The sequence below is a fragment of the Coregonus lavaretus genome, assembly GCF_964263955.1.
Source record: "Coregonus lavaretus genome assembly, chromosome: 24".
Classification (NCBI taxonomy): Eukaryota; Metazoa; Chordata; class Actinopteri; order Salmoniformes; family Salmonidae; genus Coregonus; species Coregonus lavaretus.
In genome coordinates, this window is record NC_140011.1 from 43608848 (window position 1) to 43669836 (window position 60989).

General features: G+C 43.5%; 2 protein-coding genes across 2 annotated transcripts in view; one reads left to right on the plus strand and one right to left on the minus strand.

Moving 5' to 3' along the window:
• Positions 1–19603, plus strand: part of LOC311099652 (cilia- and flagella-associated protein 298) — a 21433-nt gene extending 1830 nt beyond the window's left edge. Inside the window, exons 3-8 of the mRNA XM_084140373.1 lie at positions 277–444; positions 3134–3201; positions 3479–3637; positions 9376–9507; positions 16417–16512; positions 19458–19603. Of these exons, the coding sequence (XP_083996499.1) occupies positions 277–444; positions 3134–3201; positions 3479–3637; positions 9376–9507; positions 16417–16512; positions 19458–19568 (734 nt within the window). The 3' untranslated portion in view covers positions 19569–19603. The remainder of the gene's footprint in view (positions 1–276; positions 445–3133; positions 3202–3478; positions 3638–9375; positions 9508–16416; positions 16513–19457) is intronic.
• Positions 19604–28872: 9269 nt separating this feature from the next.
• On the minus strand, positions 28873–60536 carry eva1c (eva-1 homolog C (C. elegans); the record flags this gene model as incomplete). The annotated part of the gene is given in 9 exon segments (XM_084140615.1): positions 28873–29055; positions 29059–29393; positions 30025–30261; positions 30981–31046; positions 40751–40894; positions 41866–42012; positions 44112–44235; positions 59579–59784; positions 60049–60536. Coding segments are annotated over 9 exon segments (1575 nt in total). The 5' UTR covers positions 60182–60536.
• Positions 60537–60989: the final 453 nt, after the last annotated feature.

A 60989-nucleotide genomic window follows, 5' to 3' on the forward strand; every position in this document is an offset into this window, starting at 1 on the left:
AATACAGCTAACTAGCTAGCTCTACACTGTATGTTAAATACGATACAGCGAATTAGCTAGCTCTACACTATGTTATACACAGTACAGCTAACTAGCTAGCTCTACACTGTATGTTAAATACGATACAGCTAATTAGCTAGCTCTACACTATGTTATACACAGTACAGCTAACTAGCTAGCTCTACACTTTCATAAGACGCACATAGCTTCCTCTGGCCAAAAGATTGTGTGCGTGTTAGCGTGTCTGTGTTCCATTCTCCTGTCTCCTCCCCCCAGAGTTCCCAGAGCTGGTGGACCACGGGGTGACGCTGCCCCCCAACATGCAGGGTCTGACGGATGAACAGATTGTTGACCTGAGGCTAAAGGACGAGTGGGAGGAGAGGTGTGTCCCAAGCGGAGGACCTGAATTCAACAAGGATGAGATTGGAAGGAGGAACGGACACGGTGAGTCCAGAGGTGTATTCTTAGTCGGACACGGTTACTCCAAAACGTAAAAATGTATAATAAAAAATAAAAAAACACAAATGTCTATTGGACAATTTATGTACATTCCTCCCCGTTTTGTTCCGTTTGCTTCTGTTTGCTTCCGTATGGTTCTCTTAAGTTCTGTTTTGTTTAGGGATGCACATTCCGGTCAATTTTGCTTCCGACTAACTAACCCTCATTAACTGGTCAACAAACGGTAAAAAAAAAAAATCATAATAGGGAATTGACGTGAACAACACAGAATACTATGTAGATTCTGAAAACGCTTACCTGTACCCATGTTTGTCCTGTACAACTGCCGTCCTTCCACAGGATGCTGAAATGTATACTTTTAAAAAAAACATATCGAATACAACCACCGACTTTTAACTAATTTGTGTAGCTCAACTGGAGACATAGACGCCTTGACATACTACGTAAGCGGAGATTAAATTGAGACAAGCGCATCCGCGCTAAATTGAGCAACACAAATTAGGAAAATGTCTATGGTTGTATTCAATAAACGTTTTTATTAAAAGTATGAATTTCAGCACCCCCGCGGAAGGACCGCAGTTGTACAGGACACAAACATAGGTACAGGTAATCATTTTCAGTATTTACATTTTTACATGTGTTTACAGATGGTGACTCCATGTTGTTTTATCGCAAATAGCGTGACCAGTTATCAATATTCAACTCCGCCTCGATATAAGAGAACGGAGTTGAGCGTTCCTCAGCTAACAAGGAACTGACATTTTTCATTAAGAACTTAATGTAAACATGCCACAATAGCAGGCATATCGTCTTACAGTCAAAAGGCTATAGCCGGTTATTGAACATGCAACTCCTGTAATGAAGAAGCTAATAAAACATCATTTTCAAACATTTGATAAAAATGCAATTCGCGGGAAAACACAGTTCTAAACAGCGCACCTAATGTGAGCGGTTCCATATGTGACAGATTAAAATGTCCATTCAAAAAACTTTTAAAGAGGGGGAATCTAATAGCAACAAATAGGATGTGTTGCTAATATGACTAGGATTGTGCCTTTGTCTTCTGGACAAAGAAAGAAAGTTGATATGGAAACCAATAGAACAGAAGAGAAATGCTGGTTAATGGCATGAAGTGTTTATAAAATAATTGCTTCCGCGTTTCTATGGTCAGATTTTTGGCAAGGCTGCTTTGAAGCAAGGTAAGACATTTTTAATAGTGGTCATCAAAACAGTTTTTAAACACGCGATTGCGTTTAGAATTGTTAATTGTTGCGCAATGACTGAGCTTACAAAAGCACATTTAATTCTCGTACCAGCTTTTTGAGGAGCTGCTATTGCGCTGTCTGACAGGTGGTAGGATATTCCTCTCCTCTAACTAGGCTGTGGATGCTGTGGCATGAGATAAATCAGATACATGCTGACTAACGAAAATACACACGCGCCAATTTAATTCCACTAAATTATGCAAATTAACCTATAGACTGTGGGATGCGAACCCACAACCCTGGCGTTGCAAACGCCATGCTCTACCAACTGAGCTACATCCCTGCCGGCCATTCCCTCCCCTACCCTGGACGACGCTGGGCCAATTGCGCGCCGCCCCGTGGGTCTCCCGGTCGCGGCCGGCTACGACAGAGCCTGGATTCGAACCAGGATCTCTAGTGACACAGCTAGCACTGCGATGCAGTGCCTTAGACCACTGCGCCACTCGGGAGACCTGAGTACAACCTCTTCTAGTACTAGACATACTACCTCTTCTATTACTAGACATACTACCTCTTCTATTACTAGACATACTACCTCTTCTATTACCAGACATACTACCTCTTCTATTACTAGACATACTACCTCTTCTATTTCTAGACATACTACCTCTTCTATTACTAGACATACTACCTCTTCTATTACTAGACATACTACCTCTTCTATTACTAGACATACTACCTCTTCTATTTCTAGACATACTACCTCTTCTATTACTAGACATACTACCTCTTCTATTACTAGACATACTACCTCTTCTATTACTAAACATACTACCTCTTCTATTACTAGACATACTACCTCTTCTATTTCTAGACATACTACCTCATGTATTACCGGACTTGTTATTTTGTAATGTCTGTAATGTAGAGGGAGTTAGTGCACAAGCATTGTTTCTCTAAACCGTGTACTTGACAAATAACATTTTGATTTGAAGACCACTATAATTTGGTCTGGGCTTGGAGCCTGCTCTCTGTGTCCAGGGTGTTGGTCAATGTATTGGCTTTAGTAGAGAGGACAATTTAATAATAATAATAATAATATGCCATTTAGCAGACGCTTTTATCCAAAGCGATGTACAGTCATGCGTGCATACATTTTTATGTATGTTCTAACCGACATAGTTCTGTGTGCTCCTACCTCCAACAGTCTGGAGCCTGCTCTCTGTGTGCAGCGTCTTAGCTCTCCTATAGAGACTGGCAAGAGTCCTCCTGGCTAAATTGTTGTGGACCTGAGAGGGTTGGAGTCAATTCCATTTAAATTCCAGTCAATTCAGAAAGTATATTGAAATTCCAATTCTCTTCCATGCTTTTCAATTAGGAAAATGTGGAATTGGAATTTGGTTTACTTTCTGAAATGGAATTGACCCCAACCCTGAACCTGAGTGTGCTCCCTCCTCCTCCTCCTCCAGCTCCTAACCAGAAGATGAAGGAGGTGCTGAGGAACACCATGGAGGAGGCCAAGGCACTCATCTCTAAGGTAGCTACAGTATTTCAATATCACACACACACACACACACACAGACTCTCACACCGTCTCACACTCAAGGCCTACACCAAATATGAAAAACTAAGTCTTAATGTATTTACACTTGGAGGACCACACCGCACACGTTTTACATGAGTCCCAAATGGCACCCTATTCCTTATATATGGTGCACTACTTTTGACCTGGGCCAATAGGCCTCTGGTAAGGGAATAGGGTGTCATTTGAGAGAAAGGCCTTTTCTTATTTCCCCTCCTTTGGTGCCCTTCAGAAACAGGTGGTGGCTGGTGTGTGTGTTACCATGGAGACGGTGAAGGAGGCGCTGGACCAGCTGAGGGGCGCGGTGATGATCGTCTACCCAATGGGTCTGCCGCCACACGACCCAATCAGGATGGAGCTGGAGGACCAGGAGGACCTGTCAGGAACACAGGTAGATAAACAGCTGTCCTCTTCCATTAGATAAACAGCTGTCCTCTTCCATTAGATAAACAGCTGTCCTCTTCCATTAGATAAACAGCTGTCCTCTTCCATTAGATAAACAGCTGTCCTCTTCCATTAGATAAACAGCTGTCCTCTTCCATTAGATAAACAGCTGTCCTCTTCCATTAGATAAACAGCTGTCCTCTTCCATTAGATAAACAGCTGTCCTCTTCCATTAGATAAACAGCAGTCCTCTTCCATTAGATAAACAGCTGTCCTCTTCCATTAGATAAACAGCTGTCCTCTTCCATTGGATAAACAGCTGTCCTCTTCCATTAGATAAACAGCTGTCCTCTTCCATTAGATAAACAGCTGTCCTCTTCCATTAGATAAACAGCTGTCCTCTTCCATTAGATAAACAGCTGTCCTCTTCCATTAGATAAACAGCTGTCCTCTTCCATTAGATAAACAGCTGTCCTCTTCCATTAGATAAACAGCTGTCCTCTTCCATTAGATAAACAGCTGTCCTCTTCCATTAGATAAACAGCTGTCCTCTTCCATTAGATAAACAGCTGTCCTCTTCCATTAGATAAACAGCTGTCCTCTTCCATTACCAACGGAGGGCTTCCCCATCCTTCCATTTATTCTGTTATTTGTTTATTTATTCATTCATTCAATATTTTCCTCAGTTGTGGTTAATTCTGTGGACCGGGTCTGTACATGGGTTTCACCTCCCTAATGTTACAGTCTATGGCAGGGATCACCTCCCTAATGTTACAGTCTATGACAGGGATCACCTCCCTAATGTTACAGTCTATGACAGGGATCACCTCCCTAATGTTACAGTCTATGGCAGGGATCACCTCCCTAATGTTACAGTCTATGGCAGGGATCACCTCCCTAATGTTACAGTCTATGACAGGGATCACCTCCCTAATGATACAGTCTATGGCAGGGATCACCTCCCTAATGTTACAGTCTATGGTAGGGATCACCTCCCTAATGTTACAGTCTATGACAGGGATCACCTCCCTAATGATACAGTCTATGGCAGGGATCACCTCCCTAATGTTACAGTCTATGGTAGGGATCACCTCCCTAATGTTACAGTCTATGGCAGGGATCACCTCCCTAATGTTACAGTCTATGACAGGGATCACCTCCCTAATGTTACAGTCTATGACAGGGATCACCTCCCTAATGTTACAGTCTACGGCAGGGATCACCTCCCTAATGTTACAGTCTACGACAGGGATCACCTCCCTAATGTTACAGTCTACGACAGGGATCACCTCCCTAATGTTACAGTCTATGACAGGGATCACCTCCCTAATGTTACAGTCTATGACAGGGATCACCTCCCTAATGTTACAGTCTACGACAGGGATCACCTCCCTAATGTTACAGTCTATGGCAGGGATCACCTCCCTAATGTTACAGTCTATGACAGGGATCACCTCCCTAATGTTACAGTCTATGGCAGGGATCACCTCCCTAATGTTACAGTCTATGGCAGGGATCACCTCCCTAATGTTACAGTCTATGGCAGGGATCACCTCCCTAATGTTACAGTCTATGGCAGGGATCACCTCCCTAATGTTACAGTCTATGGCAGGGATCACCTCCCTAATGTTACAGTGAATGGCAGGGATCACCTCCCTAATGTTACAGTCTATGGCAGGGATCACCTCCCTAATGTTACAGTCTATGGCAGGGATCACCTCCCTAATGTTACAGTCTATGGCAGGGATCACCTCCCTAATGTTACAGTCTATGACAGGGATCACCTCCCTAATGTTACAGTCTATGGCAGGGATCACCTCCCTAATGTTACAGTCTATGGCAGGGATCACCTCCCTAATGTTACAGTCTATGACAGGGATCACCTCCCTAATGTTACAGTCTATGCAGGGATCACCTCCCTAATGTTACAGTCTATGGCAGGGATCACCTCCCTAATGTTACAGTCTATGGCAGGGATCACCTCCCTAATGTTACAGTCTATGCAGGGATCACCTCCCTAATGTTACAGTCTATGTCAGGGATCATCAACTACATTCAACCGCGGGAAGATGGTCGGGAGGCCAGAACATAATTACAAATAATTTGTAGACTGCAAATTGACAGCAAGAAGCCCAAACATACAGTGGGGAAAAAAAGTATTTAGTCAGCCACCAATTGTGCAAGTTCTCCCACTTAAAAAGATGAGAGAGGCCTGTAATTTTCATCATAGGTACACGTCAACAATGACAGACAAATTGAGAATTTTTTTTCCAGAAAATCACATTTTAGGATTTTTAATGAATTTATTTGCAAATTATGGTGGAAAATAAGTATTTGGTCACCTACAAACAAGCAAGATTTCTGGCTCTCACAGACCTGTAACTTCTTCTTTAAGAGGCTCCTCTGTCCTCCACTCGTTACCTGTATTAATGGCACCTGTTTGAACTTGTTATCAGTATAAAAGACACCTGTCCACAACCTCAAACAGTCACACTCCAAACTCCACTATGGCCAAGACCAAAGAGCTGTCAAAGGACACCAGAAACAAAATTGTAGACCTGCACCAGGCTGGGAAGACTGAATCTGCAATAGGTAAGCAGCTTGGTTTGAAGAAATCAACTGTGGGAGCAATTATTAGGAAATGGAAGACATACAAGACCACTGATAATCTCCCTCGATCTGGGGCTCCACGCAAGATCTCACCCCGTGGGGTCAAAATGATCACAAGAACGGTGAGCAAAAATCCCAGAACCACACGGGGGGACCTCGTGAATGACCTGCAGAGAGCTGGGACCAAAGTAACAAAGCCTACCATCAGTAACACACTACGCCGCCAGGGACTCAAATCCTGCAGTGCCAGACGTGTCCCCCTGCTTAAGCCAGTACATGTCCAGGCCCGTCTGAAGTTTGCTAGAGTGCATTTGGATGATCCAGAAGAGGATTGGGAGAATGTCATATGGTCAGATGAAACCAAAATATAACTTTTTGGTCAAAACTCAACTCGTCGTGTTTGGAGGACAAAGAATGCTGAGTTGCATCCAAAGAACACCATACCTACTGTGAAGCATGGGGGTGGAAACATCATGCTTTGGGGCTGTTTTTCTGCAAAGGGACCAGGACGACTGATCCGTGTAAAGGAAAGAATGAATGGGGCCATGTATCGTGAGATTTTGAGTGAAAACCTCGTTCCATCAGCAAGGGCATTGAAGATGAAACATGGCTGGGTCTTTCAGCATGACAATGATCCCAAACACACCGCCCGGGCAACGAAGGAGTGGCTTTGTAAGAAGCATTTCAAGGTCCTGGAGTGGCCTAGCCAGTCTCCAGATCTCAACCCCATAGAAAATCTTTGGAGGGAGTTGAAAGTCCGTGTTGCCCAGCGACAGCCCCAAAACATCACTGCTCTAGAGGAGATCTGCATGGAGGAATGGGCCAAAATACCAGCAACAGTGTGTGAAAACCTTGTGAAGACTTACAGAAAACGTTTGACCTGTGTCATTGCCAACAAAGGGTATATAACAAAGTATTGAGAAACTTTTGTTATTGACCAAATACTTATTTTCCACCATAATTTGCAAATAAATTCATTAAAAATCCTACAATGTGATTTTCAGGATTTTTTTTTCTCATTTTGTCTGTCATAGTTGACGTGTACCTATGATGAAAATTACAGGCCTCTCTCATCTTTCTAAGTGGGAGAACTTGCACAATTGGTGGCTGACTAAATAATTTTTTCCCCCACTGTATATAATGTTAGACTAAAACATCATTTTAAACCTGTCACGATCGTCGTACGGAATAGACCAAGGTGCAGCGTGATGAACGAACATGTTTATTTACCTTTAGTGATAAATACGGACAATAACAAAATGACTCGTGAAGACCACGGTACAAACACAACCAACTGGAACAAGAACCCACAAACACCTCTGTAGCTCAGCTGGTAGAGCACGGCGCTAGTAACGCCAAGGTAGTGGGTTCGAGCCCCGGGACCACCCATACACAAAAAAAAAAAATTATGCACGCATGACTGTAAGTCGCTTTGGATAAAAGCGTCTGCTAAATGGCATATTATTATTATTATAACACAAAGGGAAAAACAGACAGTTTAAATATGGCTCCCAATCAGAGACAACCAGCCACAGCTGACACTCGTTGCCTCTGATTGGGAGTCACTCAGGCCAACATAGAAATAAACAAACTAGAACTCCCAACATAGAAATATAACACATAGAATGAACACACCCTGGCTCAACATATAGAGTCCCAGAGCCAGGGTGTGACACTTACATTAGTATACGATCACATCTCTCTATTATGTGTGGGAATACTTGGGAACAGATTTCTTCAATTAAAATAATTTGGAGCTGATTTCCTGGTGTTTCTACAGTCTTATGTTCAACAATTAAATTACATTTGTATTTATTTTATTTTGCTCAGAATACTTGGGGGGCCAAATGAAACTTAGCCCGCTTGCCGCCAGTTGGGTGTGTGTTATCCAGATGTAGAAAACCCCTGATCATCAGTTGATGTATCAGTGATCACCGACCACTCTCCCTGTCCAATTGTCTCTCTCTTTCTCTGCCTGTCTCCCCCTGTATTTGTCTGTATCTCTCTCCTCCTCCTTGCCTTCTCTCTCTCTCCCTCCCTTCTCTTTCTCCTTCCCTTTTTTCTCTCTCTTGCGCTCTCTCTTTCTCCCGCTCTCTCCCTCCTCCCCGATCTCTCTCTCTCTCTCTCTCTCTCTCTGTCTCCCTCCTCCACTATCTCTCTCTCTCCCTCCTCCCCTATCTCTCTCTCCCTCCTCCCCTATCTCTCTCTCCCTCCTCCCCTATCTCCCTCCTCCCCCCTCTCTCTCTCCCTCCTCCCCTATCTCCCTCCTCCCCTCTCTCTCTCTCCCTCCTCCCCTATCTCCCTCCTCCCCTATCTCTCTCTCCCTCCTCCCCTATCTCCCTACTCCCCTATCTCTCTCTCCCTCCTCCCCTATCTCCCTCCTCCCCTATCTCTCTCTCCCTCCTCCCCTATCTCTCTCTCTCCCTCCTCCCCTATCTCCCTCTCTCCCTCCTCCCCTATCTCTCTCCCTCCTCCCCTATCTCTCTCTCTCCCTCCTCCCCTATCTCCCTCCTCCCCTATCTCTCTCCCTCCTCCCCTATCTCCCTCCTCCCCTCTCTCTCCCTCCTCCCCTATCTCTCTCCCTCTTCCCCATCGCTCTGTCTCCCTCCTCCCCTATCTCTCTCCCTCCTCCCCTATCTCCCTCCTCCCCTATCTCTCTCTCTCCCTCCTCCCCTATCTCTCTCTCTCCCTCCTCCCCTATCTCTCTCTCTCCCTCCTCCCCTATCTCTCTCTCTCCCTCCTCCCCTATCTCTCTCCCTCCTCCCCTATCTCTCTCCCTCCTCCCCTCTCTCTCCCTCCTCCCCTCTCTCTCCCTCCTCCCCTCTCTCTCTCCCTCCTCCCCATCGCTCTGTCTCCCTCCTCCCCTATCTCTCTCCCTCCTCCCCTATCTCTCTCCCTCCTCCCCCCTCTCTCTCTCCCTCCTCCCCTATCTCCCTCCTCCCCTATCTCTCTCTCCCTCCTACCCTATCTCCCTCCTCCCCTATCTCTCTCCCTCCTCCCCTATCTCTCTCCCTCCTCCCCTATCTCTCTCCCTCCTCCCCTATCTCCCTCCCTCCTCCCCTATCTCCCTCCTCCCCTATCTCTCTCCCTCCTCCCCTATCTCTCTCCCTCCTCCCCTATCTCCCTCTCTCCCAGGCATCTCTCCAGGTGATTCCAGTGGAGGAGGCTCAGCTGTGGTGGGCTGCTAAGGAGATGCAGAGAGGGAAGAAACTGCAGGACTACATCGGCAAGAATGACAAAACCAAGATCGTAGTCAAAATACAGAAGGTAGGTGGAGCTACACTACAACTAGCCAGTAGGGGCGGGCATTTGAAAGAATGTCTGTGTTTGAGTCGGAGTAATGAGAGAGGTTGGAAATCCTGCTCGTCGCTTATGGAGCGGTTCTTGCGCACCGCTCCGGCACTCCACGTCCTTTCCAATCTCTCCGCTAAATACCGCTCTGCACTCACAGGAAAAAAACTATTGCCGCTCCAAATCCGCTCCATTCCATTAAAAATCACAATTAAACCAACACCCATTTACATTACATTTTTACATTTTAGTCATTTAGCAGACGCTCTTATCCAGAGCGACTTACAGTTAGTGAATACATGTTTTTTTATTTATTTTTTTATACTGGCCCCCCGTGGGAAACGAACCCACAACCCTGGCGTTGCAAACGCCATGCTCTATCAACTGAGCTACATCCCTGCCGGCCATTCCTTCCCCTACCCTGGACGACGCTGGGCCAATTGTGCGCCACCCCATGGGTCTCCCGGTCGCGGCCGGCTGCGACAGAGCCTGGATACGAACCAGGATCTCTAGTGGCACAGCTAGCACTGCGATGCAGTGCCTTAGACCACTGCGCCACTCGGGAGGCCCATCTATATTTGTGACTACCTGGACCTCTCATTTGGTTTTGATGTATTGAAACCAAACGATACGATTTGAATGAAAAGTATTTTAATAAACAACAGGAAAAGGTGACTGTAAGAAGCTCATCATTTCAAACAGGCTACATGTCGTATTAAACAGCATATAAACACTCTGAATAGGTCAGGAGACAGACAGGGAGCCTAAGAAGGAACGAAAATGAATTATTTAGGCTATATTATTAGCCTATTATTTCAATGATTTCAAGGCTATAGCCTACAAACAAATACATTGTGAAGCATTTGCGAGTGCAACACAATAGGCTGGTTGGAACATAAAGCGCTCAGCATTTAAACAACATTTCATTGTATTAAATCGTTATAGTCTATACATTGTGCATATAGGCTGTGGCTTACTTAGAATTAAATACAAATTAATCAAAATGCCTTATTAGGCTCAGTTTTAGAAACACCAGTTTGGCCAGAGTCTGTGGCTTCAGGCTTCATGCGATGGTGCCTGGAGAGCCGGCCAGCGGCGGAGAATATCCTCTCCATGGTGCCTGGAGAGCCGGCCAGCGGCGGAGAATATCCTCTCCATGGTGCCTGGAGAGCCGGCCAGCGGCGGAGAATATCCTCTCCATGGTGCCTGGAGAGCCGGCCAGCGGCGGAGAATATCCTCTCCGCTCTTGCAGAGCAACTGGGGATGCTAAACACCCTTCAGGCCACTCTTGCCATGCCGGGCAGGATGCGTCGTTTAAAAAAAAATGTTTCTATAGGTAGGCAAACAGATTGAGGCAAAATAACCCAATCAAATGGAAAGGTCCTTGAAAGTGGGAATATGGGCCAAAATCAATGATAGCCTATTGTATAGATAATAGAATGAAAATGAACAAAACTTTTAAGAGATCTGATTTTTAGTTTATAAATACTTTGCTACAATGACACTTACAGTGAGGGGAAAAAGTAGCATGTGCAGGTGGTAACTACACCATCATGCTTTCAGGATGCGTGTCTTTTCAGATTCCACAATGATTCTTTAGTTGTGGACATTACATCACCGCACTCCCTCTCTTGCTCTTGGTCCTCATCTTTGGAAGTCACCTTAATTCAGCTCTTGTGTGTTTTATCAGTTTCTTTATGAATATATTTATTGAACTCCATGACAGTAGCTAAAGCAAAGGGCTGTAGCAGCACACAAGTAGACTACAAATGCATGCTGGGCTGGGCATGCTCTGAGCTCGTGAAGTGAGCGATACTGGAGTGAAATTGTAGTGGGCGAGAAGGCCGACACTCCAGCCTTTGGGAGAAGGCCGACGCTCCAGCCTTTGGGAGAAGGCCGACACTCCAGCCTTTGGGAGAAGGCCGACACTCCAGCCTTTGGGAGAAGGCCGACGCTCCAGCCTTTGGGAGAAGGCCGACGCTCCAGCCTTTGGGAGAAGGCCGACGCTCCAGCCTTTGGGAGAAGGCCGACGCTCCAGCCTTTGGGAGAAGGCCGACACTCCAGCCTTTGGGAGAAGGCCGACGCTCCAGCCTTTGGGAGAAGGCCGACGCTCCAGCCTTTGGGAGAAGGCCGACGCTCCAGCCTTTGGGAGAAGGCCGACGCTCCAGCCTTTGGGAGAAGGCCGACGCTCCAGCCTTTGGGAGAAGGCCGACGCTCCAGCCTTTGGGAGAAGGCCGACGCTCCAGCCTTTGGGAGAAGGCCGACGCTCCAGCCTTTGGGAGAAGGCCGACGCTCCAGCCTTTGGGAATCTCACTCCGCGCTCCAGGCAAATTGTTTGAGTTTTTAGTGTGAAAAAGGGCTAAAGGGGAAAGGTTTGTGGGATGCCATCGGTTGTTCCAATTACTGGTTGTTCTGATAAGTTATGGCATTACTGACTGGGGAGCTACACTGGTGTATTACTGACTGGGGAGCTACACTGGTGTATTACTGACTGGGGAGTTACACTGGTGTATTACTGACTGGGGAGCTACACTGGTGTATTACTGACTGGGGAGCTACACTGGTGTATTACTGACTGGGGAGCTACACTGGTGTATTACTGACTGGGGAGCTACACTGGTGTATTACTGACTGGGGAGCTACACTGGTGTATTACTGACTGGGGAGCTACACTGGTGTATTACTGACTGGGGAGTTACACTGGTGTATTACTGACTGGGGAGCTACACTGGTGTATTACTGACTGGGGAGCTACACTGGTGTATTACTGACTGGGGAGCTACACTGGTGTATTACTGACTGGGGAGCTACACTGGTGTATTACTGACTGGGGAGTTACACTGGTGTATTACTGACTGGGGAGCTACACTGGTGTATTACTGACTGGGGAGCTACACTGGTGTATTACTGACTGGGGAGCTACACTGGTGTATTACTGACTGGGGAGCTACACTGGTGTATCACTGACTGGGGAGCTACACTTACTGACTGGGGAGCTACACTGGTGTATCACTGACTGGGGAGCTACACTGGTGTATTACTGACTGGGGAGCTACACTGGTGTATTACTGACTGGGGAGCTACACTTACTGACTGGGGAGCTACACTGGTGTATTACTGACTGGGGAGTTACACTGGTGTATTACTGACTGGGGAGCTACACTGGTGTATTACTGACTGGGGAGCTACACTGGTGTATTACTGACTGGGGAGCTACACTGGTGTATTACTGACTGGGGAGCTACACTGGTGTATTACTGACTGGGGAGCTACACTGGTGTATCACTGACTGGGGAGCTACACTGGTGTATTACTGACTGGGGAGCTACACTGGTGTATTACTGACTGGGGAGTTACACTGGTGTATTACTGACTGGGGAGCTACACTGGTGTATTACTGACTGGGGAGTTACACTGGTGTATTACTGACTGGGGAGCTACACTGGTGTATTACTGACTGGGGAGCTACACTGGTGTATTACTGACTGGGGAGCTACACTGGTGTATTACTGACTGGGGAGCTACACTGGTGTATCACTGACTGGGGAGCTACACTGGTGTATTACTGACTGGGGAGTTACACTGGTGTATTACTGACTGGGGAGCTACACTGGTGTATCACTGACTGGGGAGCTACACTGGTGTATTACTGACTGGGGAGCTACACTTACTGACTGGGGAGCTACACTGGTGTATTACTGACTGGGGAGCTACTGGGGAGCTACACTGGTGTATTACTGACTGGGGAGCTACTGGGGAGCTACACTGGTGTATTACTGACTGGGGAGCTACTGGGGAGCTACACTGGTGTATTACTGACTGGGGAGCTACTGGGGAGCTACACTGGTGTATCACTGACTGGGGAATCTGGAAAACATTAGGTTTTTACCTGCTACGCTGGACGCATAACATTTTGCCAGCGTGAGCAGAGCGTGAGCCACTTTATCAAGCGTTCTCTGGTGTGACTGAGCTACGCCTCCACATCTTGAAAATAGAAACAGAGGGTACATCTCAATAGTCTAAAGTGGTTTCTCATATCAATAGTCTAAAGTGGTTTCTCATATCAATAGTCTAAAGTGGTTTCTCATATCAATAGTCTAAAGTGGTTTCTCATATCAATAGTCTAAAGTGGTTTCTCATATCAATAGTCTAAAGTGGTTTCTCATATCAATAGTCTAAAGTGGTTTCTCATATCAATAGTCTAAAGTGGTTTCTCATATCAATAGTCTAAAGTGGTTTCTCGTATCAATAGTCTAAAGTGGTTTCTCGTGTCAATAGTCTAAAGTGGTTTCTCATATCAATAGTCTAAAGTGGTTTCTCATATCAATAGTCTAAAGTGGTTTCTCATATCAATAGTCTAAAGTGGTTTCTCATATCAATAGTCTAAAGTGGTTTCTCATATCAATAGTCTAAAGTGGTTTCTCATATCAATAGTCTAAAGTGATAGTTCAGATCACATCAGACAAAGCCAATAAGATGAGGTGAGGAAAGGAAACCACTTTAGGAAGCAATAGTTCACACTTTTCAGTTCGAAGTAGGCCGAGCCCTTGATCGAAGCCTAGATAGATAGTTCTAGATGTTCTAGATCAGGGGTGTCAAACTCATTTTAGCTCAGGGGCCACATGGAGGAAAATCTATTCCCAAGTGGGCCGGACCGGAAAAATCATGGTATATATAACTTAAAAACAACAACTTCAGATTGTTTTCTTTGTTTTAATACGATCAACATACAACATAAAGCTGGAGCCTGAGGACAGTGTGTCCAAAATAGTACAAGCACAACATCACTATTAATCATAAAACACGTCAAGTTTATTTGAAAATTCAAAAGAAAAAGAACACACAAACACACAATGCCTCAGTGATTAACAGAACTGTTTCACAGATCACAGAACTATATCAGGGTGTCATTTCTCAGGCAGAAATGTAGATAAAAATAATGAAATCCTGTTCCCCAAACAAGTGCAAGAACCACAGAGTCAAGAATAGGTTAAATATACAAATAAAATAAAATCAATTAAAAACAATAGCACATCAACATAAAAACATATAAACATAAATCTGAAAGCGTTGTTCAAACTCCCGTAACAGTCCCGTTATTTTATCTTTGAACCGCTTCATGTCTGCCACATGTTGGGTCGCGCACACATTTTTCAGACAGGGGAAGTGAGCTGCATCACCACCGGCAAGTTGCGTCTCCCACAATGACAGCTTCAACTTGAAAGAACGTATGCTGTCATAATACTGCGTGACAACTTTGTTGCGCCCTTACAGCTGTTTGTTCAAGTTATTCAGGTGCTCTGTAACATCCACCATAAATGCAAGGTCCTGCATCCATTCTGCGGAATGAAATTCTAACACTGGTTTGCCCTTTTCTTCCATGAACTGTTCAATTTCTTCTCGTAAATCAAAGAAACGCCTCAGCACAGCACCTCGGCTTAACCATCTTACCTCAGTGTGGTATGGCAGGCCATAGATGTGATCTTTCTCTCTGAGAAGGCTGTCAAACTGACGGTGATTCAGGCTTCTGGATCGGATGAAATTAACAGTTTGGATGACCACCTTCATGACGTTATCCATCTTTAATGACTTGCAACACAAAGCCTCCTGGTGCAAAATACAGTGAAAAGTCAAAAAATCACGTCCTCCATTTGCAGATTGCACTTTCTCTCTGAACTTTGTCACAACGCCTGCTTTTTTCCCGATCATTGAGGGCGCACCATCTGTAGCCAGGCTGACAGCGCGGGACCAGTCCACTCCGACCCTGTCCAGCGCGCCGACGAGTGCGGTAAAAATATCAGCTGCTGTCGTTGTATCTGTCATCGGCACCAACTCCACGAACTCCTCGGTGACGGTCAATGTGTCATCAACTCCGCGGATGAAAATGGCCAGTTGTGCAACATCTGTAATGTCCGTGCTTTCATCAATTGCAACCGAAAACGCAATAAATGACTTTACTTTTTGCTTCAACTGGCTGTCCAAATCCACTGAAAGATCGAAAATCCTGTCTGCAACTGTGTTTCTTGTCAGGCTGATATTTGCAAAAGCCTGCCGCTTTTCAGGGCACACAATCTCCGCTGCCTTCATCATGCATGTTTTTACAAATTCACCCTCACTAAATGGTTTTGAAGCCACTGCGATTTCATTAGCAATGAGGTAGCTAGCTTTCAATGCAGCGTCACTGATGTCTCGGCTGTGAGTAAACACAGACTGCTGTTTCTTCAGACCCGCCAACAGTTCATTCACCTTCTCTCATCTCCGCTGTCCTTGAAAGTTGTCATATTTGTCGGCATGAAGACTCACATAGTGGCGACGAAGGTTTTATTCTTTCAGCACTGCAACATGCTCTGAACACACCAAACATACAGCTTTCCCATTCAATTCCGTGAATAAATAGGATGACCATTTTTCTTGGAACACTCTGCACTCTGCACTCTGCGTCCACTTTTCTCTTTTTTGACAGAGACATATTGGGGCAATGAGGGTGCCAAAGCACATAATGTTAAAAGTAGAAGCCGTAATAAATATCGCGGGCAAAACAAAGTAGCTCATTGGCTGCACGTGCTTGACCTACTTGCTCTGCCCCGGTATAAACAGTTTGCTTGCTTAACACAATTGCTATTGCGCCATCCAGTGGACGCAATTGGAACAGCAGTTTATTTTCTTGAAAAATTGCAGCGCATTTTTATACTTTACAAAAAATAAAATAAAATAAAATGTATTTATTTTATTTTTATTTTTTTCGGAATCATCTCGCGGGCCGGATTAAACCCGTTTGCGGGCCTGATCCGGCCCGCGGGCCGTACGTTTGACACCCCTGTTCTAGATGGATAATGGATATAATGTTGTAGGTCATGCTGATGTTTGACCATGTGTTTCTGTCAGAGGGGCCAGGGGGCGCCAGCCAGAGAACCTGTGGTCACAGAGGAGCAACAGAAACAGATGATGATGCACCTCTACAAGAGACAACAGGAACTCAAGGTGGGACACACACACACACACTCTCTCTCACACACTCACACTCACACACACTTACACACTCACACACTCACACACACTCACACACACATATACACACACTCTTACACACACTCTTACACACACATATACAAAAACACACGTCTACCCCCTTATAAACACACTCATCTACGTACCCCCTTATAAACACACTCATCTACGTACCCCCTTATAAACACACTCATCTACGTACCCCCTTATAAACACACTCATCTACGTACCCCATTATAAACACACTCATCTACGTACCCCCTTATAAACACACTCATCTACGTACCCCCTTATAAACACACTCATCTACGTACCCCCTTATAAACACACTCATCTACGTACCCCATTATAAACACACTCATCTACGTACCCCATTATAAACACACTCATCTACGTACCCCCTTATAAACACACTCATCTACGTACCCCCTTATAAACACACTCATCTACGTACCCCCTTATAAACACACTCATCTACGTACCCCATTATAAACACACTCATCTACGTACCCCCTTATAAACACACTCATCTACGTACCCCATTATAAACACACTCATCTACGTACCCCCTTATAAACACACTCATCTACGTACCCCCTTATAAACACACTCATCTACGTACCCCATTATAAACACACTCATCTACGTACCCCCTTATAAACACACTCATCTACGTACCCCCTTATAAACACACTCATCTACGTACCCCCTTATAAACACACTCATCTACGTACCCCATTATAAACACACTCATCTACGTACCCCATTATAAACACACTCATCTACGTACCCCCTTATAAACACACTCATCTACGTACCCCCTTATAAACACACTCATCTACGTACCCCCTTATAAACACACTCATCTACGTACCCCCTTATAAACACACTCATCTACGTACCCCCTTATAAACACACTCATCTACGTACCCCCTTATAAACACACTCATCTACGTACCCCCTTATAAACACACTCATCTACGTACCCCATTATAAACACACTCATCTACGTACCCCATTATAAACACACTCATCTACCTACCCCATTATAAACACACTCATCTACGTACCCCCTTATAAACACACTCATCTACGTACCCCCTTATAAACACACTCATCTACGTACCCCCTTATAAACACACTCATCTACCTACCCCCTTATAAACACAGTCATCTACGTACCCCCTTATAAACACACTCATCTACGTACCCCATTATAAACACACTCATCTACGTACCCCCTTATAAACACACTCATCTACGTACCCCCTTATAAACACACTCATCTACATACCCCATTATAAACACACTCATCTACGTACCCCCTTATAAACACACTCATCTACGTACCCCCTTATAAACACACTCATCTACGTACCCCCTTATAAACACACTCATCTACGTACCCCCTTATAAACACACTCATCTACGTACCCCCTTATAAACACACTCATCTACGTACCCCATTATAAACACACTCATCTACGTACCCCCTTATAAACACACTCATCTACGTACCCCATTATAAACACACTCATCTACGTACCCCCTTATAAACACACTCATCTACGTACCCCATTATAAACACACTCATCTACGTACCCCCTTATAAACACACTCATCTACGTACCCCATTATAAACACACTCATCTACGTACCCCCTTATAAACACACTCATCTACGTACCCCCTTATAAACACACTCATCTACGTACCCCATTATAAACACACTCATCTACGTACCCCCTTATAAACACACTCATCTACGTACCCCCTTATAAACACACTCATCTACGTACCCCATTATAAACACACTCATCTACGTACCCCATTATAAACACACTCATCTACGTACCCCATTATAAACACACTCATCTACCTACCCCATTATAAACACACTCATCTACGTACCCCCTTATAAACACACTCATCTACGTACCCCATTATAAACACACTCATCTACGTACCCCCTTATAAACACACTCATCTACGTACCCCCTTATAAACACACTCATCTACGTACCCCATTATAAACACACTCATCTACGTACCCCCTTATAAACACACTCATCTACGTACCCCCTTATAAACACACTCATCTACGTACCCCATTATAAACACACTCATCTACGTACCCCCTTATAAACACACTCATCTACCTACCCCCTTATAAACACACTCATCTACGTACCCCCTTATAAACACACTCATCTACGTACCCCATTATAAACACACTCATCTACGTACCCCCTTATAAACACACTCATCTACGTACCCCCTTATAAACACACTCATCTACGTACCCCATTATAAACACACTCATCTACGTACCCCCTTATAAACACACTCATCTACGTACCCCATTATAAACACACTCATCTACGTACCCCCTTATAAACACACTCATCTACGTACCCCATTATAAACACACTCATCTACGTACCCCATTATAAACACACTCATCTACGTACCCCATTATAAACACACTCATCTACGTACCCCCTTATAAACACACTCATCTACGTACCCCATTATAAACACACTCATCTACGTACCCCCTTATAAACACACTCATCTACCTACCCCATTATAAACACACTCATCTACGTACCCCATTATAAACACACTCATCTACCTACCCCATTATAAACACACTCATCTACGTACCCCATTATAAACACACTCATCTACCTACCCCATTATAAACACACTCATCTACGTACCCCATTATAAACACACTCATCTACCTACCCCCTTATAAACACACTCATCTACGTACCCCCTTATAAACACACTCATCTACGTACCCCCTTATAAACACACTCATCTACGTACCCCCTTATAAACACACTCATCTACGTACCCCATTATAAACACACTCATCTACGTACCCCATTATAAACACACTCGTTTTGACAGATGCTGGACGAGGTGGAGGACGACAGTCACCTCCACTCAGAATGGTCAGACAGACAGGCCTTGAAGAGACAGTTTCAGGGCCTCAGCAACATCAAGTGGGGTCCCAGGTAGACACACACATGCCATTTGTCTTTTTTTTTTTTTTTTTCGAAATAAAAATTGTAAGCTCAAGTTTACAAAAATAAAATGGGTTCTGCAATGTTGAAAATAACAAGGTGTGTTGACCAAAATTTGTTTTAAATATATATTTGGCCACAACTATATACACACGCGCACACACACACTTATACACACACACACTTGTACACACACACACTTGTACACACACACACCAACACACAGAGGGAGACACAGACATGCATATGCACCCACACACTCACTAGCGATGCCTTAACCTCCCCGGGACCACCCATACACAAAAATGGCATATTATATATTATTATTATATATATTATATTATATTATTAACCCAATGGTCTGTTGTTCTACAGCAGTGTTTCCCAAACTCGGTCCCGGGGCCCCGCCTGGGTGCACGTTTTGGTTTTTGCCCTAGCATTACACAGCTGATTCAAATACTCAAAGCTTGATGATTAGTTGGTTATTTTAAATCAGCTGTGTAGTGCTAGGTCAAAAACCAAAACGTGCACCCAGGCGGGGCCCCAGGACCGAGTTTGGGAAACACTGTTCTACAGAAACATTGTTCTCTCCAACCTCTTGTTGCTCCACCTGGAATCTGTTCACTGTTTTCTGTGCCTGTCATGTTTTTAAAATGTTCAGTACATCATCTTTATTTAAACTTAGTCCACATGACAATGTCATACAAATGTCACATTTGCAATTGTCAATAATATGTATTGTCCCGCATCCCATTTCCCTATAACATCGGTGGAGAGGTTATTATTTTACTTTCAGTTTCGTCCACCAACTTCAAACAGCCGTAAAAACGATAGTTTTTGTCATTGAAAATATTTCACAGGGATTTAATGGTACAATGATTCCCTACACTATACAGTGCTTGTTTTCTCACATAAACTGAAATTGAGCGAAGAGTGTAGAATTTTAGCAACCAGGAAATGACACAGCGATTTCTATGTTCTGCCATTGTTTGTTGTGCTGGAGGAGGAGATGACCACGCCTCCTAGAGACGCCGATGGAAGACAGTGATGGTGTGGTGTTCCCATCTTGGCAGTTCTGGCTTTTGTTGTCAAATAGAAAGTTAGCATTTTAGAATGTATTTTGTATATTTTTTCTATATTGTGAAACACTATCATTCCACTATTACTGCAGATATATTTTCTGAAATTACAATGCAACACTTCTATATATATATATATATACACAGTGGGGAGAACAAGTATTTGATACACTGCCGATTTTGCAGATTTTCCTACTTACAAAGCATGTAGAGGTCTGTAATTTTTATCATAGGTACACTTCAACTGTGAGAGACGGAATCTAAAATCCAGAAAATCACATTGTATGATTTTTAAGTAATTAATTTGCATTTTATTGCATGACATAAGTATTTGATACATCAGAAAAGCAGAACTTAATATTTGGTACAGAAACCTTTGTTTGCAATTACAGAGATCATACGTTTCCTGTAGGTCTTGACCAGGTTTGCACACACTGCAGCAGGGATTTTGGCCCACTCCTCCATACAGACCTTCTCCAGATCCTTCAGGTTTCGGGGCTGTCGCTGGGCAATACGGACTTTCAGCTCCCTCCAAAGATTTTCTATTGGGTTCAGGTCTGGAGACTGGCTAGGCCACTCCAGGACCTTGAGATGCTTCTTACGGAGCCACTCCTTAGTTGCCCTGGCTGTGTGTTTCGGGTCGTTGTCATGCTGGAAGACCCAGCCACGACCCATCTTCAATGCTCTTACTGAGGGAAGGAGGTTGTTGGCCAAGATCTCGCGATACATGGCCCCATCCATCCTCCCCTCAATACGGTGCAGTCATCCTGTCCCCTTTGCAGAAAAGCATCACCAAAGAATGATGATTCCACCTCTATGCTTCACGGTTGGGATGGTGTTCTTGGGGTTGTACTCATCCTTCTTCTTCCTCCAAACACGTCGAGTGGAGTTTAGACCAAAAAACTATATTTTTGTCTCATCAGACCACATGATCTTCTCCCATTCCTCCTCTGGATCATCCAGATGGTCATTGGCAAACTTCAGACGGGCCTGGACATGAGCTGGCTTGAGCAGGGGGACCTTGCGTGCGCTGCAGGATTTTAATCCATGACGGTGTAGTGTGTTACTAATGGTTTTCTTTGAGACTGTGGTCCCAGCTCTCTTCAGGTCATTGACCAGGTCCTGCCGTGTAGTTCTGGGCTGATCCCTCACCTTCCTCATGATCATTGATGCCCCACGAGGTGAGATCTTGCATGGAGCCCCAGACCGAGGGTGATTGACCGTCATCTTGAACTTCTTCCATTTTCTAATAATTGCGCCAACAGTTGTTGCCTTCTCACCAAGCTGCTTGCCTATTGTCCTGTAGCCCATCCAAGCCTTGTGCAGGTCTACAATTTTATCCCTGATGTCCTTACACAGCTCTCTGGTCTTGGCCATTGTGGAGAGGTTGGAGTCTGTTTGATTGAGTGTGTGGACAGGTGTCTTTTATACAGTTAATGAGTTCAAACAGGTGCAGTTAATACAGGTAATGAGTGGCGAACAGGAGGGCTTCTTAAAGAAAAACGAACAGGTCTGTGAGAGCCGGAATTCTTACTGGTTGGTAGGTGATCAAATACTTATGTCATGCAATAAAATGCAAATTAATTACTTAAAAATCATACAATGTGATTTTCTGGATTTTTGTTTTAGATTCTGCCTCTCACAGTTGAAGTGTACCTATGATAAAAATTACAGACCTCTACATGCTTTGTAAGTAGGAAAACCTGCAAAATCGGCAGTGTATCAAATACTTCTTCTCCCCACTGTGTATATATATATATATATATATATAGCTCCTTTTACATTGTCTTTAAACGTCTGGTATAGTGTGCAGCGTTATGACGAGCCTTGCATAGAATCCCGGCCTTTCTCTCTGTAAGTGTGTGCGTGTCACCTATGTTGACTGACTCAGTGTTGAGTCATAGGCAGTTGACATCAGTATTCTGGGTGTGTATCAATCAGAACTGACCTGGTGTTCACACTGCATCTCGTTCACTGAGGAGGATGCACCACCTTTCCTCTCTTTGTCCCAGCTTGGGCCAACCAGGCCTCTGTAACCCAGCGCTTCATACAGCCAGGATGTTATCACACCGTCCCAAATAACACCCTATTCACTATGTAGTGCATTACTTTTGACAAGGGCTTATTGAACTAATGGTGCCAATTGGCTCTGGTCAAAAGTAGTGCACTATATATGGACTAGAATGCTATTTGGGACAGATTTGGGAAGTTCTAGAGTTCACGCTGAATGTTCCAAACAGCAGAGGGAAAGACTAGGATTCCAAACGGGTGGGGCTGAACTACAGAACTGCTTACAAGCAGGACACAGTAGGACGTGGAAACCTCCTGGACACATCATTGGATGCGAACTTACCAACAAGTCAGTTCGTCAAATTTCTGTCCTGCTAGAGCTGCCCCCGGTCAACTGTAAGTGCTGTTATTGTGAAGTGGAAACGTCTAGGAGCAACAACGGCTCAGCCGCGAAGTGGTAGGCCACACAAGCTCACAGAACGGGACCACAGAGTGCTGAAGCACGTAGTGTGTAAAAATAGTCTGTCCTCGGTTGCAACACTCACTACCGAGTTCCAAACTGCCTCTGGAAGCAACATCAGCACAATAACTGTTCGTCGGGAGCTTTATGAAATGGGTTTCCATGGCAGAGCAGCCGCACACAAGCCTAAGATCACCATGCGCAATGCCAAGCATCGGCTGGAGTGGTGTAAAGCTCTCCGCCATTGGACTCTGGAGCAGTGGAAACGCGTTCCTGGATTGATGAATCACGCTTCACCATCTGGCAGTCCGACGGACGAATCTGGGTTTGGCGGATGCCAGGAGAACGCTACCTGCCCGAATGCATAGTGCCAACTGTAAAGTTTGGTGGTGGAGGAGGAATAATGGTCTGGGGCTGTTTTTCATGGTTCGGGCTAGGCCCCTTAGTTCCAGAGTGAAGGGAAATCTTAACGCTACAGCATACAATGACATTCTAGATGATTCTGCTCTTCCAACTTTGTGGCAACAGTTTGGGGAAGGCCCTTTCCTGTTTCAGCATGACAATGCCCCCGTGCACAAAGCGATGTCCATACAGAAATGGTTTGTCGAGATTGGTGTGGAAGAACTTGACTGGCCTGCACAGAGCCCTGACCTCAACCGCATCTAACACCTTTGGGATGAATTGGAACGCCGACTGCGAGCCAGGCCTAATCGCCCAACATCAGTGCCCGACCTCACTAATGCTCTTGTGGCTGAATGGAAGGAAGTCCCTGCAGCAATGTTCCAACATCTAGTGGAAAGCCTTCCCAGAAGAGTGGAGGCTGTTATAGCAGCAAAGGGGGGACCAACTCCATATTAATGCCCATGATTTTGGAATGAGATGTTCGACAAGCAGGTGTCCACATACTTTTGGTCATGAGCGGCAGGTAGCTTAGTGGTTAAGAATGTTGTGCCAGTAACCGAAAGGTCGCTGGTTCTAATCCCCGAGCCGACTAGGTGAAAAATCTGTCGATGTGCCCTTGAGCAAGGCACTTAACCCTAATTGCTCCTGTAAGTCGCTCTGGATAAGAGCGTCTGCTAAATGACTAAAATGTAAATGTAAATGTAGAGTACTTCAATTCTGTATTTCACCACTGCTTTCCCCTTAGTTAGACTTAGTAAGAGAGCACCATATGGGTTCTGGAAACCTTGGTTACAACCGCTCAAAAAAAATTCCTCAGTAAAAAAATAATAAAAAATGTATAACAAGTCTCTCACAAATCCCACCTCCCTGAATTCTGCCAATTACAAAAAGTATAAGGACAAATGTACCCATCTACTTCGGATATCCCAAAAAAAGAATTCCAAGAATCCTCTAAACAATATAAAGTCAACTTGGAAAATCATCAATCAACTGTTGAATAATAAAAAGGCTTCTACATCTGTCCCATCTTCATTTAATGTTGGAAATAAGACATATAGTGGTCCTGATGTTATCTCCTGTGAATGTAATAACTTTTTTTTGTGAATGTGGGTTCTTCTCTGTCAAAAAAAATCTGAATAATTGATGGAAATCCTTGGATTACATCAGTGGTATTCAAAAAAAAATGTCCGGCAGAATGTCTGGGGACCCCATTTTTTTTTCTCGCAATAATTCCTTTTGACCTCACCCCATCCCAAAAATTATGAAACGACCTTAAAACCTTTTTACATAAACAAATAACCTTCAATTCATTACATTTTAATCTGCTATCAAAATGAAAAGAAACCAATAAATAAATGTACTCAATACAATTGTATTTTTTAAATGATCTTTCTCAAAAACATTTGTATATTGTCCCATACAATAATATGTACTCTTAATTTTTGGTTCCCAAATAAATAAATAAAAATGTCTGACCCCACTGCAGTTCTTCTGCAACCCAGACTTTGAATACCAGTGGATTACAGGGACATTTCCCTTCTCTGCTTCCGTTTGATCCACCTGATGTAATGGAGGTGATGGAGGTAGTTGGTAACTTAAAGATATCAGGAGCAGGTCATGATGAGATTGGTGCCTCTTTGGTGAAATCAGTGTCTCTAACGTATATCTTCACCAAATCAATGCAAACTGGTATTATTCCTAAAGATTTTTAAAATTGCCAAAGTTATCCCCCTCTATGAATCTGGGATCCAAGATATTTTACAAATTATCACCCACTATCTGTACCACCATGTTTTTCTAAAGATCCTAGAGAAACTGGGGTATAAATGAATGTTGAAACATTTAAACCAACAATGTATTCTTTATGAACACCGATATGGTTTTCGTTAAAAAAATTACTCCACAGATATGGCTCTTTTACAACTTGTGTATAAAATCTTGACTGGCTGACTTACTGCACATTTATAAATTATGTGACTAAACGCAACAAAAATAAGAAGAAACTGTATTATGAAGCCAAGATCAATGACATAAAGAATGATGGAGAAAAAAAAACGTTGGAGTACTTTAAATGAAATTATGGGCAGAAAGACATTCAACTCCATCTTTCATCGAATCAGATGGCTTATTCATCACAAAACCATTTGATGTTGCCAATTATTTTAATGATTGGGACCAGATTGGGACCAGATTTAGGCAGAAAATGCCAACAACGAACAGTGAGCCATTGTACTCATGCATAAAAAACTATTAACAAAAGAAAAGCATTGTAAGTTTGAATTTTGTAAAGTTAGTGTGGGAGAGATGGAAGAATTGTTATCGATCAATAATGACAAATCTCCTGGTATTGACAACAGATGGAAAGCTACTGAGGATGGTAGCTGACTCTATAGCCACTCCTATCTGTCATATCTTTAATCAGAGCCTAGAGGAAAGTCTTTGTCCTCAGGCCTGGAGGGAAGCTAAAGTCATTCCGCTACCCAAGAGTAGTAAACCGGCTTTTACTGGTTCTAACAGCAGACCTATCAGCTTGCTGCCAGCTCTTAGCAAACTGTTGGGGGAAAATAAGGTTTTACCAAATACAATGCTATTTCTCTGTAAACCAATTAACAACAGACTTTCAGCTTGCTTATAGAAAAGGGGACTCAATATGTATTATGTATATGCACTGACACAAATTATTGGTTGAAATAAATTTATAATAGGAAGATTGTGGGAGCTGTACTGTTAGATTTCAGTGCAGCCTTTGATATTATTGACCATAACCTGTTCTAGAGATGTGTTATGGCTTTTCAACCTCTGCCATATTGTGGATTCAGAGGTATCTATCTAATAGAACTCAGAGGGTTTTCTTTAATGGAACCTTCTCTAATGTCAAACATGTAAAGTGTGGTGTACCGCAGGGCAGCTCTCTTGGCCCTCAAATCTTTTCTATTTTTACCTGCCACTGGCATTAAACAAAGCATGTGTGTCCATGTATGCTGATGATTCAACCATATACCCATCAGCAACAACAGCTAATGAAGTCATTGAAACCCTTAACAAAAAGTTGCAGTCTGTTTTGGAATGGGTGGCCAGTAATAAACAGGTCCTGAACATCTCTAAAACTAAGAGCATTGTATTTGGTACAAATCATTCCCTAAGTTCTAAACCTCAGCTGAATCTGGTAATGAATGGTGTGGCTGTTGAACAAGTTGAGGAGACTAAATTACTTGGCGTTACCTTAGATTGTAAACATATAGATTAAATGGTTGTAAAGATGGGGAGAGGTCTGTCCGTAATAAAGAGATGCTCTGCTTTTTTGACACCACACTCCAAAAAGCAGGTCCTGCAGGCTCTAGTTTTGTCTTATCTTGATTATTGTCCAGTCATGTGGTCCAGTACTACAAAGTAGTTAAGCTGCAGCTGGCACAGAACAGAGCGGCACATCTTGCTCTTCATTGTAATCAGAGGGCTGATATAAATACTCTGCATGCCAATCTCTCTTGAATTGAGGAAAGACTGACTGCGTCACTTCTTATTTTTATAAGAAACATTGTGTTGAAAATCCCCAATTGTTTGGATAGTCAACTTACACACAGCTCTGACACACACACTTACCCCACCAGTCATGCCACCAGGGGTCTTTTCACAGTCCCCAAATCCAGAACAAATTCAAGAAAGCGCACAGTATTATATAGAGCCATTATTGCATGGAACTCCGTTCCATCTCATATTGCTCAAATGAACAGTAAACCTTAAAAAAACAGATAAAGCAACACCTCACGGCACAACGCCTCTCCCCTATTTGAACTAGATCGTTTGTGTGTATGTATTGATATGTAGGCTACATGAGCGTTTTTTACATTGATGTCATTCTGTCCTTGAACTGTTCTTGTCTATTAATGTTCTGTATTATGTAATATTTCATGTTTTGTGTGGACCCCAGGAAGAGTAGCTGCTGCTTTCTCAACAGCTAATGGGGATCCTAATAAAATACAGAAAATACCCTATACCCTGAAAAACAACGAATACGCTCTTGGCATCTTTCTAGATTTATCCAGAGTGTTTGACACGGTTGATCGTGAAATATTACTCGCTAAATTGCATTGTTACGGTTGTCATGATTATACATATAAATGGCTATTTAATTATGTTTATGATAGAGAACAATTTCTGTATGCAAATGGTTGTGCATCTACCAGGGTGAAGACATCATGTGGCGTTCCACCGGGTGGCGATCCTTGGACCTTTGTCATTTATAATCTATATCAATGACCTTGCTGCTGTGTCTTCTACCGTACTTCCCATTCTTTTTTGCCGATGATACCAACTTGATTTTATCACACAAAAATTTAAATTCACTAATCAATGAAGCCAACTCATGCGTGGCCATATTTTCCGAATGGTTCCAGATAAACAAATGATCTTTAAAAGGTTGATAAATCCCCACTTCATTGTATTCACAGGTAAGAATCATAACTAATATAACATATGTAAATGTATACATAGAAAAAGAGCCAGAATCACAAAATGGAATGAAATGGGCCAGGTTTCATCTACTAGATTCATAGGTGTACTAGTTGATGAAAAGTTGACCTGGAAAGATCATATTCACTTTGTCTGCAGCAAAGCGGTGAAGTCCGTAAGGTATCATCAGAAAGATGAGTGGGTTTTTTGGTTCAGCTTAATTTGCCTTTATCATCTAATTGCGATATTGTCTGGACCAGTGCATATGCTTCCTACCTACACACATGACTAATCACACAAAATACATTTGCAAGACTAGCCACCACCTCTTAACTATTTGGCTCCATCTGCCCCCTCTGTTTAAAAAACTCAATATATTGTCTTTTCAACTACAACATTTAATATACTCCCAATTGTTCACCTTCATCTACAAAATACACATACCTCTCAGACAACCTACCTAAACTCTTCAATGTATTCTTCCAGGTTCATTCCCAAATCCGTGCATACAACCATCGTCAATTCTCTATCAGATACAGAGATTCCATCCTCTGGAATTCCTATATCCACATGACCAAAACATCCCTCAACAACTTCCGAGCGTAGACTAGGGGTCAGCCTGATGAACCAGACTACCCAGTAATCCCCTCCTTGTAACCTAACTCTCTCACACACATAATCAAAACATGTTTTTTTTTCTTGTAGACTGAGTATATAATGTACAATTATATAACTAGTATGCTCTGTTTAAACTAATTAAACACTTTTTGTACTTAATTGTATATTGTTATTGAGGTGTGGTTTTCATATCTGCACACCGTTTTTATATATGATTTTTTATCTGCACTGTTTTGTCTTTTAACATGTTTTCTTAGGTGTGAATAAATAAAACCTAAAACCTACTCCAGCTGTGTGTAACTGGGTGGTAAATAAGGAGTCTGGTCCTGTTTCTCCAGCTGTGTGTAACTGGGTGGTAAATAAGGAGTCTGGTCCTGTTTCTCCAGCTGTGTGTAACTGGGTGGTAAATAAGGAGTCTGGTCCTGTTTCTCCAGCTGTGTGTAACTGGGTGGTAAATAAGGAGTCTAGTCCAGATCACAGGACACCCCATAGAGATAAGAGTTCATCCAGATCTCCTGGATCACCATGTCCCTCCTCTCCATGCGCTCTACCCTCTCCGCATCCGCCGTCCTGTAGCTCACTTCCTCCCAGCAGTAGTCCAGCTGCCTGTCTGAGTCCGACAGCAGCGAGCAGTCTGTTTTCTCCTCCTCATCATCCTCCTCCTCTTCCTCTTCCTGGCTCCTGTGTGTGTGTGTGTGGCGGAGCCCCCTACAGGTCAGTCTGACAGACACAGCCAGCAGGGTGAGCAGCAGACCAACACACACACTGGAGGTGAACAGCAGCGCTGCAGTCTCTGGGTGCTCTGTGGAGGAGAGGAGAGAGGAGGAGGAGGAGGAAGAGAGGAGGAGAGAGGAGAGGAGGAGGAGAGAGGAGGAGGAGAGGAGGAAGAGAGAGGAGGAGGGAGAGAGGAGGAGGGAGAGAGGAGGAGGAGGGGAGGGAGAGAGGAGGAGGGAGAGAGGAGAAGGAGGAGAGAGGAGGAGGGAGAGAGGAGGAGGAGGAGAGGAGAGAGGAGGAGAGAGGAGAGAGGAGGAGGAGAGGAGGAAGAGAGAGGAGGAGGGAGAGAGGAGGAGGGAGAGAGGAGGAGGAGGAGAGGAGAGAGGAGGAGGAGAGGAGAGAGGAGGAGGGAGAGAGGAGAAGGAGGAGAGGAGAGAGGAGGAGGAAGAGAGGAGGAGGGAGAGAGGAGAAGGAGGAGAGAGGAGGAGGGAGAGAGGAGGAGGAGGAGAGGAGGAGGAGAGGAGAGAGGAGGAGGGAGAGAGGAGAAGGAGGAGAGGAGAGAGGAGGAGGAGAGAGGAGGTGCAGGAGAGGAGGAGGAGGAGGAGGGGGGGTTAATACAGAGAAGGATTATTTGTGTGTGTTTGTGTGTCTGCCTGTCTGTGTGTCTGTGCATGTGTGCATACGTGTGTATGTTTGTTTGTGTCTGTGTTAGCATGTACCTTTAATATAGGAGTAGGTCATAACTGAGTTGCTCATCATGACTCCTGTGTTTCCTGGTGTTCTGGAGCCTTTAGGATAGACAGCCACGTCTGCAGGACCAGGGTGGGCTGGGGGAGGCCCTGGGGGAGCTGGGGGAGGACTGGAGGGAGCTGGGGGAGGACTGGAGGGAGCTGGGGGAGGACCGGGGGGAGGGCCTGGGGGAGCTGGGGGAGGGCCTGGGGGAGGACTGGAGGGAGCTGGGGGAGGACCTGGGGGAGCTGGGGGAGGACCTGGGGGAGGGCCTGGTGGATGACCGGGGGGAGCTGGGGGAGGACCTGGGGGAGGGCCTGGGGGAGGACTGGAGGGAGCTGGGGGAGGACCTGGGGGAGCTGGGGGAGGACCTGGGGGAGGGCCTGGTGGAGGACCTGGGGGAGGACCTGGGGGAGGGCCTGGGGGAGGACTGGAGGGAGCTGGGGGAGGACCGGGGGGAGGGCCTGGTGGATGACCGGGGGGAGCTGGGGGAGGACCTGGGGGAGCTGGGGGAGGACCTGGGGGAGGGCCTGGGGGAGGACTGGAGGGAGCTGGGGGAGGACCGGGGGGAGGGCCTGGTGGATGACCGGGGGGAGCTGGGGGAGGACCTGGGGGAGGGCCTGGGGGAGGGCCTGGGGGAGGACTGGAGGGAGCTGGGGGAGGACCTGGGGGAGCTGGGGGAGGACTGGAGGGAGCTGGGGGAGGACCTGGGGGAGGGCCTTGGGGAGGACTGGAGGGAGCTGGGGGAGGACCGGGGGGAGCTGGGAAAAATCATTGAAGAAAATAAAGAGGATTTCAATCATCTTAATGGAGGTGTAGATGACATCACATTCTAGTGTTGGAACTTGGAAACAAGGCTGCATGGGATTTATGTTAATGAAACTCAGTGCAGCCAATGGCAACGTCCGCTTTAGGTATAATGACTATTATATATTGATGACAGTACCTTTGGAATGTGACGTGGGTCTGAGTAGTATACCTGGGTCTGCTTCCTGCAGTAACGTCTGTGGTACTGTAGGGAAAGCACAAAGAGTGTTACCTGTGAGGAGTGTACACACACACACACACACACACACACTTCTCTCTCATACACACACACACACACACACACACACTTCTCTCTCATACACACACACACACACTTCTCTCTCATACACACACACACACACACACACACTTCTCTCTCATACACACACACACACTTCTCTCTCATACACACACACACACACACTTCTCTCTCATACACACACACACACACACACACACACTTCTCTCTCATACACACACACACACACACACACACACACACACACACACACACACACACACACACACTTCTCTCTCATACACACACACACACACACACACACACACACTTCTCTCTCATACACACACACACACACACACACACACACACACACACTTCTCTCTCATACACACACACACACACACACACACACTTCTCTCTCATACACACACACACACACACACTTCTCTCTCATACACACACACACACACACACACACACACACACACACACACACACACACACACACTTCTCTCTCATACACACACACACACTTCTCTCTCATACACACACACACACACACACTTCTCTCTCATACACACACACACACTTCTCTCTCACACACACACACACACACACACACTTCTCTCTCATACACACACACACACACACACACACTTCTCTCTCATACACACACACACACACACAGATGAGCAGTGTTTTCTGTCAGACTTGTTGCGTTGGTAACTAAACAGGAAGCTGGTATTGTGTTCGGTGTATAAACAGAGACCATTTGATCTGTCAAAAGGGACCTTTCAGCACTGGTGTAAAGTTGAAATCCCCAAATTACCATACGCACAACAATCTCTGTCAGCTGATGGCCTCACAAAGAGCCTGGCATTTGAACCAATCACAGGAAGCGCCACAGGAAGGGCCCGTATTCATAAAGCGTCTCGGAGTAGGAGTGGTGATCTAGGACCAGGTCCCCCGGTCCATATTAATCTTATTCATTGTGATTTTAAAGGCAAAACTGATCCAAGATCAGACACTTTGTGAATACCAGGGTTGGGCTCAATTCAGAATTTTGGAATTTACTCCCTATTCAACTCGTGAGTTGACATTTGAATGTAATTGGCCACACCCCCACAGGGTGTAGAATTTGAGTTTGAGTGACAGGAAGTAGAATTTATTCAGTGCAATTCAAAGAAATTCCACTCAGTCATACAACATGATAGTTTTATTGAATCTGACAGGTCACACACACACCACTCCTACTCTGAGATGCCTTATGAATACGAGCCCTAATCCGATTACCATTCGGCACGACAATGTCTGTTAGCCGATGACCTCACAAAGGGCCTGGCATTTGGACCAGTCACAGGAAGCTCCACAGGAAGTGTGTTGGCGGAGCTCTGTAGATGCCATTCTCCCAGTCTATTTCTGTTGACTTTGTGCTGTGTGTGAGGTCTGGGCCTGGGGCCGTATTCATAAAGAGTATTTTTTTTAAAATGTTTTATTAATAACTCAGTCAGGGTCTCAACTTCCTGTTGCGTGGTAGAAGAGTACAATCCACAAGGTGACATTTCTAAATGTGGTTGTTGATCAGCAGTTTCTCTTGTTATGTGAGTCACTCAACTAGTCCATGTCAGCAATACATTGTTTTAGATTGGTAAGTTAGTCTGGCGGCCAGCTATCTAAATGTAATAATCATGGTTGAACTCTAAAACATATATTTCTGGATCTCCTCGGTCTACAGGGGGGGGTCGCTAAAATGTTTAGCTCGCAGTGTGTGTGTGTGTGTGTGTGGGGGGGGGGGGTACATGTGGGTATGCAGACCCCCGAGCAACTGCGGCCCCTCATGATGAGTTCCAATTTTTTATATGTTTTATATGAAATATGTTCTCTAATTCTCACAAAAAAATGTCAGATGGACTACATATTTATTAATTGGATGGTTCTCCCATCGATCAGGTTCCCGCCTATAAATATCTGGACATTTGGATTGACAAGGATTTAAACATACTGATGAGCAAGTTAAAAAGCTAAGATTTGAAGTGGCCTTGTCAATAAATTGATCTAGCTTCTCCCTAAACAGCAGGAAGCAGATTGTACAGTCAACTTTCCTGCCAGTTCTTGACTATGGTGACACCATTTACCAGAATGCAGCAGCCGCTAGTCTAAAACCGTTGGACGCCGTCGACCATAGCGCCCTTTCGCTTTATCACAGGTGACCATTTGAATACGCATCACTGCATCCTATATCAAAAGGTTGGCTGGTCCTCATTAATAAAGTCCAGTAGATCACTTCACTATTCCCATTTTGTTTACAAAGCTCTGGTACACAAGCTTCTGACTTACCTAACTTCGTTGTTAAAGTATAAAAACATGAGATACCAAACTCGGGTCTCAACAGAATTTGGTACATCTGCCTTCAGTTTTAATGCCCCCCATTTTTTTGAATAACCTGCATCTTGATTCCCTGGTGCCGCTAGGGCAGTTTAGAAGTCTGTAGTTTTTATACATTTTTTATTGGAATGTTCGTGTTGAATTTGTTGTCCTCGGGGCACCATAGAAAATGAGACCCTGGTCTCAATGGGCTCCCCTGATTAAATTTTTTTATATATAGTGATCTACAGTGCATTCGGAAAGTTACGTTACAGCCTTATTCTAAAATTGATTACATTATTTGTTATTCTCATCAATCTACACACAATACCCCATAATGACGAAGCGAAGACAGGTTTTTAGACATTTAAGCAAATGTATTAAAATAATAAACGTAAATATCACATTTACATAAGTATTCAGACCCTTTGCTATGAGACTCGAAATTGAGCTCAGGTGCATCCTGTTTCAATTGATCATCCTTGAGATGTTTCTACAACTTGATTGGAGTCCAATTGATGACATGATTTGGAAAGGCACACACCTGTCTATATAAGGTCCCACAGTTGACAGTGCATGTCAGAGCAAAAACCAAGCCATGAGGTCAAAGGAATTGTCCGTAGAGCTCTGAGACAGGATTGTGTCAAGGCACAGATCTGGGGAAGGGTACCAAAAAATGTCTGCAGCATTGAAGGTCCCCAAGAACACAGTGGCCTCCATCATTCTTAAATGGATTAAGTTAGGAACCACCAAGACTCTTCCTAGAGCTGGCCGCCCGGCCAAACTAAGCAATCGGGGGAGAAGGGCCTTGGTCAGGGAGGTGACCAAGAACCCGATGGTCACTCTGACAGAGCTCCAGAGATCCTCTGTGGAGATGGGAGACCCTTCCAGAAGGACAACCATCTCTGCAGCACTCCACCAATCAGGCCTTTATGGTAGAGTGGCCAGACGGAAGCCACTCCTCAGTAAAAGGCACATTACAGCCTGCTTGGAGTTTGCCAAAAGGCACCTAAAGACTCTCAGACCATGAGAAACAAGATTCTCTGGTCTGATGAAACCAAGATTGAACTCTTTGGCCTGAATGCGAAGCGTCATATCTTGAGGAAACCAGGCACCGCTCATCACCTGGCCAATACCATCCCTACGGTGAAGCATGGTGGTGGCAGCATGATGCTGTGGGGATGTTTTTCAACAGCAGGGACTGGGACACTAGTCAGGATCGAGGGAAAGATCAACGGAGAAAAGTACAGAGAGATTCTTGATGAAAACATGCTCCAGAGCGCTCAGGACCTCAGACTGGGGCGAAGGTTAACCTTCCAACAGGACATCGACCCTAAGCACACAGCCAAGACAATGCAGGAGTGGCTTCGGGACAAGTCTCAATGTCCTTGAGTGGCCCAGCCAAAGCCTGGACTTGAACCCGATCTAACATCTCTAGAGAGACCTGAAAATAGCTGTGCAACGACGCTCCCCATCCAAACTGACAGAGCTTGAGAGGATCTGCAGAGAAGAATGGGAGAAACTCCCCAAATACAGGTGTACCAAGCTTGTAGCGTCATACCCAAGAAGACTCAAGGCTGTAATCGCTGCCAAAGATGCTTAAACAAAGTACTGAGTAAAGGGTCTGAATACTTATGTAAATGTCATATTTCAGTTAAAAACATTTATAAATTGGCAACAATTTCTAAAAACCTGTTTTTGCTTCTCATTATGGGGTATAGTGTGTAGATTGATGAGGGGGAAAAAAACAATTTAATCCATTTTAGAATAAGGCTGTAACGTAACAGAATGTGGAAAAAGTGAAGGGGTCTGAATACTTTCCGAATTCACTGTAAAAGGCAAAACTGCACTCCTACTCTGAGACGCTTTTAGAATTCTGCAATTGACTCCAATTCAAGTCATGAGTTGAAATTCGAATTTAATTGGCCACACCCCACAGGATGTTGAACTTGAGTTTGAGTGACAGGATGTAGAATTTAATTCAGAGCAATTCAAATAAATTTCCATTCAGTCATAGAACATTTTCATTAAATCTGTCAGGTCACACTTCCAGATACCAAAGAATATATCACTTTTCTCTGGAAACAATGTTCATATAGTCTTTTAACCTTAGTGCTTAGAATAGCACTAAGGACAATGCAGTTATATTAGACCCTGCCTTATATATTGTGTTTTGTATTCTAAAGCCACAATCCTGTGGATGGTGCAAAGATTTTGTGGACTTGTACTCTTTGGATATAATGTAAAGCATATACTCATATTGTATAGTGGCTTGCGAAAGTATTCATCCCCCTTGGCATTTTTCCTATTTTGTTGCCTTACAACCTGGAATTAAATGGATTTTTTAAATATTTTTCATTGTGAAATTAACAAGAAATAAGACAAAAAAAACAGAAAACTTGAGCGTGCATAACTATTCAGAGTGACCATCGGGTTCTTGGTCACCTCCCTGACCAAGGCCCTTCTCCCCCGATTGCTCAGTTTGGCCGGGCGGCCAGCTCTAGGAAGAGTCTTGGTGGTTCCTAACTTAATCCATTTAAGAATGATGGAGGCCACTGTGTTCTTGGGGACCTTCAATGCTGCAGACATTTTTTGGTACCCTTCCCCAGATCTGTGCCTTGACACAATCCTGTCTCAGAGCTCTACGGACAATTCCTTTGACCTCATGGCTCAAGTTTTCTGTTTTTTTTGTCTTATTTCTTGTTAATTTCACAATGAAAAATATTTTAAAAATCCATTTAATTCCAGGTTGTAAGGCAACAAAATAGGAAAAATGCCAAGGGGGGTGAATACTTTCGCAAGCCACTATACAATATGAGTATATGCTTTACATTATATCCAAAGAGTACAAGTCCACAAAATCTTTGCACCATCCACAGGATTGTGGCTTTAGAATACAAAACACAATATATAAGGCAGGGTCTAATATAACTGCATTGTCCTTAGAGCCCATTCTTCAAGGCAAAACTGCTCAAGCTCCTTCAAGTTGGATGGGTTCCGCTGGTGTACAGCAATCTTTAAGTCATAACACAGATTCTCAATTGGATTGAGGTCTGGGCATTGACTAGGCCGTTCCAAGACATTTAAATGTTTCCCCTTAAACCACTCAAGTGTTGCTTTAGCAGTATGCTTAGGGTCATTGTCCTGCTGGAAGGTGAACCTCCGTCCCAGTCTCAAATCTCTGGAAAACTGAAACAGGTTTCCCTCAAGAATTTCCCTGTATTTAACGCCATCATTCCTTCAATTCTGACCAGTTTCCCAGTTCCTGCCGATGAAAAACATCCCCACAGCATGATGCTGCCACCACCATGCTTCACTGTGGGGATGGTGTTCTCAGGGTGATGAGAGGTGTTGGGTTTGCGCCAGACATAGCGTTTTCCTTGATGGCCAAAAAGCTCAATTTTAGTCTCATCTGACCAGAGTACCTTCTTCCATATGTTTGGGGAGTCTCCCACATTCCTTTTGGCGAACACCAAACGTGTTTGCTTATTTTTTTCTTTAAGCAATGGCTTTTTTCTGGCCACTCTTCCGTACAGCCCAGCTCTGTGGAGTGTATGGCTTAAAGTGGTCCTATGGACGGATACTCCAATCTCCACTGTGGAACTTTGCAGCTCCTTCAGGGTTATCTTTGTTGCCTCTCTGATTAATGCCCTCCTTGCCTGGTCTGTGAGTTTTGGTGGGCGGCCCTCTCTTGGCAGGTTTGTTGTGGTGCCATATTCTTTCCATTTTTTTATAATGGATTTAATGGTGCTCCGTGGGATGTTCAAAGTTTCAGATATTTTTTTATAACCCAACCTTGATCTGCCCTTCTCCACAACTTTGTCCCTGACCTGTTTGGAGAGCTCGTTGGTCTTCATGGTGCCGCCTGCTTTGTGGTGCCCCTTGCTTAGTGCCTTTGCAGTCTCTGGGGCCTTTCAGAACAGGTGTATATATACTGAGATCATGTGACAGATCATGTGACGCTTAGATTGCACACAGGTGGACTTTATTTAACTAATTATGTGACTTCTGAAGGTAATTGGTTGCACCAGATCTTATTTAGGGGCTTCATAGTACTTCCATTATTATTATTATTATTTTGTTTTTAAAAAGTTATTTTTTTCATTCCACTTCACCAATTTGGACTATTTTGTGTATGTCCATTACATGAAATCCAAATAGAAATGCATTTAAATTACAGGTTGTAATACAACAAAATAGGAAAAACGCCAAGGGGGATGAATACTTTTGCAAGGCACTGTATATGCTTCATGAACTTACAACTACTGATCATCCAATTATAACCATAATATAACCATATAACAAGGAGCAGGACACTAATCCGGACACCTATAAGAAATCCTGCTATGACATACGACGAATCATCAAACAAGCAAAACGTTAATACAGGACTAAGATCGGCTCTGTTGCTTGTCGGATGTGGCAGGGCTTGCAAACTGTCATGGACTACAAAGGGAAACCCAGCAGCGAGCTGCCCAGTTACGCGAGCCTACCAGACAAACTAAATGCTTTCTATGCTCACTTCGAGGCAAGCAACACTGAACCATGCATGAGAACACCAGCTGTTCCGGACAACTGTATGATCTCGGTCTCCGTAGCCGATGTGAGTAAGACCTTTAAACAGGTCAACATTCACAAGGCCGCAGGGCCAGACAGATTACCAGGATGTGTACTCCGAGCATTCGCTGACCAACTGGCAAGTGTCTTCACTGACATTTTCAACCTGTCCCCGAGTCTGTAATACCTACATGTTTCAAGCAGACCACCATAGTCCCAGTGCCCACGAACACCAAGGTAACTTGCCTAAATGACTGCCGACCCGTAGCACTCACGTCTGTAGCCATGAAGTGCTTTGAAAGGCTGGTCATGGCTCACATCAACACCATCATCCCAGAAAACCTAGACCCACTCCAATTTGCATACCGCCCCAACAGATCCACAGATGATGCAATCTCTATTGTACTCAACACTGCCCTTTCCCACCTGGACAAAAGGAACACCTACGTGTGAATGCTGTTCATTGACTACAGCTCAGTGTTCAACAACATAGTGCCCTCAAAGCTCATCACTAAGCTTAGAACCCTGGGACTAAACACCTCCCTCTGCAACTGGATCCTGGGCTTCCTGACGGGCCTCCCCCAGGTGGTAAGGGTAGGCAACAACACATCTGCCAAGCTGACCTTCAGGGGTGCGTGCTTAGTCCCCTCCTGTACTCCCTGTTCACCCATGACTGCGTGGCCAAGCAAGACTCCAATACCATCATTAAGTTTGCCGACAACACAACGGTCGTAGGCCTGATCACCGACAACGGTGAGCACGGCGCTTGTAACGCCAAGGTAGTGGGTTCGATCCCCGGGACCACCCATACACACAAAAAAAAATGTATGCACGCATGACTGTAAGTCGCTTTGGATAAAAGCGTCTGTTAAATGGCATATTATTATTATTATTAGATAGCCTATAGGGAGGAGGTCAGAGACCTGGAAGTGTGGTGCCAGAACAACAACCTCTCCCTCAATGTGAGCAAGACAAAAGAGCTGATCGTGGACTACAGGAAAAGGAGGGCCGAGCACGCCCCCATTCTCATCGACGGGGCTGTAGTGGAACAGGTTGAGAGCTTCAAGTTCCTTGGTGTCCACATCACCAACAAACTATCATGGTCCAAACACACCAAGACAGTCATGAAGAGGGCACGACAACGCCTATTCCCCCTCAGGAGACTGAAAAGATTTGGCATGGGTCCTCAGATCCTCAAAAAGTTATACAGCTGCACCATCGAGAGCATCCTGACTGGTTGCATCGCCACCTAGTATGGCAACTGCTCGGCCTCCGACCCCAAGGCGCTACAGAGGGTAGTGCGTACGGCCCAATACATCACTGGGGCCAAGCTTCCTGCCATCCAGGACCTCTATACCAGGCGGTGTCAGAGGAAGGCCCTAAAAATTGTCAAAGATTCCAGCCACCCAAGTCATAGACTGTTCTCTCTGCTACCGCATGGCAAGCGGTACCGGAGCGCCAAGTCTAGGTCCAAAAGGCTTCTTAACAGCTTCTACCCCAAGCCATAAGACTGCTGAACAGCTAATCAAATGGCTACCCGGACTATTTGCATTGACCCCCGTCCTTTCTTTACGCTGCTGCTACTCGCTGTTTATTATCTATGCATAGTCACCAACATGATCAGTGATTATGGCAAAAGAAAACTGGTTAAACTATTTAGATAAAATAATTACATTATTAGTGGAAGGCTTATATTTAGCCTAGGTATAATTTCAGAAGCCCTGAATTCATTAGATTATTGCTGACTGTTTGAAATGCAGTGTATTTTACCTTTAATTGTACAACAAAGCGTATTTAGAGAAAAAAATTAAAATAATTTGAGATGTGAATCGTCCATAAGTTAGAATAATCAAGATATAATTTTTAGGCCATATCGCCCTACTGCAGATAATCGACAGGAAGCAGTACCAGTATGCAAATTAGGGAGCAAATGAACGGCTCTCTCACCGATGTGATTCGGTTCTGTTCGCCTAACGGATCGGTTCAAAAAGAGCCGTTCGTTCGCAAACAACCCATCACTAGGCTACACTGATGAGTCACTTTAGCGGTCTGGCAAGGCTCGACATGGGCTTCGAATCCTAGGAAAATACAAACAAGATCTTTGGTTTACGATACCATGGACATATAACTACGTTGGATGACTTATGAACAGCAAAGGGATTGACTTTATTCAGTCAGTTCCACACCTTTTATAACCTAGTCAACACTTGCTGTTCGGTCGTCAATCAAAGCACAGTAAATGGAATATGCGCCCCAACTCTGTCGGCTGTATAGGTCGATGAAACACGCAAAAGAAAAAAACCTGAATGTGCCACAAAACAACAATGAAGTGGATTTCAACTCGTCGTCACTTACAGCAGATGATCCGGGAAACAGCCAACCAACAGGCACCTGTCCTATAAATACAACACTAGAAGATGTAATTATATCGTTCCTTCTAGCGGGAGAAGGCTATACAGACTTTCCTTACTAGCAAATAGAAACTTTTAAATGAAAAGAAACCTAGTTCATTTATGAAGTGGGAAAAAGTAGCCGGCTTGCAATGGTCTGATCGGCTGTTTAGCGGACGGCCGTCGCTTTATGGAAAACACTGACCATAGAGAGGTAACTTCCTGCCACAGGAGTAGAGTACAGTCAGGTACTTCCTGTTTCTATTCTATTTGTTCTTTTAGTTATATTCTATTTGTTCCATTAGTTATATTATATTAGTTATATTCTATTGTAAGACCATAGAGGTAACTTCCTACCACAGGAGTAGAGTACAGTCAGGTACTTCCTGGTTCCAGGGTAGCAGGGGTCTCTGAAGGTCTGGTTGTCGACGGCGACAACACACCTCTGTTTGCTGTAGCAGCTCTGTGACAGCGTGTGAACCGCATTGTGGTTCAAACACTCTACATCAACACACACACAGAGAGAGAGAGAGAGAGAGAGAGAGAGAGAGAGAGAGAGAGAGAGAGAGAGAGAGAGAGAGAGAGAGAGAGAGAGAGAGAGAGAGAGAGAGAGAGAGAGAGAGAGAGAGAGAGAGAGAGAGAGAGAGAGAGAGAGAGAGAGAGAGAGAGAGAGAGAGAGAGAGAGAGAGAGAGAGAGAATCAACTAAAGCGAAGCATGGAGGCATGTTAATGGTTCAACTCCATCAAGCATTTAATTATTGTATCAGTTTTTGGATCTGTGTGTATGCATGCATAATACCTGAAAGTGTGTGTAAGCGTGCCACATGCATTCCCATAACTTTCAGAGTAAATGCTTTAACAGTGTTGAAAGTGAATTGACCCCAAAAAAACACTGACCCCACCCCTACTGATGCTGTGTTCATCACCAAGTGAGAAAGTGGAAATTAGCCGTTGAGAAGTCATAAATACCAGTTGGATGCATTCACGTGCTTTGAACTGGTTGAGAATAGCTGATTGGCTAATGACCAACAAGCTGCGTCTACCATGAACTAAAAGTACAGATATCAGGCTTGTAAACAAATTATAGAGTTCAAAAAACATATTAATAGCAAAAATAAATAAATCTGCTTTTTTTATTGAGTGCTCCAAATTCTTTTTACCTCAAATTAGTCATTTTGGAAGTTTTTCTTGCTAAGCCAATCTCATGTTCAAAAACCATATTAATAGATTGCTTTTTATAAATGATGTTTTGTTGTTGCATTTAACTGCCAAAAAAGCTGTTATCGAGGTGAAGTCAGAGTTCAGCATGTAGGAGAAGTCAGAGATCAGAGATGATAGACGAGTTAACCACTAGTAATTACCAGTTGGAGGGGCGTTTCCAAGTGAAATTTTACCCAGTCTTATGTGGTAAATACCACCTTCCCACTTGGTTATGAACGCAGCGTGAGTCTCTCCCCTTGCTGTCCACTCACCAAACGGGGGTATTCCTCTGTGCTGTGAGGGACAGGTGTGACCCAGACCCCTACCGTAAGCAGCTGTATAGATGATCAGCACTCTGGGGGGCTTACAGCGTAGTGTCAACTTCTCCCCTTCACACACCACACTGATCTTATGCTCAGCTGACAAAGGGTGGGGGGGGGGGTGGGGGGGGGGGGGTCCATGTAAATGAGAGAGAGAGAGAGAGTGAGAGTTCACGTTGTCACAGAGAGTGTGTGTGTGTGTGTGTGTGTGTGTGTGTGTGTGTGTGTGTGTGTGTGTGTGTGTGTGTGTGTGTGTGTGTGTGTGTGTTTCTGGGTAAACTCTTGACCGCAGGTGTGCAGGGCAACAGGAGAGACAAGAACACACAGAAACTTGCTTTGTGATGTATATTCCTGACAGAAATACTGCTTACTGCAGGTACAGTGGGGAAAAAAAGTATTTAGTCAGCCACCAATTGTGCAAGTTCTCCTACTTAAAAAGATGAGAGAGGCCTGTAATTTTCATCATAGGTACACGTCAATTATGACAGACAAATTGAGGGGAAAAAATCCACAAAATCACATTGTAGGATTTTTAATGAATTTATTTGCAAATTATGGTGGAAAATAAGTATTTGGTCACCTACAAACAAGCAATATTTCTGGCTCTCACAGACCTGTAACTTCTTCTTTAAGAGGCTCCTCTGTCCTCCACTCGTTACCTGTATTAATGGCACCTGTTTGAACTTGTTATCAGTATAAAAGACACCTGTCCACAACCTCAAACAGTCACACTCCAAACTCCACTATGGCCAAGACCAAAGAGCTGTCAAAGGACACCAGAAAAAAAATTTGTAGACCTGCACCAGGCTGGGAAGACTGAATCTGCAATAGGTAAGCAGCTTGGTTTGAAGAAATCAACTGTGGGAGCAATTATTAGGAAATGGAAGACATACAAGACCACTGATAATCTCCCTCGATCTGGGGCTCCACGCAAGATCTCACCCTGTGGGATCAAAATGATCACAAGAATGGTGAGCAAAAATCCCAGAACCACACTGGGGGACCTAGTGAATGACCTGCAGAGAGCTGGGACCAAAGTAATAAAGCCTACCATCAGTAACACACTACGCCGCCAGGGACTAAAATCCTGCTTAAGCCAGTACATGTCCAGGCCCGTCTGAAGTTTGCTAGAGTGCATTTGGATGATCCAGAAGAGGATTGGGAGAATGTCATATGGTCAGATGAAACCAAAATATAACTTTTTGGTAAAAACTCAACTCGTCGTGTTTGGAGGACAAAGAATGCTGAGTTGCATCCAAAGAACACCATACCTACTGTGAAGCATGGGGGTGGAAACATCATGCTTTGGGGCTGTTTTTCTGCAAAGGGACCAGGACGACTGATCCGTGTAAAGGAAAGAATGAATGGGGCCATGTATCGTGAGATTTTGAGTGAAAACATTTTGAGTGAAAACCTCCTTCCATCAGCAAGGGCATTGAAGATGAAACGTGGCTGGGTCTTTCAGCATGACAATGATCCCAAACACACCGCCCAGGCAACGAAGGAGTGGCTTCGTAAGAAGCATTTCAAGGTCCTGGAGTGGCCTAGCCAGTCTCCAGATCTCAACCCCATAGAAAATCTTTGGAGGGAGTTGAAAGTATGTGTTGCCCAGCGACAGCCCCAAAATATCACTGCTCTAGAGGAGATCTGCATGGAGGAATGGGCCAAAATACCAGCAACAGTGTGTGAAAACCTTGTGAAGACTTACAGAAAACGTTTGACCTGTGTCATTGCCAACAAAGGGTATATAACAAAGTATTGAGAAACTTTTGTTATTGACCAAATACTTATTTTCCACCATAATTTGCAAATAAATTCATAAAAAATCCTACAATGTGATTTTCTGGATTTTCTTTTCTAATTTTGTCTGTCATAGTTGACGTGTACCTATGATGAAAATTACAGGCCTCTCTCATCTTTTTAAGTGGGAGAACTTGCACAATTGGTGGCTGACTAAATACTTTTTTTCCCCACTGTATGTGGGGGGGATTTTCTCACTTTAGTCAGTAAAGCTTGTTCACACACAGCACAGTTTATTTTCTGACTCAGAGAGAGAAAGAGTCAGAAAGACAGAGAGAGAGAGGGACAGAAAGAGAGAGAGAGAGGGGGGGGGGGGGACAGTGGGAGGGAGAGGGGGACAGAGAGAGAGACAGGGATATAGCGAGACAGAGAGAGGAGTGGTAGTGTACAGTACTCACTAGGTTTACACTTGTAGATTACGTGGAGGTACTTGATGGTCCCAGGACAGGGGTCGGGCCCAAACACCAGGTGATTGACAGGTAGCTGACAGTCTCTGTAGCTCTGACACTCTGACAGTATCTTCTACAGAAAACACCAGGTGATTGACAGGTAGCTGACAGTCTCTGTGGCTCTGACAGTAACTTCTACAGAAAACACCAGGTGATTGACAGGTAGCTGACAGTCTCTGTGGCTCTGACAGTAACTTCTACAGAAAACACCAGGTGATTGACAGGTAGCTGACAGTCTCTGTAGCTCTGACACTCTGACAGTAACTTCTACAGAAAACACCAGGTGATTGACAGGTAGCAGACAGTCTCTGTGGCTCTGACAGTAACTTCTACAGAAAACACCAGGTGTTTGACAGGTAGCTGACAGTCTCTGTGGCTCTGACAGTAACTTCCACAGAAAACACCAGGTGATTGACAGGTAGCTGACAGTCTCTGTGGCTCTGACAGTAACTTCTACAGAAAACACCAGGTGATTGACAGGTAGCTGACAGTCTCTGTGGCTCTGACAGTAACTTCTACAGAAAACACAAGGTGATTGACAGGTAGCTGACAGTCTCTGTGGCTCTGACAGTAACTTCTACAGAAAACACCAGGTGATTGACAGGTAGCTGACAGTCTCTGTGGCTCTGACAGTAACTTCTACAGAAAACACCAGGTGATTGACAGGTAGCTGACAGTCTCTGTAGCTCTGACACTCTGACAGTAACTTCTACAGAAAACACCAGGTGATTGACAGGTAGCTGACAGTCTCTGTGGCTCTGACAGTAACTTCTACAGAAAACACCAGGTGATTGACAGGTAGCTGACAGTCTCTGTGGCTCTGACAGTAACTTCTACAGAAAACACCAGGTGACTGACAGGTAGCTGACAGTCTCTGTGGCTCTGACAGTAACTTCTACAGAAAACACCAGGTGATTGACAGGTAGCTGACAGTCTCTGTAGCTCTGACACTCTGACAGTAACTTCTACAGAAAACACCAGGTGACTGACAGGTAGCTGACAGTCTCTGTGGCTCTGACAGTAACTTCTACAGAAAACACCAGGTGATTGACAGGTAGCTGACAGTCTCTGTAGCTCTGACAGTAACTTCTACAGAAAACACCAGGTGATTGACAGGTAGCTGACAGTCTCTGTGGCTCTGACAGTAACTTCTACAGAAAACACCAGGTGATTGACAGGTAGCTGACAGTCTCTGTGGCTCTGACAGTAACTTCTACAGAAAACACCAGGTGATTGACAGGTAGCTGACAGTCTCTGTGGCTCTGACAGTAACTTCTACAGAAAACACCAGGTGATTGACAGGTAGCTGACAGTCTCTGTGGCTCTGACAGTAACTTCTACAGAAAACACCAGGTGATTGACAGGTAGCTGACAGTCTCTGTGGCTCTGACAGTAACTTCCACAGAAAACACCAGGTGATTGACAGGTAGCTGACAGTCTCTGTGGCTCTGACAGTAACTTCTACAGAAAACACCAGGTGATTGACAGGTAGCTGACAGTCTCTGTGGCTCTGACAGTAACTTCTACAGAAAACACCAGGTGATTGACAGGTAGCTGACAGTCTCTGTGGCTCTGACAGTAACTTCCACAGAAAACACCAGGTGATTGACAGGTAGCTGACAGTCTCTGTGGCTCTGACAGTAACTTCTACAGAAAACACCAGGTGATTGACAGGTAGCTGACAGTCTCTGTGGCTCTGACAGTAACTTCTACAGAAAACACCAGGTGATTGACAGGTAGCTGACAGTCTCTGTGGCTCTGACAGTAACTTCTACAGAAAACACCAGGTGATTGACAGGTAGCTGACAGTCTCTGTGGCTCTGACAGTAACTTCCACAGAAAACACCAGGTGATTGACAGGTAGCTGACAGTCTCTGTGGCTCTGACAGTAACTTCCACAGAAAACACCAGGTGATTGACAGGTAGCTGACAGTCTCTGTGGCTCTGACAGTAACTTCTACAGAAAACACCAGGTGATTGACAGGTAGCTGACAGTCTCTGTGGCTCTGACAGTAACTTCCACAGAAAACACCAGGTGATTGACAGGTAGCTGACAGTCTCTGTGGCTCTGACAGTAACTTCTACAGAAAACACCAGGTGATTGACAGGTAGCTGACAGTCTCTGTGGCTCTGACAGTAACTTCTACAGAAAACACAAGGTGATTGACAGGTAGCTGACAGTCTCTGTGGCTCTGACAGTAACTTCTACAGAAAACACCAGGTGATTGACAGGTAGCTGACAGTCTCTGTGGCTCTGACAGTAACTTCCACAGAAAACACCAGGTGATTGACAGGTAGCTGACAGTCTCTGTGGCTCTGACAGTAACTTCTACAGAAAACACCAGGTGATTGACAGGTAGCTGACAGTCTCTGTGGCTCTGACAGTAACTTCTACAGAAAACACCAGGTGATTGACAGGTAGCTGACAGTCTCTGTGGCTCTGACAGTAACTTCCACAGAAAACACCAGGTGATTGACAGGTAGCTGACAGTCTCTGTGGCTCTGACAGTAACTTCTACAGAAAACACCAGGTGATTGACAGGTAGCTGACAGTCTCTGTGGCTCTGACAGTAACTTCTACAGAAAACACCAGGTGATTGACAGGTAGCTGACAGTCTCTGTGGCTCTGACAGTAACTTCTACAGAAAACACCAGGTGATTGACAGGTAGCTGACAGTCTCTGTGGCTCTGACAGTAACTTCCACAGAAAACACCAGGTGATTGACAGGTAGCTGACAGTCTCTGTGGCTCTGACAGTAACTTCCACAGAAAACACCAGGTGATTGACAGGTAGCAGACAGTCTCTGTGGCTCTGACAGTAACTTCTACAGAAAACACCAGGTGTTTGACAGGTAGCTGACAGTCTCTGTGGCTCTGACAGTAACTTCCACAGAAAACACCAGGTGATTGACAGGTAGCTGACAGTCTCTGTGGCTCTGACAGTAACTTCTACAGAAAACACCAGGTGATTGACAGGTAGCTGACAGTCTCTGTGGCTCTGACAGTAACTTCTACAGAAAACACAAGGTGATTGACAGGTAGCTGACAGTCTCTGTGGCTCTGACAGTAACTTCTACAGAAAACACCAGGTGATTGACAGGTAGCTGACAGTCTCTGTGGCTCTGACAGTAACTTCTACAGAAAACACCAGGTGATTGACAGGTAGCTGACAGTCTCTGTAGCTCTGACACTCTGACAGTAACTTCTACAGAAAACACCAGGTGATTGACAGGTAGCTGACAGTCTCTGTGGCTCTGACAGTAACTTCTACAGAAAACACCAGGTGATTGACAGGTAGCTGACAGTCTCTGTGGCTCTGACAGTAACTTCTACAGAAAACACCAGGTGACTGACAGGTAGCTGACAGTCTCTGTGGCTCTGACAGTAACTTCTACAGAAAACACCAGGTGATTGACAGGTAGCTGACAGTCTCTGTAGCTCTGACACTCTGACAGTAACTTCTACAGAAAACACCAGGTGACTGACAGGTAGCTGACAGTCTCTGTGGCTCTGACAGTAACTTCTACAGAAAACACCAGGTGATTGACAGGTAGCTGACAGTCTCTGTAGCTCTGACACTCTGACAGTATCTTCTACAGAAAACACCAGGTGATTGACAGGTAGCTGACAGTCTCTGTGGCTCTGACAGTAACTTCTACAGAAAACACCAGGTGATTGACAGGTAGCTGACAGTCTCTGTGGCTCTGACACTCTGACAGTAACTTCTACAGAAAACACCAGGTGATTGACAGGTAGCTGACAGTCTCTGTGGCTCTGACACTCTGACAGTAACTTCTACAGAAAACACCAGGTGATTGACAGGTAGCTGACAGTCTCTGTAGCTCTGACACTCTGACAGTAACTTCTACAGAAAACACCAGGTGACTGACAGGTAGCTGACAGTCTCTGTGGCTCTGACAGTAACTTCTACAGAAAACACCAGGTGATTGACAGGTAGCTGACAGTCTCTGTGGCTCTGACAGTAACTTCCACAGAAAACACCAGGTGATTGACAGGTAGCTGACAGTCTCTGTGGCTCTGACAGTAACTTCCACAGAAAACACCAGGTGATTGACAGGTAGCAGACAGTCTCTGTGGCTCTGACAGTAACTTCTACAGAAAACACCAGGTGTTTGACAGGTAGCTGACAGTCTCTGTGGCTCTGACAGTAACTTCCACAGAAAACACCAGGTGATTGACAGGTAGCTGACAGTCTCTGTGGCTCTGACAGTAACTTCTACAGAAAACACCAGGTGATTGACAGGTAGCTGACAGTCTCTGTGGCTCTGACAGTAACTTCTACAGAAAACACAAGGTGATTGACAGGTAGCTGACAGTCTCTGTGGCTCTGACAGTAACTTCTACAGAAAACACCAGGTGATTGACAGGTAGCTGACAGTCTCTGTGGCTCTGACAGTAACTTCTACAGAAAACACCAGGTGATTGACAGGTAGCTGACAGTCTCTGTAGCTCTGACACTCTGACAGTAACTTCTACAGAAAACACCAGGTGATTGACAGGTAGCTGACAGTCTCTGTGGCTCTGACAGTAACTTCTACAGAAAACACCAGGTGATTGACAGGTAGCTGACAGTCTCTGTGGCTCTGACAGTAACTTCTACAGAAAACACCAGGTGACTGACAGGTAGCTGACAGTCTCTGTGGCTCTGACAGTAACTTCTACAGAAAACACCAGGTGATTGACAGGTAGCTGACAGTCTCTGTAGCTCTGACACTCTGACAGTAACTTCTACAGAAAACACCAGGTGACTGACAGGTAGCTGACAGTCTCTGTGGCTCTGAAAGTAAATTCTACAGAAAACACCAGGTGATTGACAGGTAGCTGACAGTCTCTGTAGCTCTGACACTCTGACAGTATCTTCTACAGAAAACACCAGGTGATTGACAGGTAGCTGACAGTCTCTGTGGCTCTGACAGTAACTTCTACAGAAAACACCAGGTGATTGACAGGTAGCTGACAGTCTCTGTGGCTCTGACACTCTGACAGTAACTTCTACAGAAAACACCAGGTGATTGACAGGTAGCTGACAGTCTCTGTGGCTCTGACACTCTGACAGTAACTTCTACAGAAAACACCAGGTGATTGACAGGTAGCTGACAGTCTCTGTAGCTCTGACACTCTGACAGTAACTTCTACAGAAAACACCAGGTGACTGACAGGTAGCTGACAGTCTCTGTGGCTCTGACAGTAACTTCTACAGAAAACACCAGGTGATTGACAGGTAGCTGACAGTCTCTGTGGCTCTGACACTCTGACAGTATCTTCTACAGAAAACACCAGGTGATTGACAGGTAGCTGACAGTCTCTGTGGCTCTGACAGTAACTTCTACAGAAAACACCAGGTGATTGACAGGTAGCTGACAGTCTCTGTAGCTCTGACACTCTGACAGTAACTTCTACAGAAAACACCAGGTGATTGACAGGTAGCTGACAGTCTCTGTGGCTTTGACAGTAACTTCTACAGAAAACACCAGGTGATTGACAGGTAGCTGACAGTCTCTGTAGCTCTGACACTCTGACAGTATCTTCTACAGAAAACACCAGGTGATTGACAGGTAGCTGACAGTCTCTGTGGCTCTGACAGTAACTTCTACAGAAAACACCAGGTGATTGACAGATAGCTGACAGTCTCTGTAGCTCTGACACTCTGACAGTATCTTCTACAGAAAACACCAGGTGATTGACAGGTAGCTGACAGTCTCTGTGGCTCTGACAGTAACTTCTACAGAAAACACCAGGTGACTGACAGGTAGCTGACAGTCTCTGTGGCTCTGACAGTAACTTCTACAGAAAACACCAGGTGATTGACAGGTAGCTGACAGTCTCTGTAGCTCTGACACTCTGACAGTAACTTCTACAGAAAACACCAGGTGATTGACAGGTAGCTGACAGTCTCTGTGGCTCTGACAGTAACTTCTACAGAAAACACCAGGTGATTGACAGGTAGCTGACAGTCTCTGTGGCTCTGACAGTAACTTCTACAGAAAACACCAGGTGATTGACAGGTAGCTGACAGTCTCTGTAGCTCTGACACTCTGACAGTAACTTCTACAGAAAACACCAGGTGATTGACAGGTAGCTGACAGTCTCTGTGGCTCTGACAGTAACTTCTACAGAAAACACCAGGTGATTGACAGGTAGCTGACAGTCTCTGTGGCTCTGACAGTAACTTCTACAGAAAACACCAGGTGATTGACAGGTAGCTGACAGTCTCTGTAGCTCTGACACTCTGACAGTAACTTCTACAGAAAACACCAGGTGATTGACAGGTAGCTGACAGTCTCTGTAGCTCTGACACTCTGACAGTAACTTCTACAGAAAACACCAGGTGATTGACAGGTAGCTGACAGTCTCTGTGGCTCTGACAGTAACTTCTACAGAAAACACCAGGTGATTGACAGGTAGCTGACAGTCTCTGTGGCTCTGACACTCTGACAGTAACTTCTACAGAAAACACCAGGTGATTGACAGGTAGCTGACAGTCTCTGTGGCTCTGACAGTAACTTCTACAGAAAACACCAGGTGATTGACAGGTAGCTGACAGTCTCTGTGGCTCTGACAGTAACTTCTACAGAAAACACCAGGTGATTGACAGGTAGCTGACAGTCTCTGTGGCTCTGACAGTAACTTCTACAGAAAACACCAGGTGATTGACAGGTAGCTGACAGTCTCTGTGGCTCTGACAGTAACTTCTACAGAAAACACCAGGTGATTGACAGGTAGCTGACAGTCTCTGTAGCTCTGACACTCTGACAGTAACTTCTACAGAAAACACCAGGTGATTGACAGGTAGCTGACAGTCTCTGTGGCTCTGACAGTAACTTCTACAGAAAACACCAGGTGATTGACAGGTAGCTGACAGTCTCTGTGGCTCTGACAGTAACTTCTACAGAAAACACCAGGTGATTGACAGGTAGCTGACAGTCTCTGTAGCTCTGACAGTAACTTCTACAGAAAACACCAGGTGATTGACAGGTAGCTGACAGTCTCTGTGGCTCTGACACTCTGACAGTAACTTCTACAGAAAACAACATGGTCACACTCACAGCCACTTTTTGGCAGGGATTCAATCCGATCAGCCCATTTCGGCTATGCACCTCCTAAAGGTAATGTTCCTGCGTTGGTAGAGACTGCATTCGTGGTAAACGCAGCATTTGTCAGCTCAAATGGAAATGACCTTTAAATGTCAAGCGTGCTATAACACATCTCTACTGATCTATAACACATCTCTACTGATCTAGAACCCATCTCTACTGATCTATAACCCATCTCTACTGATCTATAACACATCTCTACTACTGATCTATAACACATCTCTACTGATCTATAACACATCTCTACTGATCTATAACACATCTCTACTACTGATCTATAACACATCTCTACTGATCTATAACACATCTCTACTACTGATCTATACCACATCTCTACTACTGATCTATAACACATCTCTACTACTGATCTATACCACATCTCTACTACTGATCTATAACACATCTCTACTGATCTATAACACATCTCTACTACTGATCTATAACACATCTCTACTGATCTATAATACATCTCTACTACTGATCTATAACACATCTCTACTACTGATCTATAACACATCTCTACTACTGATCTATAACACATCTCTACTGATCTATAACACATCTCTACTGATCTATACCACATCTCTACTACTGATCTATAACACATCTCTACTACTGATCTATAACACATCTCTACTGATCTATAACACATCTCTACTGATCTATAACACATCTCTACTGATCTATAACACAGCTCTACTGATCTATAACACATCTCTACTGATCTATAACACATCTCTACTACTGATCTATAACACATCTCTACTACTGATCTATAACACATCTCTACTACTGATCTATAACACATCTCTACTGATCTATAACACATCTCTACTGATCTATACCACATCTCTACTACTGATCTATAACACATCTCTACTGATCTATAACACATCTCTACTGATCTATAACACATCTCTACTGATCTATAACACATCTCTACTACTGATCTATAACACATCTCTACTGATCTATACCACATCTCTACTGATCTATAACACATCTCTACTGATCTATAACACATCTCTACTGATCTATAACACATCTCTACTGATCTATAACACATCTCTACTACTGATCTATAACACATCTCTACTACTGATCTATAACACATCTCTACTACTGATCTATAACACATCTCTACTGATCTATAACACATCTCTACTGATCTATAACACATCTCTACTGATCTATAACACATCTCTACTGATCTATAACACATCTCTACTACTGATCTATAACACATCTCTACTACTGATCTATAACACATCTCTACTGATCTATAACACATCTCTACTACTGATCTATAACACATCTCTACTACTGATCTATAACACATCTCTACTGATCTATAACACATCTCTACTGATCTATAACACATCTCTACTGATCTATAACACATCTCTACTGATCTATAACACATCTCTACTACTGATCTATAACACATCTCTACTGATCTATAACACATCTCTACTGATCTATAACACATCTCTACTACTGATCTATAACACATCTCTACTGATCTATAACACATCTCTACTGATCTATAACACAGCTCTACTGATCTATAACACATCTCTACTACTGATCTATAACACATCTCTACTGATCTATAACACATCTCTACTACTGATCTATAACACATCTCTACTGATCTATAACACATCTCTACTACTGATCTATAACACATCTCTACTGATCTATAACACATCTCTACTACTGATCTATAACACAGCTCTACTACTGATCTATAACACATCTCTACTGATCTATAACACTACAGAAAACACCAGGTGATTGACAGGTAGCTGACAGTCTCTGTAGCTCTGACACTCTGACAGTAACTTCTACAGAAAACACCAGGTGATTGACAGGTAGCTGACAGTCTCTGTGGCTCTGACAGTAACTTCTACAGAAAACACCAGGTGATTGACAGGTAGCTGACAGTCTCTGTGGCTCTGACACTCTGACAGTAACTTCTACAGAAAACACCAGGTGATTGACAGGTAGCTGACAGTCTCTGTGGCTCTGACAGTAACTTCTACAGAAAACACCAGGTGATTGACAGGTAGCTGACAGTCTCTGTGGCTCTGACAGTAACTTCTACAGAAAACACCAGGTGATTGACAGGTAGCTGACAGTCTCTGTGGCTCTGACAGTAACTTCTACAGAAAACACCAGGTGATTGACAGGTAGCTGACAGTCTCTGTGGCTCTGACAGTAACTTCTACAGAAAACACCAGGTGATTGACAGGTAGCTGACAGTCTCTGTAGCTCTGACACTCTGACAGTAACTTCTACAGAAAACACCAGGTGATTGACAGGTAGCTGACAGTCTCTGTGGCTCTGACAGTAACTTCTACAGAAAACACCAGGTGATTGACAGGTAGCTGACAGTCTCTGTGGCTCTGACAGTAACTTCTACAGAAAACACCAGGTGATTGACAGGTAGCTGACAGTCTCTGTAGCTCTGACAGTAACTTCTACAGAAAACACCAGGTGATTGACAGGTAGCTGACAGTCTCTGTGGCTCTGACACTCTGACAGTAACTTCTACAGAAAACAACATGGTCACACTCACAGCCACTTTTTGGCAGGGATTCAATCCGATCAGCCCATTTCGGCTATGCACCTCCTAAAGGTAATGTTCCTGCGTTGGTAGAGACTGCATTCGTGGTAAACGCAGCATTTGTCAGCTCAAATGGAAATGACCTTTAAATGTCAAGCGTGCTATAACACATCTCTACTGATCTATAACACATCTCTACTGATCTATAACACATCTCTACTGATCTATACCACATCTCTACTGATCTATAACACATCTCTACTGATCTAGAACCCATCTCTACTGATCTATAACCCATCTCTACTGATCTATAACACATCTCTACTACTGATCTATAACACATCTCTACTGATCTATAACACATCTCTACTGATCTATAACACATCTCTACTACTGATCTATAACACATCTCTACTGATCTATAACACATCTCTACTACTGATCTATACCACATCTCTACTACTGATCTATAACACATCTCTACTACTGATCTATACCACATCTCTACTACTGATCTATAACACATCTCTACTGATCTATAACACATCTCTACTACTGATCTATAACACATCTCTACTGATCTATAACACATCTCTACTACTGATCTATAACACATCTCTACTACTGATCTATAACACATCTCTACTACTGATCTATAACACATCTCTACTGATCTATAACACATCTCTACTGATCTATACCACATCTCTACTACTGATCTATAACACATCTCTACTACTGATCTATAACACATCTCTACTGATCTATAACACATCTCTACTGATCTATAACACATCTCTACTGATCTATAACACAGCTCTACTGATCTATAACACATCTCTACTGATCTATAACACATCTCTACTACTGATCTATAACACATCTCTACTACTGATCTATAACACATCTCTACTACTGATCTATAACACATCTCTACTGATCTATAACACATCTCTACTGATCTATACCACATCTCTACTACTGATCTATAACACATCTCTACTGATCTATAACACATCTCTACTGATCTATAACACATCTCTACTGATCTATAACACATCTCTACTACTGATCTATAACACATCTCTACTGATCTATACCACATCTCTACTGATCTATAACACATCTCTACTGATCTATAACACATCTCTACTGATCTATAACACATCTCTACTGATCTATAACACATCTCTACTGATCTATAACACATCTCTACTACTGATCTATAACACATCTCTACTACTGATCTATAACACATCTCTACTACTGATCTATAACACATCTCTACTGATCTATAACACATCTCTACTGATCTATAACACATCTCTACTGATCTATAACACATCTCTACTGATCTATAACACATCTCTACTACTGATCTATAACACATCTCTACTACTGATCTATAACACATCTCTACTGATCTATAACACATCTCTACTACTGATCTATAACACATCTCTACTACTGATCTATAACACATCTCTACTGATCTATAACACATCTCTACTGATCTATAACACATCTCTACTGATCTATAACACATCTCTACTACTGATCTATAACACATCTCTACTGATCTATAACACATCTCTACTGATCTATAACACATCTCTACTACTGATCTATAACACATCTCTACTGATCTATAACACATCTCTACTGATCTATAACACAGCTCTACTGATCTATAACACATCTCTACTACTGATCTATAACACATCTCTACTGATCTATAACACATCTCTACTACTGATCTATAACACATCTCTACTGATCTATAACACATCTCTACTACTGATCTATAACACATCTCTACTGATCTATAACACATCTCTACTACTGATCTATAACACAGCTCTACTACTGATCTATAACACATCTCTACTGATCTATAACACATCTCTACTGATCTATACCACATCTCTACTGATCTATAACACATCTCTACTGATCTATAACACATCTCTACTGATCTATAACACATCTCTACTGATCTATAACACATCTCTACTGATCTATAACACATCTCTACTGATCTATACCACATCTCTACTGATCTATAACACATCTCTACTGATCTATAACACATCTCTACTGATCTATACCACATCTCTACTGATCTATAACACATCTCTACTACTGATCTATAACACATCTCTACTGATCTATAACACATCTCTACTGATCTATAACACATCTCTACTACTGATCTATAACACATCTCTACTGATCTATAACACATCTCTACTGATCTATAACACATCTCTACTGATCTATAACACATCTCTACTGATCTATAACACATCTCTACTGATCTATAACACATCTCTACTGATCTATAACACATCTCTACTACTGATCTATAACACATCTCTACTGATCTATACCACATCTCTACTACTGATCTATAACACATCTCTACTACTGATCTATAACACATCTCTACTACTGATCTATAACACATCTCTACTACTGATCTATAACACATCTCTACTGATCTATAACACATCTCTACTGATCTATAACACATCTCTACTGATCTATAACACATCTCTACTACTGATCTATAACACATCTCTACTGATCTATACCACATCTCTACTGATCTATACCACATCTCTACTACTGATCTATAACACATCTCTACTACTGATCTATAACACATCTCTACTACTGATCTATAACACATCTCTACTGATCTATAACACATCTCTACTACTGATCTATAACACATCTCTACTACTGATCTATAACACATCTCTACTGATCTATAACACATCTCTACTGATCTATAACACATATATACTGATCTATAACACATTTCTACTGATCTATAACACATCTCTACTACTGATCTATAACACATCTCTACTGATCTATAACACATCTCTACTACTGATCTATACCACATCTCTACTGATCTATAACACATCTCTACTACTGATCTATAACACATCTCTACTACTGATCTATAACACATCTCTACTGATCTATACCACATCTCTACTGATCTATAACACATCTCTACTGATCTATAACACATCTCTACTGATCTATACCACATCTCTACTGATCTATAACACATCTCTACTGATCTATAACACATCTCTACTGATCTATAACACATCTCTACTGATCTATAACACAGCTCTACTGATCTATAACACATCTCTACTGATCTATAACACATCTCTACTGATCTATAACCCATCTCTACTGATCTATAACACATCTCTACTGATCTATACCACATCTCTACTGATCTATAACACATCTCTACTGATCTATAACACAGCTCTACTGATCTATAACACAGCTCTACTGATCTATAACACATCTCTACTGATCTATAACACAGCTCTACTACTGATCTATAACACATCTCTACTGATCTATAACATATCTCTACTACTGATCTATAACACATCTCTACTGATCTATAACACAGCTCTACTGATCTATAACACAGCTCTACTGATCTATAACACATCTCTACTGATCTATAACACAGCTCTACTGATCTATAACACATCTCTACTGATCTATACCACATCTCTACTGATCTATAACACATCTCTACTGATCTATAACACATCTCTACTACTGATCTATAACACATCTCTACTGATCTATAACACATCTCTACTGATCTATAACACATCTCTACTACTGATCTATAACACATCTCTACTGATCTATAACACATCTCTACTGATCTATAACACAGCTCTACTGATCTATAACACATCTCTACTGATCTATAACACATCTCTACTGATCTATACCACATCTCTACTGATCTATAACACATCTCTACTGATCTATAACACAGCTCTACTGATCTATAACACATCTCTACTGATCTATAACACATCTCTACTGATCTATAACACATCTCTACTACTGATCTATAACACATCTCTACTGATCTATAACACATCTCTACTGATCTATAACACATCTCTACTACTGATCTATAACACATCTCTACTACTGATCTATAACACATCTCTACTGATCTATAACACATCTCTACTGATCTATAACACATCTCTACTACTGATCTATAACACATCTCTACTGATCTATAACACATCTCTACTGATCTATACCACATCTCTACTGATCTATAACACATCTCTACTGATCTATAACACAGCTCTACTGATCTATAACACATCTCTACTGATCTATAACACATCTCTACTGATCTATAACACATCTCTACTACTGATCTATAACACATCTCTACTGATCTATAACACATCTCTACTGATCTATAACACATCTCTACTACTGATCTATAACACATCTCTACTACTGATCTATAACACATCTCTACTGATCTATAACACATCTCTACTACTGATCTATAACACATCTCTACTACTGATCTATAACACATCTCTACTGATCAATAACACATCTCTACTGATCTATAACACATCTCTACTGATCTATAACACATCTCTACTGATCTATACCACATCTCTACTGATCTATAACACATCTCTACTGATCTATAACACATCTCTACTGATCTATAACACATCTCTACTACTGATCTATAACACATCTCTACTGATCTATAACACATCTCTACTGATCTATACCACATCTCTACTGATCTATACCACATCTCTACTGATCTATAACACATCTCTACTGATCTATAACACATCTCTACTGATCTATAACACATCTCTACTGATCTATAACACATCTCTACTGATCTATAACACATCTCTACTGATCTATAACACATCTCTACTGATCTATAACACATCTCTACTACTGATCTATAACACATCTCTACTGATCTATAACACATCTCTACTACTGATCTATAACACATCTCTACTACTGATCTATAACACATCTCTACTGATCTATAACACATCTCTACTGATCTATAACACATCTCTACTACTGATCTATAACACATCTCTACTGATCTATAACACATCTCTACTGATCTATAACACATCTCTACTGATCTATAACACATCTCTACTGATCTATAACACATCTCTACTGATCTATAACACATCTCTACTGATCTATAACACATCTCTACTACTGATCTATAACACATCTCTACTGATCTATAACACATCTCTACTGATCTATAACACATCTCTACTGATCTATAACACATCTCTACTGATCTATAACACATCTCTACTGATCTATAACACATCTCTACTACTGATCTATAACACATCTCTACTGATCTATAACACATCTCTACTGATCTATAACACATCTCTACTGATCTATAACACAGCTCTACTACTGATTGGATTGAATCCCAGCCGCAATCTCTATGTAGCCTTGGTTTTGGGGGTTTTTACTTTAATTCTGAAAATAAATGAGCCACTATTATGATACTTCGCAGTACTCCCCTTTAAGACTTATTCTGAATAACTTTATTATTCCCAGAAGTGTCAGAGTGAATATTCAAAGACAAATCTTCCTGAAGAGAGAGAGTAGCCATAATAATTCACAATCAAGAAGTTAAGCTTACATCTACTTGAAAGTAGATTCCTTGCCTATGGGGATTCATCAACTCAGGCATACATGTCATGAATGCTTACCACGTTACACAAAAGCTTACCACGTTACACAAAAGATTCAATGACTGAATCATTTGGCAGAGTGAAACTGTGTGAAAATACCTATTCTTGTGCAAAAAAAGGATTCCTACAACAGAACACAAAAAAACACACCTGTAGGGTAGTAAACGCAGAACAGCTGTGGTTTCCTGCGCTGACGCCCGCAGCTGTCACGTTTTCGTTGGTGCAGAGCCGTGCGTCGGCACGTCCGTAAAACGCCGACTGGATCGAGATGGTGGAGTGGCGTGGACAGTAGAGACGCAACTGCTGCCCGTCGCACGCATGCACAGAGTGACTGGTAATGATCCGAGACAGGTAGTCTGTTAGAGAAATCAATTAAATTGATCATGGTTTACTGACCAACCAAGACACTAAATATTCAACAAATATGGATGATGAAGAAGAAGATGATGATGAAGATGGTGAAGATGATTATGATGTAATCATCTTATTATTAACTATCATCATCATCATCATCCAAAAGTAAATAAATCAATAGGCCTACTTTAAAACAAAATCATCATCACCACACCTTTCATCATTATCATCACCACACCTATCTTCATACTCATCATCACACTAACTTGAGAAATCAGCCAGTCCGTCCATGCCAGAGCAGGAGCTCCAGAGCAGCAGCGAGAGATAGAGCAGGTTAATCCCGGACCCAGAGCAGCTCAACCCGCGGTGGGAACCCGACCAGCTCATGGCTCCTCGCATTCCCGCCCCGTGAGATCATGTTCGGGGGCTCGACTCTCTCCTCAACTCTCCAAGCTTCCGACAGGAAAGGCAGGCTTATTGGGAAACATTGTTTTGGAATGCTACACGACCACGCCACATAGCCTTTAACTACACCAGCGCCAAATTAGGACTTTGACTCCATACAGACATTCAGAAATAAAAGGGAAATAACAATTTATGTAGTCTATATCAAATTACAGCAGTAAGAGCACAGTTAGGGCGCGTTGATGTTCCCGAAAACAAAACCGTTTTCTCTTCTTCAGCGTAGTCCCTTTAAATAATCAGCCATGTGCATACACCTGAACCGCCGAAAAGAAGGAAAACGGTTAGAATTAAAATAACTTGTATCCTTCCTGTAAACTACTGATCCTAGCCTGGTTCACACCAACTCTCCAATATTTTCCATGGGGGTAGTCACGTGGGTAGCGTCAACCAGGCTGTATAGTCCCTAGCATTGACGTCACCAAACCCGGGTTTAAAGCCCCGAATGAGTTTGTCTCAGCCGGGAGTCTTTTTGCCCTGCTGGGATGGGTGTAAAACAAGCAAGGCTAAAATGCATTACACACTGCAATGAATCCTCCATACATGAGCCCTGGCCCGCCCTGCCTAAAACCAGCACTCCTGTGTACGGTGGCGCTTTAGGAGGCGGAGTCAAAAGTCCAAAGTCATTTTTGATTCGTCCAACAAAAAAAAACTAAAATTCGGCGCGCGCGAGCTCATTCTCTGAGGGGAAAAGAGCGGGAAGATGAGAAGGAGAACCGGAGGTCAACTTTGTTAGCTTGCTGTT